General features: G+C 42.7%; 1 pseudogene; it reads left to right on the top strand.

The window, feature by feature from the left end:
* The first annotated feature begins 55,467 nt into the window (after positions 1–55,467).
* Positions 55,468–55,585, top strand: LOC126482605 (5S ribosomal RNA; annotated as a pseudogene).
* Positions 55,586–72,089: the final 16,504 nt, after the last annotated feature.

The raw sequence follows: 72,089 nt of genomic DNA, 5'->3' as shown, positions 1-72,089 counted from the left end.
CGACCCGTTGTGCGGCCTGTGCATGGTGATCATATCCCACATTGATGTCGCGGTACATCCGCAGGAAACAGTGGCGTTTTGTAGCACTCGTGTTTCGGGGCGGTTTTCTCAACTTATAATCGTACCGTTGTGTGGCACCACATTCTGCAATTATCCTTAATTTATGAGCATGAGTGTATTCCCGAGACCGTAACGCTCCCTGGACCCTTCCGACAAGGGGCGTACAGGCCAAAGGCCACCTGTCCGATGGAGCATATAATGTGATTCATCTTAAAAGGCCACCTTTCGCGCTCAGTGGACCTCTGGTTGCGGTACTGGCGTGCAAATTCCAGCCTTCGTCGCCAATGTACAGCAGCCAGTATGGGTGTATGAACCAGGCTCCTTCTGCGGAGGCTGATACATAGTAACGAATGCTGAATGGTCGTTGAGAAGATGCTGTGGTAACACCTTGGTTCAGCTGCACGTCTATTGGCCCGTACACACCTTCGCACCCTCATCCAGCTCTGTCATCTGCGGCAGCTGGGCACTGAGCACCACAGTTGCCTCAGCGCCAGTTTTGGATAGCGCCAGTTTTGGATAGCGCCAGTTATAGATAGCGCCAGTTATAGATAGCGCCAGTTATAGATAGCGCCAGTTATAGATAGCGCCAGTTATAGATAGCACCATTTTGCCATGGACGGTACACTTTAACCACGGCGGCACACGAACAGTTTACAAACTCAGCTGTTTCGAAAATGCTTCCATCCTTGTCCCGAAAGCCAGTGATCACGCCGTTTTTGACGTCAGATGAGTCGCTCCATTTCCGCAGTACGATAACGACTGCAGTGTTGTCCGCATCCCCCGGAAAGCTCTATATGTCCTCCACCTGCCGTCTGTGAATGATTATTCCACATTGACATTGAACATAGGCGATGTTCACATTAATGTGACAGGGTCGTGTAATTGCAACAGTGGTAACTATGAAGAAACTCTGGGTAACAGTGAAATACTTCCATTGTGCTACGCAAGAAGGAAAAGACATCATTCCTCAGTAGTTTAGTGTCCCACTTCTTTCCCCACTGATTTTAGCGGACGATTCCCTTCTGCTTCATCATTTCTAAATTGTCATCTGAGTCAGTATCTTACCCTGGATAAATCTTTCATTCTCATATCTGATTTCAGTAGCTCTGTCTCATCATGATATATTAGACCTAGAGTCTTCCCTTGTTCCCAAAAGGAAGAAATGAAGTAATGTTTCAACGTCCCATCGAAGTCATAGAGACGGAGCACGGATCGGGTTAGGGACGGAAATCGCTCATGGGCTGTCGATGACTACATCCTAGAATATGCTGCAGCGCGGTTGGGGTAATCACGAAAACCTAATTCCGGATGGCGACATCGGGATTTCAGCTGTTGTCTCCCCGAATACGAGTTTAGTGTGCTTACCACTGCGCCACCTCACTCGGCCCGTGTCTCCAGACTTTTTCCAAGTATACCTCCTCCCCTTTTTGTTTTGAAGAGTATATTCGCTGTAACTAGCTGAAATTTATTGCAGAATTCAATTAATCCTTACCCTTCCTCATTTTACTACCGACTCCACGTTGTCCCTCAACTTTTGTCTTCTGTTCTTCCCATATTATATCATTAATGTGCACGAAAAGAGAGGAATGCAGTAATATATTCACTTAGCAATGAAATGAATTTGAATTGCAGAGAAGCCAAGGCAAAATGGACGTGAGAAAGATGCAAAGAAGTATAAGGACGGATCCAGAATGTATGCCATAGCAGCCTTCGGTAATATTAGAAGTACAGGCATCAACGTTAATAGCGAAAGGGAAATGCCGCTATTGAACAGAGTGGAGAGAGAGAAGATGGGAACAGTACACTGAAGGCCTCTGCGAGGACATTCTGTAGATATTTGTTTTTTGGAGGGCTTGTAAGGGCTGTGACAATGATCACAGTTGAACCTATCGCGGACATTACGATAAATTTGAAATTATCATGGAGAGATATATCTGCCGATTGTTTATACACTGAGCTGTATTTACCTATAAATTATGTTAGTTGGAAACCGAGATAATTATTTCCTCAGTTTTTATTACTGAACTGTGATGGAACTAGGTACCGGCCCTGTTAGCTTTGTCGTAGATCCCCTACAACGTCGTGACGTGGAGCTCTTTGTGCTGCTGTTTCTTTGTTCTCTTCTCATGGTGTTCTAATAGCCAACTGACAAGTCAGACGCGGCGTGCAGGCAAATGAATGTAGCAGAGCATCCCTTAATTGTCTGTTTTTCTATTTGTGGATGGGTCTCCTGTGTTGGCGCTCCCTCGTCTTGGACGTCAATTAGCACCCACCGCCTTTCACAGGCTGCGAACGTGGTTTGCTTGTGTAGAACATCCGTGGCTCGACGCGGCTGAACAGAGATGCGACCTGAATGCGGAGACGTTCCGCTCGTGCGGGCGTAGCTTTTGCTGTCGGGTATCTGGACTCCCAAGCGGAAGACTTGCAATATAAAGACAGCTCTTCACAACAGGTAACGATTCGTGAAAAATCGTTGACTCGTCTTTGGTATCAAATACATCGACACTGAGTTGCATCATACAGTAGAACAACAGTTATTAAGCAACTGTTGTGCGATTTCTTTATTTTACAAAAATAGAACAGAAATATCGAGCGAATATTCAGACGCGCAGAACTGATTTTGTGTTGTCAACATACGTTGCCACCGAGCTCACGTGACCTCGGAACGTTGTAGTTTTGTCCGTAATGCGTTCTATAAATTATGAATGTCATTATACCTCTAGTACAGATTCCCTGCTGAGCATACGGTATACGCGTTTTGTAGACACCGCAATAATTTGTATCTTATACCTGAAGTGGGCTGTTAAATTTGAGAATCAAAACGGACGGGCATTACGTCACAGCACCGTCACATGCACGTGCATTTACGTCAGCCGTCACGTCATGTCACGTCAGTTCGCTTAGCCCAGCACAGATAGGGAAAAGTGAGGTTATGACACTGTCCTTGATAGAAAAAGTGACAGTATAGTATCGAAATTGAGGAACTAACGACGACTAAGTTTGTTAACAGGCAAAGCAAACTTCTTAACGGACGCTATTGATTAGTGATCAGAAGTGAAGCATTTCAAAACAACGACATTTATTTGCTAGGGGAAATATGTACGTACAAACCCATGAAACAATAGCGATGGAGCATGTTTATCTAACTTCCGTGTTTTCTTTCTTACACAACGAATAGCGTCATAAAAAAGTGTATTTTTCTCCTTAATCAAAGCTGACTGTTTCACTTAAAATGTTATATAGTAGAAACTACTTCCTCAGCTTATGTTCTTATAAATATAGGTTACATTGTATGCGTCAGCTCTGTTCTGTTATTATAAAACCTAAATAACGTTTCGTTTTCGGGTATCTGACCTTGCTTGTGTATGAACACTCAACGGGAAAGATGTCCAAGTCGTCGTGGAACATTTGCAATTTGCCACTAAAAGAAAGCATAATAATAAAATAAAGATCACGATGACACAAAAGCACGAGACCCACTATTGTAACACGAGAGAGCGTGGAGGAAATACGTTAGCTTACGATGCTACCAAATTACGACCGTCAAAACTTTTTTCCCGTGAATCATTGACGTGCCGTGACGTCCCGTTGACGACCTTTGTGAATGCCGTGATTTGAAATGCATTGTGAAATGTTTTAACGTCACGTGATGTGACAGACAATATGAATTGACCTTAAACAGTGTGTGTCGTTCCGAGATCACGTGAAAATTCCAGCTTAATGTTGACAACATGCGCAGAGCGCAACGCTCACCCCAGAGATATTTCTACTCAATGGGTCTCACAGATGACCAGGTTGCTCCCACTCAAGGTCAGTCTTGGCCGGATGGTAAGGTGAATCATAGTATAAGGCAAATTCATGTGGTGCACGTCGTATTCTTGCATAAACAGTGGAGGAATGTAACACTAACAAAATGTATTTATTTATCTATTTTCACTGTGAGTTGCGTTGAAAGTGGAATTTGTTGCGTAGCCCTAGATCTACGGTATAGTGAGACGTGACAGTTTTTATGCTTTGCCCTGAGGAAAACTGCTGCAATAGGTCCCAAATGTCTGTTTATTTTAGTGTTTAAAATTTGAGATAATTTATAAGGTGATGTAGCAGCACACCCGACAGGAATTAGATTAACACCCGCTGTACTCCCCCAGGAAGGTCTGTTCCTTTAAAACACTGGATTCGGAGAAGTAATTGTGAAATTAACCACACGGTTGCTCACAACGAACACTCACCCATGCACAGTTAAAGCGATAGAATATGACTGCTGGAACTTCTGCATAACAGCTGCCTGCACATTTTGGTATTCAGTGCCTAAAAGGCCTGCTCCATGTGCATGACGTGTTGATGACTCATAATTCGGCAGTACCTTCTTGAAGGCATCCCTCCAGTATTTGGATTCAAACAGTAGGAGGGGCACACCTACTTTCGTCAACTTCTTCGTCTGTGATACTTGCAGATGAACTGGGAGGCGATGGTATGAGCAACAATACATCAGTCAACTTGATACTTGAAATATAGACTACGACATACTCGCTGATGTAGAAGGTGCTGGTGCAACACTTCTATTTGAGATCTCCTCTTTTTCTGTCTTACATAGGTTGTGACCAAACTGTGACTTTAATATAGTGTGTGACAGTCACTGAGATGCTAACACTGTCGCGAAGCTAGTGCATGATGATAGATACCATTTTATATGAGGAATAACCACAGCTATAACTAGACAACTTGGTTAATAACGACTTGGCTGGTTTTGGAAATTATTTAGCAACCGATTTCGTTAGACCCGTTAAAGCGGAAAATTCACTGGATACAATAATGGCCGAATTACAATTATATGAAAGCAGCTGGAGATTACATAATTCAGACTTCACCTTTGCTTAACATGTGCTGGAGGAACGATACGGATACCAAGTACACACAGTAGTAGTACATAAAGCCAACAAAGGAAGAAAATTTTAAAATGTAAAATGTAAACCTTCACGGCAGGAAATGTTGCAATGAATAAAATATTCCGGGCTATTATGCCGTGGTCGAATGGATTTCACCTTAAAAGCCAATAATTGTCCCCATCTGCGGAGGACATTTTCAAGGGGGATCATAGTTTCTTTGAATGTCCGATTCAAATCCTGGCTCGTTATTGACAGTGGCGAACCACGGTGTGAATCGGACATTCTAAGAAACTACGATTCACCTTGAACATATCGAATGAAAGTTGAGTTTGAAGGTAAAATCCATTCGACCACGGCATAACAGCTCGGAACATTTTACTAAAGGAAGAAAAGTAAGCCTGTTACAAACACTTGAGGTAAGCATACATCCATCTCAGAATCACCAGTTGGTTACAAATGATCAATTAAGCTGAGCACAACCCCCACTTTTAAGCTTCACATGATGCCATCAACCAGCCACATACTCACAAGGGAACCTCCCCATCGCACCCCCATCAGATTTAGTTATAAGTTGGAACAGTGGATAGGCCTTGAAGAACTGAACACAGATCAATCGACAAAACAGGAAGAAGTTGTGTGGAACTACGAAAAAATAAGCAAAATATACAAAGTGAGTAATCCATGTGCGACATATGCAACATCAAGGAAAACGTGAGCTCACGAGCTCCGTGGTCCCGTGGTCAGTATGAGCAGCTGCCAAACGAGAGATCCTCGGTTGAAATCTTCCCTGGAGTGAAAAATTTATTTTCTTTATTTTCGCAAAGTTATGATCTGTCCATTCGTTCATTGAAGTCTCTGTTCACTGTAATACGTTTAGTGTCTGTGTGTTGCGACCGCACCGCAAAACGGTGCGATTAGTAGACGAAAGGACGTGCTCTCCAATGTGAACCGAAAACATTTGATCGCAAGGTCATAGGTCAACCGATTCCTCCACAGGAAAACACGTCTGATATATTCTATACGACACTGGTGACAGATAATAATTGTCTGAAAATAAAAAATGAAACTCTTCACGCAAGGGGAGACATGAACCCAGGACCTTTCGTTCCACAGCTGCTCACGCTAACCACGGGACCACGGCGTTCCTGTGCTCGCAGTTTCCTAGATGTTGCGTATCTTGCACATGGACTACTCAGTTTGTATATTTTGCTTATTTTTTTCATAGTTCCACACAACTTCTTCCTGTTTTCTCGATTGATCTGTGTTCAGTTTTTCAAGGGCTTTCCACAGTGCCAACTTATAACTAAATCTGAGGGGGGTGCGATGGGGAGGTTCCCTTGTCAGAAACGGCGTACCCCACAAACTTCAACAATATAAATTGTAATACTGTGTATTTTAACCATGTACTGTGTTTAATATTGACCATTGCATAATTGTAATTTTACAATGTAAAACATGTTTTAGATAAAGTTTTCACAACTGGGTTTCATAGTCATGTAAAATTTTTTTAAAGACAGTCACTGGCGTAAACATGACGTCTTTCAAAAAATGTTTTAGATAGTTTTCAACCAAAGTCACGACGTCATAAACAATGGCATCATAGCTATACAACCTTTAATACTGTAAGATACTGTACTTTAATTGTTTTGTGTAGTGTTGTTAAATGTGTGGAGTTTAATGTACAATGTTAAAAAGCCGTTGGACGACATAAATAAAAAGTGCTCAGTTTAAGAGTTTCTCAATCAATGTCAAGACCTCACAAACTTTAGCATTATAACCATTTAATCACTAATGTTGTGTAGTTTGATTATTCATTGCGTGTAATACAGTCCATTGGCTGAAGTGTACTTTCATAGTTAAGAAACGAGTTTGATCCAAGTTTATTGTATCTATGCTTATAATGTTTGGTTACGTACATACTTCTGTCCCTTCCGGACATTAGTCAGTTGTTTCCTGAAGATGGTCCAATGAGCCGAAAACTAGTTTGAAATAAACAAAAATGAGTAGAACAAAAACAGTGTACTTGTTATTCAACTTTGCATACGGAATTGTTCTACACAGAAGTTACGGGAAAACCCATAAATAAGACAGTTACAACCAATAGTGAGAAATAGAGCGAGTTACATACATGGTGAATCTTTTTTGAAATTACTGTTGCAACATGGACGGAACCGAATATTTCTTGTCGACGAATAAATGACGAATTTAGCTGACAGTCAGGTAAGAGGAGAATATGGGTCCACGGATCCTCAAGGGTGTCTAAAAAATATTTAAAAACTATAAGAATCTTCAAAAATTTATCCTCCCATCCTAATGCGATAAAGGGCAGTAAAGGAGTAGAAAACCCAGTCAAAAATTAAACATTAAAAACACCTACAATGAATCTAGAACAAATGACAGTTGCCCAAATATAAGCGGTTAATTATTAGATATAGAGACACAATCCGTCCACAGTGCAAAATTAATGAAAATGTGGGAAGTATCAACAAGAACCACTTAGTAATAAAAACAGTATAAACACGATAACTGATGGGGAAATTTATATGACAATGACATACAACCACAGCAGATCGCAATGGATAGAGATGCAGGCGGAAAACTGGCCAGCTATGGAATGAACGATAAACTGAGTCGGTGGGGGAAATCGGATCTACGCATGCGCTGTGGGGCAATGTGACCTGTAGATATTCGGGTGACGTGATCACATTCCTAGACAAAAATATTAGCACCCTATCCAGAATAACATATTAGAGCAATCACAGGTGACAAAGAACCATGACCAGAAAATAACACGATTTGTCGTATACTGGCAAGAATCATTATCAGAATATAAACGTATAAATTATTATCAGATTTGTTTCAGTGGCCATCCTCTGCAGCAAGCACAAAAATATTTGTTTTTCGGAAATGAAATGGCAATGCAACCTCCAGACCATATAAGAGGAAACACAGATGCCAACAATCTGTAAGTAATTATTTACATATTAAAAAACGCGACGTGAACTGTTTGATAATCTAAAAATAACACAAATCAAAACAAAACTGTAACGTTCTGGATTCCACTGAAGATGTCTTGGAGTAAAAAAATAAAGGCGAAACGCGTCCAGGAGAAATAAATTACAATTGCAGCAAGAAAAGTCGATTTTATGTACAAAATAAAATATAAATTGTTACTTGAGGCTTGCTTACTTGAGTATATTGAAAGAAATGAGTGCTAGGTAAGCAGAGCATATTATTGAACATTTTAGTGAACAAGGGTAACATACTGCTTAAATAGTATAGACCTTTACGTTACAAAATCTGTGTATACCGAAATCCAAAACATTAGCGATAATGTAAGGTGTGTACTGAAGCAATGCAAATACGGTGTCAGAGGTCCATTACTCAAGAAATCATCAGGTACAGTCATAGACAACTTTAATTGACATATTTATTTAAAAAATCAAAGTTATCCACAATGTTACGATGCCAGACGTCAGTTTACTCTCTGTTCGGGAAACTGCTTAACGTACCTCATAATTTGCACTTCTGCAGGGATGTTAAGTTTCTCCACTGGTTTTCTCGATGAAAATTTGACAAATTTGATATCGGATCTACAGATGCATGAAATTGTTCCAGAAAATGGGCACTTAGTGCCCATCATGAACCCGATCTGACAAGATGTGCTTAAATTTAATATTAACACTCCTGCCCATTTGTCCTATGTAACACGTTGGAGAATCGTTACATGTAATTAATTCTGTACCCGCCTGTTGCGCTGAATTTGAAACTTTTAGACAGTTCTCTGTGCCTATATCTGTCACCTGCTTTATTAGGGATAAAAAACAGTTGGATGCAATATTTATTCCCAGACAGTGTCAAAATAATGAAACGTGTGAAGTAGATGGAATAATGACTTTATTCTTTATTGTAGTTTTAACTGCACTACGGCTAATGTCATATACGAACTTCCTATCATATCTATTTTAAGAGCAGTGTAAATAATAATTCTGTTCTCTTTTTCGAAGGCTTTCTTGCACATGGATACCGAATGGAGTTTATGCAACTTTCTTATGTTGAATATGGCGACATGATGTTCTGTGGTTGACTACATCCGTTAAACTATGATCTGCTGTATTTAGTATGTCATTTTCATACAAAGTTCCCCGTCAGTTACCGTTTTTACACTTTTTATTAGTAAGTGATTACTGTCCATACCTTCCACATTTTCATTAATTTGTAGGCACTCTGGATGTATTGAGCACCTGTATCTAATAGTTAACCGGTTATGTTCGGCCTGCTGTCATCCGTCTCGGATTCATGGTGGGTGTTTCTAATTTTTGATTTTTGGCGGGGTGTTCAAGCCCATTAATAGTCTTTTGTCGCTTTAGCTTGGGGGGATACTTCTTGATTGTCTAAAAATTCTCAGGCACACTGGAGGAACCGTGAACTCATATTTTACGCTTTCCTGATGATCCGCTAACTGCGTCATTTATTCATAGATAGGAATGTTCGGTCCCCTCCATGTTGTAATAGTTATGTCATGAATCACCATGTAAGTAAGTATATAAAGATGGCATCTGTTCTTTCGGCCATGTCCGAAAGAACACATACCATCTTCATATAGATAAGACTTAACGACCAATGATGTTCTTAAGTGCGGATGCACTCACATTGCTCAAACTCTCACGATAAGCAGTAGATTGTCTGCTGCGAGTAATGAGTATAGTGGGCAGGGGCACCACAAATGTAGTGTGGGTCTCACGGGGAGCGTGCCGGAGATGAGTCCCTGCAGACGCACTACCCTCTGTGTAGCCGGCACAGTAGCTCAGCGTGTTTGTTCAGAGTGTTTGCCTGTCAACAGCTGAATGTATAAATATACAATTCTAATTTCGTTCTAGACGGCTGCAGGTCATTAATATTCAGACATATAAGTACACAGGGTGTTAGAAAAAGGTACGGCCAAACTTTCAGGAAACATTCTTCACACACAAAGAAAGAAAATATGTTATGTGGACTTGTGTCCGGAAACGCTTACTTTCCATGTTAGAGCTCATTTTATTACTTCTCCTCAAATCACATTAATCATGGAATGGAAACACACAGCAACAGAACGTACCAGCGTGACTTCAAACACTTTGTTGCAGGAAATGTTCAAAATGTCTTCCGTTAGCGGGGATACATGCATCCACGCTCCGTCGCATGGAATCCCTGATGCACTGATGCAGCCCTGGAGAATGGCGTATTGTATCACAGCCGTCCACAATACGAGCACGAAGAGTCTCTACATTTGGTACCGGGGTTGCTTAGAAAAGAGCTTTCAAATGCCTCCATAAATGAAAGTCAAGAGGGTTGAGGTCAGGTGAGCGAGGAGGCCATGGAATTGGTCCGCCTCTACCAATCCATCGGTCACCGAATGTGTTGCTGGAAAGCGTACGAACACTTCGACTGAAATGTGCAGGAGCTCCATCGTGCATGAACCACATGTTGTGTCGTAAAGGCACATGTTCTAGCAGCACAGGTAGAGTATCCCGTATGAAATCATGATAACGTGCTCCATTGAGCGTAGGTGGAAGAACATGGGGCCCAATCAAGACATCACCAACAATGCCTGCCCAAACGTTCACAGAAAATCTGTGTTGATGACGTGATTGCACAATTGCGTGCGGATTCTCGTCAGCCCACACATGTTGATTGTGAAAATTTACAATCACGTTGGAATGAAGCCTCATCCGTAAAGAGAATATTTGCACTGAAACGAGGATTGACACATTGTTGGACGAACCATTCGCAGAAGTGCACCTGTGGAGACCAATCAGCTGCTGATAGTGCCTGCACACGCTGTACATGGTACGGAAACAACTGGTTCTCCCGTAGCACTCTCCATACAGTGACGTGGTCAACGTTACCTTGTACAGCAGCAACTTCTCTGACGCTGACATTAGGGTTATCGTCAACTGCACGAAGAATTGCCTCGTCCATTGCAGGTGTCCTCGTCGTTCTAGGTCTTCCCCAGTCGCGAGTCATAGCCTGGTATGTTCCGTGCTCCCTAAGACGCCGATCAATTGCTTCGAACGTCTTCCTGTCGGGACGCCTTCGTTCTGGAAATCTGTCTCGATACAAACGTACCGCGCCACGGCTTTTGCCCCGTGCTGATCCATACATCAAATGGGCATCTGCCAACTCCGCATTGGTAAACATTGCACTGACTGCAAAACCACGTTCGTGATGAACACTAACCTGTTGATGCTACGTACTGATGTGCTTGATGTTAGTACTTTAGAGCAATGAGTCGCATGTCAACACAAGCACCGAAATCAACATTACCTTCCTTCAATTGAGCCAACTGGCGGTGAATCGAGGAAGTATAGTACATACTGACGAAACTAAAATGAGCTCTAACACGGAAATTAAGCGTTTCCGGACACACGTCCACATAACATATTTTCTTTATTTGTGTACGAGGAATGTTCCCTGAAAGCTTGGCCGTACCTTTTTGTAACACCCTGTATAGTTCTGGCAATACCGGCCATGACCTTCCTCTTCTGTGCGGATGCTCACATATTACTCGAACTCTTACGGGACTTGGTAATAATGTCTTCCACGAGTAATGAGTGTGTTGGGTAGGGACACTGCGAACGTAGTGTGTGGACATATAAGGTGAGAATGTGGGTCTCGCGGGAGGCGTGCGCGAGATAGTCCCTGCAGTCGCAGTATCCTCTGTGTACTCGGTGGCTGAGCTGAATAGAGCGTCTGCCATGTGAGCAGGAGGTCATGGGCTCAACTCCCCCGTCAGGGCATACATTTTCACCTGTCCCTGTTGATATATATCAGCGCCCGTCAGCAGCTGGAGGTATTAATATAATTCTAATCTAACTTTTAATCCTCTGTTTTCTATTTGAACCAGGAGGCTGATAATGGCTAAGGCCGAAAAGCCTAAAAATTGATTACTAAATGATGGAATAGCGGTTTCATGTTTGCTCTGATTTACAGTTCCTCCATTTGTGTCCAGTTAAACAAACTGCAAACTACGCAAATTATTCACCATGGTCGCCTCCTTCCTGGGTGCCTTTTTGGGACAGTTAAGTTTACTAAATATTTCTAATGACATTTTCCCCTAGTTCATAGCATTATACTACTACAGTCTTGATTTGATACCATATTACTTGCTACAAACGTGTACCATTCTTGAAGATAACCGTCTCCATAACGAGCAAGGACTTATCCATGTTAGTTCCTATTGACATTTATAGCATAGCAGCTGATCGGTGCTAGTTGCTCGGTAGTAGCTGTCAGTACTGAGAGACACAATAAAATTCTCCCCCTCTCACTTGTATTAACACGACGGTGGCCTCGCTACAAACCACCCGGCCTCTGACGTAAGCAGCAAAGTTTAGTTACTTAAGCTCATGACCGAATTCACCAACATCAGTTGAAAACACATCTTCAAATAATACTGTCTAACCATTATTTTGTTACTGTGGAAGAAAAATACACACTTAAGTAGCTCTTAACGTTAGCTGAAGTTTATGGAATCGGCTGTAGGTTGCTTGACACATCATATAAACTATGGCCGAGGACTGCGTGCCGCACTAATATTTGTAGTTTGACAACCACTGTGTTTGACTGTCTCCAGAACTGTGAATACGTTTAACACTACCAAAACTGACAGATGTTTCTTTACTGTGTTCTGTATCATGGACGATAAGATAGAATGTGTCTTCGTTTGCTTTGAGCATAATGTAGGTAGTTCGTAATAGCAAAGAGTTTACAGTGGAATAGAAGTGTTTTACAGTAGCGAAGATGAACAAGTGCTCATATCTCTTGAGTTACGCATTTTAGAGCCCACGTATCTGGCCAATTTTTTCTTCATTTGGAACTACAAAAACCGCTAAAAATATGGAATACTTTTTCTAACGCTGTGTATAAATCGACAAAAGTGTGTGTGCATACTGTGCTTATCAAAACTTCTGTTCCGATGTGGACTCGTGACAGTCTACGGAATAAATGTGAAACACGAACTGTGGATGAAAAAACAGAAGCCAGATGCCAACATTGCGACAAGCTCTATCATTATATATCTTGAATAATAACCGCTCTTGAAGATAATACACTTAACGACCGGTTTCGTAGCCTAGAAACCATTTCATCAGGCAAGATCTGTTAAATCAGAAAAAACTTTCGCCACCATTGTGGTCGAATAACAGTTACAATAAATAGCGAGAATCAGAGCAACTTACTTACATGAAATTACGACCATTATATGCTTACGGGTGTTGATAAATATCAACGGGGACAGTTTAAAATGTGTGACGCGACTGGGACTCGAATCCGGGATCTCCTGCTTACATGGCACACGCTGTATCCCACAGTTTTTTTTTAATTGTATTGGATCGTAACGGACGTCACATGACATCTGTTGAAGCTCGTTTTCATCCTTTCACTCCGTTTTTTTTATTACAGTGACCATATAAGTATATAAAAGTTACAACGTTGATTTGCGATGAGTCAGCTTATGTTCGTTGCAAATCAACCATTTAACAATGTAATCCTTTAGTTTTTATCTGTAACAGGATTCTGACGACGGCTAACGCCGAAACGCGTAAAAATGGTGTATTAAATGAAGGGGTACTGGTTTCTAATTTTCTCGGAATTGCAGTTCCTTCATCTGCGACTAATTCAAGAAATTGCAGACGACGTAAAACACTTAGTGAAAATTTGTGTTCGCCTCTAATAACGCAGAAGCTATTATTAATTAATATAATGTAACAGTTTATGGAGCTTATTACTTCATAGTAATGTCAGTAGAGCAAGGTGTGGTAAAGTGGCCAGGACAAGAAAAGTGGCCATTGCCTGTATTTTGCCGTGAAGAGTGCTGCTGCCTGCCGAGAAGTGGTCAGACTAGTTGTTATATACATTATCATTGTTATCAATAGTTAGACTGACAGAGGAAACATGTTCCCTTATTTTTTAGTAAAAAGTTTTGGTTTTTGAGTCATCTAATATAAGTCGTCAGTTATATTACTCTTGATACCTCACTTGGGTGAAAAGTAATAAGTTTATACCATATCAGAGTTTTAACAATGTCTTTTGAACTACAAATGTAGTTCCCTGTTAATTACTTCAGTTCGACAGTTTCATCCAGGGATCACTAATGGCACGCGATCGGGGAAATGTGGCCAACTTATTCATCGGGGAAATTGTCCAAGGTGTCCAACCCAATAAGAGCTACTTGCTTCCAGAAAACATAATACAACAGATAAAATGATTTCTAAGCACTTTTATATATAAAGCTATCATCCGCCTTGCTGTCTCTCTGTGCGTTTTGGGATTAAGTAATATTCTATAAAATCGTCTCTGTTCTGTTGGCCTAATAGATAAGGCCAACCGAAAATTGTCTGCTGCTGCAGCCGCTTGGTAATCCTTTGAGATAGTAGTGTGTGAAGACGCCTAGAAGATATGTCACGAAAATCAGAAAAACAACCATGGAATCTTGTTGCGATGATACTGGCCACAATACCCGGTTGATACGGGAAGTTGGTCACTACATAAACCTTCAGAAAACTACATGTAATTCCAATATATTATTTTATTTTTCACTTAAACCTATTTACTGTGATACTTTCTAATTCAGATTCAAACTATGTGTGGGGCAAGCTTCTATCAACACCTCGGTTTGGTGAAAACTGAATTTCTCTTTGAGTTGCCAGTTGTCACCCCAACCCCCTTTTCTGTGAGGCACGAGGTGTCGCCCTACAGTGTCAATATTGTCTCAAGCAAAGAAGTTTTACCACTCGCTTGTATAACAGGAGTGTGTACTGGTCCGTGACTGGCAGTACCCAAGATCGATTGACAACGACAAGGGATCGTACTGTACCAACGTCTCTATGCCGTTATTGCAGAGTTTCCTGTTGCGCAAAGTACTTAGGCCACCAGTCGACCACCACACCTTTAATTAGGTACAGTTTCTTATTTTTAAATAGATGTTAAGACTGCAGAACGCTATCTAATTGCAGAAGATTCCAGTTGGAGAGGAGCCTCTGATGACGACAAGAATCTAGCCCGCGCCGCAATCACACTGGCAATGAACTAATCGAACACGAAGCCAGCCTTAGTACAATTAATATTGCAGCCACCTCAACCACTGACCATGCAAACAGCCTTTCTGCCAAATAATGGGAACAACACCCTGCCTAAACACGACGCCGGAATCGTACCAAGCCACGAAAGAACTATGAATAATCACTTAACAATGATTGCTGAAGTTAAGCAGTATTGAATAAATGGGCCTATTTAATGAACTACTCTCGTTGTCTATGATACTGATCTCGTCAGAGCAACAAATTACTTTAATTTCAGTACCTGATTATCTTGCGTGATGATAATTGCGACATCCAACTAGCAATTGTTATCTTTCGCAACGAGATTTTCACATCGCAGTACGTACTCTCTGACCTAAACTCGGAACTATTTTATTACTTGTACTAAAGTACCAATCTGTCTACCGTCATGAAATGATTATACACTTCCATCATTACTGTTAGAAATTAAAACATTTTTAATTCTCCCTTAAATACTTTTCCAACTCGACGCAGCGATAATATGCAAGTGATGAGACTTCACATGCGTCACAGAATAGCGAATCTTTGTTAGTAGCAAAATCTTCAATTAAACTTATTCATCATTTAGGAAGCTCTTTCCCTCAATTGAAATCATTTCTTTAATATTGAGAAGATCTACTTTCAGTAGATTATTTATAATTTCATTCTTTCAAGAACCTTCTACCAAGCACATTTAAAAACACCACATTATACGTGATATCGACTCATCTGTATCTCTGAATTACACTCGTTTATACTTCCGAAAATTCTATAGATATAATCACACTAGATACCAATTAAATAGACTGGAAGGTTTCCCTTAACCCCAATAAAATTGGATTTATTTTCCTTCTAGGTATCTCAATACACGTTGGTTATCACCAGTGAAAGAGTGCCAGCAAATATATTATAATTCCCCACAATACGGAAACAAGTAATAAAAAAATCAAACAAAAATTCTAAATGTCACCGCCACTTTTCAACTAACCTTAAGTTACAATTTAAAAGCAAATCTTGACCTCTTCAGGCGTTGACCACACGCAACCCGCCAAGTTCCCTAACATTTAAATCGGCCACTCGTCACCTTGATGAATCAAGTTGTAGTTTAGCTACGTGTAGCTCGTTAAATGGTTCCTTCAATTTACTGTCGCTTGTCTACTCAGTGATACGTGCACACCATCACCGTATAGTGAAACAGTTCGTCGTTCTGTGAGCCAATTCGCTGTCTGCTGCAAGCTAGTGGTCTTGAAAATACAACTACCAGCACGTGTTCGAGGTTTAACCTTCTCGATACACACACACGCACAATACCCAAACCACCTCAATAAAAACGACAAGCAACCCAATTACCTCTGGGCGCGTCGCGACCACTCAACATACAATGCAGACGGGATATCGGTCTCACCGATTCCACAGAACTCGGCACCTAACAAAACAATCTCTCAATTAATTCAGGCTCACGCCGGACTCACCCCAGCAAATTTTACGAACGAAACTGTTCCCACAACTACGTTGTTGTTGTGGTCTACAGTCCTGAGACTGGTTTGATGCAGCTCTCCATGCTACTCTATCCTGTGCAAGCTTCTTCATCTCCCAGTACCTACTGCAACCTACATCCTTCTGAATCTGCTTAGTGTATTCATCTCTTGGTCTCCCCCTACGATTTTTACCCTCCACGCTGCCCTCCAATACTAAATTGGTGATCCCTTGATGCCTCAGAACATGTCCTACCAACCGATCCCTTCTTCTGGTCAAGTTGTGCCACAAACTCCTCTTCTCCCCAATCTTATTCAGTACCTCCTCATTAGTTATGTGATCTACCCATCTAATCTTCAGCATTCTTCTGTAGCACCACATTTCGAAAGCTTCTATTCTCTTCTTGTCCAAACTAATTACCGTCCATGTTTCACTTCCATACATGGCTACACTCCATACAAATACTTTCAGAAATGACTTCTGACACTTAAATCTATACTCGATGTTAACAAATTTCTCTTCTTCAGAAACGCTTTCCTTGCCATTGCCAGTCTACATTTTATATCCTCTCTACTTCGACCATCATCAGTTATTTTGCTCCCCAAATAGCAAAACTCCTTTACTACTTTAAGTGTCTCGTTTCCTAATCTAATACCCTCAACATCACCCGACTTAATTTTACTACATTCCATTATCTTCGTTTTGATTTTATTGATATTCATCTTATATCCTCCCTTCAAGACACCATCCATTCCGTTCAACTGCTCTTCCAAGTCCTTTGCTGTCTCTGACAGAATTACAATGTCATCGGCGAACCTCAAAGTTTTTATTTCTTCTCCATGGATTTTAATACCTACTCCGAATTTTTCTTTTGTTTCCTTTACTCCTTGCTCAATATACAGATTGAATAACATCGGGGAGAGGCTACAACCCTGTCTTACTCCCTTCCCAACCACTGCTTCCCTTTCATGTCCCTCGACTCTTATAACTGCCATCTGCTTTCTGTACAAATTGTAAATAGCCTTTCGCTCCCTGTATTTTACCCCTGCCACCTTTAGAATTTTAAAGAGCGTATTCCAGTCAACATTGTCAAAAGCTTTCTCTAAGTCTACAAATGCTAGAAACGTAGGTTTGCCTTTCCTTAATCTTTCTTCTAAGATAAGTCGTAAGGTCAGCATTGCCTCACGTGTTCCAGTATTTCTACGGAATTCAAACTGATCTTCCCCGAGGTCGGCATCTACTAGTTTTTCCATTTGTCTGTAAAGAATTCGTGTTAGTATTTTGCAGCTGTGGCTTATTAAACTGATTGTTCGGTAATTCTCACATCTGTCAACAACTATAATCAACAAAATTCCGTGCACTCTCCCAAGACTTAGGTGTCAACTGAGTAACCTCACTACAGCACGCAGTGAAACTCTATAAGATCAGATCTGATATACACCATAACCACCACTTGATCGGTGAGAGATCTATCCAGGAACTAACTAACCCTTTTAGTTGTACAATAGGAACCATTTAAAACGAACAAACACGCAACGTCACGCCAGCTTTTAACAATTAATGTAATAATCATCGATGCTGTCGATTCTTTGCAATAGCGACCGGCTGCTGCGCGTCGCTCAGGCGGCATCTCTGGACGCAGCGAGGGCGATATGGTATATCGCTGCAGTCGCGTATGCTCGCTATCTGCTATTTCATAGACGCTCTCATATCATCTAGAACACAATATGATTTTGGTTTTACCGCATCATACACTTATCTTATCGTGACCACCAGGTGTTATGATTGATTTATCGCGCAGGACGCTCAACACCAGTAAGGGCGAATGTACCCCGTGCTTTTTGACAAAGCACAAGTGTCACTCCGTCTCCATTTTGTTACCCACCGTTATACCAGCGCGGCAAGTGGCCAGTGACATATGCTACTGGATTCGGCTTGATTCTGTGAAAGCGAAGGCGAACCGTAATTGTTTGTATTTGTCTGTAGAACGGTTTTTGCAAACGGGAGCGATAAATTGCAGCAAGAAGAAGAAAAGAAAACACTACATTTGTCTTTTTTTTCACGTTTTGTGATGGTCCTAAAAGGCGTGAACCGCTATTTTACAGAACAATTTATTTACTACATTCTCCTAACGTACAGATAATTACTGAAGAATGTCGTGTTCTTTTAAGAACAAACATTACTGGTGTACTGTAGAAGAAATGATCTTTTAGAAAGTCGTATATCTACTCAACAACTTGAAGATTTCTTCACTATACTTTCAGTCAAATTAGTGACTGATGATCGTTGGAATCTTGTATGGAATACAATACCTACATTAGTCAACGTTCCACATAAGCCACTACAACTCTAGCTGAAGAAAAAACTACACAGACACAATAATAAATCAACAAAAGCAATAAAACTGTTTTCCAACACAGTGGAAACCAGTTACATAATTGTTGCTACATCTGAACCGCGAACGGCAAGAACGTGCAACACATTCGCCTATAAACCAAAAGTAATTACATTTACAAAACTTACAGACACCAAAATAAATATATGCTTCGCTCGCACGAAATATATGTCTTTATTCTCTCGGTTTCAGTTGAATAAGCTGCAATTACAAACAGATTTGAAAGAATTTCTTCACGAATAAGTTGTAGCTTATGTCACTAAATCAGTGAGATTTAGTCGTTTTTACATTTATTACACAATCATTCATTCCTCTTGATAATTTACTAAAACGTGAACCGCAGAAACAAAATAACTATTTCGTTAATTCCGAAGAAGAAGAATTAAAAACAAACTTTAATTTTACTGCTGCTTTCTCGCCGCTTGGGGTGCTAGTGTCATACCAAATGGCAGATGGTAACGATGTTCACTGCAGTGAGTGCCAGAGTATATTTCAGTCTATGGTTCTGGGTAACTGTAAGTGTATATGTGATGTAATGGTACCAGTTTGTCTTTTGACAGGTTTCTCAAATGCTTTTACATTGTAATTCATCTTTGCACTTACCAGCATAATGGAAGCCTATTATTCCACATGGAAAAAGCGCCTGATGTTCGCTTCCATTTGACAGACCATAACAGAAGATCATGTCTACATTCCCTATGCGGAATAATTGGGTTCCTTTGTGCTGGTAAGTGCAACGATAAAAACTACAATGTAAAAGCATTTCACAAGCTTATCAAAACACGAATTGGTTCCATATGAATTAAGGTATGCGCTCACTGACGCAGAGCAGTTAATACGTTGTACACTAACAACACTGGCAGACGTTTACTGCGTGCTGTATCCATGAACAATAAGAGAAATGCGTTCCCTTTGTTTACTGCATTCTGTAGGTCGTTCGTAGTAGCAAAGAGCTGTCAGTAGAAGAGATTGTTTCACAGTAACGAAGACGATCAAGTGCTCATGGTTCTTAGGGTAGAATTTTAGAGCCCATGTTTACATTTTTTCTTGACTTGGTCCATATTAACATCTCTCAATATATGAAATATTTTGTTAACACCTTGTATACATGAGCGACGTGTGAACAGGACAAATGGCTCTTGAGGGTTGCAAGTAAATGAACCTGTCATAAAACGGTTTAATACGCTATTTTTACATTTGTACCAGTACTTGGAGAGTTTTGAAGTGCAGGTTCACCCATGATTTGTTGAAGTCTCCAAAAGTGTTAGCTTTTAGTACGTTTCTGCATGCGTTTGTATGTGGCAGTAAGATTTCGGTCTATTCCGATAGCGTGGGACAGTTTTGATGAGATTAAGGTTGAAGTGAGTTCCTGTAGCAGTCGACTAAGACTAAGGAGTGAAGAGCGTGAGGATACTTCTCAGATGGTGGATGCCCAATGGAGAATTTAAGAATTGGGTATCAATGCATTAACATAGGCGCTTGCTGTTGTGTAAATATCTTTTGAATGGGCGTTACAGATGGAAATGTAAACTGAAATGACGGGGAAGGTGGAACAGGGCGATGGAAGGTCCTGGTGATTTTACTAGACAAATTTCAGTTCATCATTTCTTAATACACACATAAAATATTTTTGGCATCAACTCAGTTCCGAGAGTTCCGGAACCTGTACAGAAAATTGAAGATCAACATAAACATCATTTCCGCCCTTTTTATTGCTCATGAAATCCACACATTGAATGTTGTACCACCATATAGCGGGACCTTCAAAGGTGACGGTCCAGATTACTGTACACACCTGTATCTCTGATACTCAGTAGCACGTCCTCTTTCATTTCTGGATGCCTGTATTCCTCGTGGCATACTATCCACAAGTTCATCGAGCCACTGGTGGTCCAGATTGTCCCACTCCTCAATGGTGGTTCGGCGTAGATCCCTCAGACTGGTTGTCTGTAGAACATGCTGGCCACTCTAGTCCAGCGATGTCGTTATTCTGAAGGAAGTCATTCACAAGATGTGCACGATGGGGACGCGAATTGTCGTCCATGAAGACGAATGCCTCGCCAATATGCTGCCGATATGGTTGCACTATCGGTCGGAGGATGGCATTCACGAGTAGTACAGCCGTTACGGCTCCTTCCATGACCACAGGCGGCGTACGTTGGCCCCACATGATGCCACCCCAAAACAGCAGGGAACCTCCACCTTGCTGCACTCGCTGGACAGTGTCTAATGCGTTCAGCCTGACCGGATTGCCTCCAAACATGTCTCCGACGATTGTCTGGTCGAAGGCATATGCGACACTCATCGATGAAGAGAACGTGATGCCAATCCTGAGCGGTCCATTCGGCATGTTATTGGGTCCATGTGTACCGCGCTGCATGGTGTCATGGTTGCAAAGATGAACCTCGCCAAGAGCGTCGGGAGTGAAGTTGCGCATCATGCAGCCTATTGCGCACTGTTTGAGTCGTAACACGACGTCCTGTGGCTGCACGAAAAGCATTATTCAACATGATGGCGGTGCTGTCAGGGTTCCTCCCAGCCGTAATACGTAGGTAGCTGTCATCCACTGCAGTAGTAGCTCTTGGGCGGCATGAGGGAGGCATGTCATCGACAGTTCCTGTCTCTCTGTATCTCCGACATGTCCGAACAACATCGTTTGGTTCACTCCGAGACGCCTGGACACTTCCCTTGTTGAGAGCACTTCCTCGCACAAAATAATAAAGCGGACGCGATCGAACAGCGGTATTGACCGTCTAGGCATGGTTGAACTATAGACAACATGAGCCGTGTACCTCGTTGCTGGTGGAATTACTGGAACGATCGGCTGTCGGACCCCCTCCATTTAATAGGCGCTGCTCATGCCTGGTTGTTTAAACTGGAACGATCGGCTGTCGGACCCCCTCCATCTAATAGGCGCTGCTCATGCATGGTTGTTTACATCTTTGGGCAGGTTTAGTTCAAATGGTTCTAATGGCTCTGAGCACTATGGGACTTAACTGCTGTGATCATCAGTCCCCTAGAACGTAGAACTACTTAAACCTAACTAACATAAGGACATCACACACATCCATGCCCGAGGCAGGATTCGAACCTGCGACCGTAGCGGTCACGCGGTTCCAGACTGTAGCGCCTATAATCGCACGGCCACTCCGGCCGGCGCAGGTTTAGTGACATCTCTGAACAGTCAAATGGATTGTGTCTGTGATACAATATCCATAGTCAACGTCTATCTTCAGGAGTTCTGGAAACTGGGATGATGCAAAACTTTTTGTGATACGTTTAATAATAAAATACGAACGTTGCACATCATTGTAAAAGCCATTTCAAGCTAGCTGTTCACAACGATTTGATCTCGAAATACGTATGATCACTTTTTAGCTCAAAGCAACAAATCTTTGATCTTACAACTAATAACAAAATACACTGAAGAGCCAAAGAAAGTGGTACACAGGCGTAATATTGTGTAGGGAACGCGCGAACATGCGAAAGTGCCACAACACGACGTGGCATGGACTCGACTAATGTCTGAAGTAGTTCTGGAGGGAACTGACACCAAGAATCCTGCAGGACTGTCTATAAATCGGTAAGAGTACGAGGGGGTGCAGATCTCTTCTGAATACCACGTTGCAAGGTATCCCAGATATGCTCAATAATGTTCATGTCTGGGGAGTTTGGTGGACAGCGGAAGTATTTAAAGTCAGAAGAGTGTTCCTGGAGCCACTCTGCAGCAATTCGAATGTGTGGGTTGTCACATTTTCCTTCTGGAGTTGCCCAAGTCCGTAGGAATGCACAATGGACATGAATGGATGCAGGTGATCAGAGAGGATGCTCTCGTGTCACCTGTCAGAGTCGTATCTAGACGTATCAGGGGTCCCATATCACTCCAACTGGGCCCCAACCATTACAGAGCCTCCACCAGCTTGAACAGCCCCCTACTGACATGCAGAGTCCATGGATTCATGAGGTTGTCAACATACCCGTACTCGTCCATCCACTCGATACAATTTGAAACGAGACTTGTCCGACCAGGCAACATATTTCCAGTCGTCAACAGTCCAATGTCGGAGCTGGCGGGCCCAAACAAGGCGTAAAACTTCGTCGTGTAGTCATCAAGGGTAAACGAGTGCCCTTCGCCTCTGAAAGTCCATATCGATTATGTTTCGTTGAATGTTTCGCACGCTGACACTTATTGATGGACCAGCATTGAAACCTGCGCCAGTTTGCGGAAAGGTAGCATTTCTGTCACGTTGAACGATTCTCTTTAATCGTCGTTGATCCCATTCTTGCATGGTCTTTTTCCGGACGCACCAATGTCGGAGATTTGAGGTTTTACCGGATCACTGATATTCACGGTGTACTCGTGAAATGGTCGTACTGGAAAATCTCCACGTCATCGCTACCTTGGAGATGCTGTGTCCCATTTATTTCATAACCTGCTATTGTACTAGCAGTAACAGATGTAAAAACTTCACCAGACACTTGTTTACTTACGTAGGCGTTCCCGACCGCAGCGCCGTATTCTGTCTGTTTACATGTCTGTGTATTTGAATACGCGTGCCTATACCAGTTTCTTCGGCGCTTCAGTGTATATAACTGTAATCTCTCATTTAAAATTATATATATATATATATATATATATATATATATAAAAAACTGAGTGCCAGTGACCAATAATAAAACCGAAAATATTATAACGAATACTTAAATTTACAGTAACAGCAACTTCACAACCAGTGGTCCCTTTTTCTTGTAAATCATGTAAGACCTTTAGAAGCAATCAGCAAACTCTTTAAACTAAATGTCCACGCAAAAACCCTAAACAAAAACACCATACATAACATGTACATCAATTAAGTTGTCTCACATCCAAATATTCACGAAACGTTGTCCCAAATTGTGTACTGAACTTTACAGAATCCAGTGGTGGCATCCTGAGATTAACAGCAGATACCAAACCATCTGGCAGCCAACTGAACGCCCCCAGCAAATAAATATTTTAAGATACTGGAATATCGAGAAGCTTCACAAATTCAGCTCTCAGCGAAAGATGACAGTCCACTGCACCACCTAAAACGCATGGTTACAGACATAAGTAAAACAACAAAGAGCCAAACGTAACACTAGTTTCAACAAACGAGAATGAAGCTTGGAATGGCACAATAGGCCCCCTCACTTAAACGAGGGAGCAAAGAACTGACGAACATTTTGACTAGTTCACTCACAGCATACACCATTAACGATAAAATGGCAAGGCAACTGCTTACACTCGTTGCTGGTGATTCCACAGCCTCCATTTGGACTCTGTATTCAGTAGAGGGTACCAAGGTAATGAAAGACCAACAGCCTGCACCTGATGCCGTATCATCCACACTTCCACCACACTGTACTCGATGCACACAGTTCACGGCTGGCCTTATAGCTCACCTCTCATGGCCACAACTCCAATACACATACTGGCCACACACCATATGTTTCTCTCCCCACTCGTAGACTAACTCCTGACTGAGCGTGCACACCAGCCAATGGTGCCTCACTCCCACCCCAGGCAGAGATACCAAGCCCCTCAGTACATTCGAGGCAAATCTCTCTCATACCGATTTCCAGAGATGTGTTGGCTCAAAGACAAGGATTTCTGTTTATAGATTGGCGAGTCGAACATGTAAGTTGTCACTTTCATTGCCTCAAGCACTGCAATGCCCTGTTTGGTTTAGAGCATGCTACTGCAGATGTGGAATTACTTGCGTTGTGAGAATCCTTTGGGATGCGAAGTATGGAACACTGATGAGAGTGATTAAATAAATAACAAGAAAGGAAAAACGATTTCAGCTTTTCTGTTAATGGGAAGGTCATCATAGAGTTACACAAGCTCTGATAGGACTGGGGAGGAGAAGGGGAGAAGAATTCCAGCAGTTTCTTTCCCAAAGGAACCATCCTGTCATTCGCCATCATCGCTTTAGGGAAAGCAGGCAAAACTTGAACCTGGTTAGACCAACTGTAATTAATGTATGATCCACACAAATGCGTGTCTCTAGCACATTAAGCTGTTTTATCAAGGTGTTGCTGTTGTGATCTTCATTCCGAAAACTGGTATGACACATCTATTCATGCTAGCCTTTCCTGTGCAGACGTCTTCTTCTCCGCATAAGCACTGCAACATACATCCATTTGAACCTGCTTACTGTAATGTAACCTTGACCTCCCTCAACAGTTTTGGCCCCACCCTCTTACACTTGCGCCGGCCGTTGTGGCCGAGTGGTTCTAGGTGCTTCAGTCTGGAACCGCGCGACCGCTACGATCGCAGGTTCGAATCCTGCCTCGGGCATGGGTGTGTGTCATGTCATTAGGTTTGTTAGGTTTAAGTAGTTCTAAGTTCTAGGGGACTGATGACCTCAGATGTTAAATGCCAAAGTGCTCAGAGCCATTTGAACCATTCTTGAACCTCTCACACTTGCTTCCATGATCAAAGTGACGATTTCTTGGTCCTCAGGGTGTGTCCTATCAACGGATCTTTTAGTCATGTGATACCATAATTTTTCCCCATTTCGATTCAGAATTTTCCTCATTAGCTATTCGATCTACCTGTCTAATCTTTAGTATTCTTCGGCAGCAGCACATTTCAAAACTTTCAAATTTCTTGTTGTCGTCCACCTTTCATACAAGGCTACATTCTATAAAAATACCTTTAGGAAAGGTTTCCCAGCAATTAAATTTATATTTGATATTAACAAACTTACTTATTTCAGTTATTTGCTACTCAAATATCTGAAGTCACCTACTACGCTTAGCGCCTCATATTCTGATTTAATTCCCTCAACTGTACCTGATTTAATTCAACTACAGTCCATAACCCTTGTTTTAGTTTAGTTTCTGTTCATCTTACAACTCCTTTTCAAAACTGAGCGCTTCTGGTCAAGTGATCTTCCATGTCCATTGCTGTCTGTGAAACAATTACTGTCATTGACAAGTCTCAAAGTTTTAATTTCATATTCCTGAATGTTAACTCAATTCCCAAATATCTCCTTTGTTTCCTTTCTTGTCGTTGTGTACACTCATTGAATAGCATTGGAGAGATGTTACAAACGTGTCTCATTCCTTTTTCAGTTACTGCTTCTCTTTCATGTTGAGACGCCCTGCTAAACTCCCAGGACAGGACAAGTAGTAGGAATTGTGGAAGGTGGCCAGAATGAGTGGCTGTCAGCTACACTCCAAACATAATACTTTATTTAGATGTCCAAACATTATAGAGGGACTTCTAAGCTTGACAATCGACAGAAAACGTCTTTAATTCTAAAACGGCTGAAGGCCCATGAATTAAATACAACTGCTCTAAATATTTTTTTTGAGACACAAGGCTGTAAAAAAAAAAAAAAAAAAAAAAAAACGGCTCGGAGCACTATGGGACTTAACATCTTAGGTCATCAGTCCCCTAGAACTTAGAACTGTTTAAACCTAACTAACCTAAGGACATCACACACATCCATGCCCGAGGCAGGATTCGAACCTGCGACCGTAGCAGTCCCGCGGTTCCGGACTGCAGCGCCTTGAACCGCAAGACCACCGCGGCCGGCCACAAGGCTGTAGGCCCTAACCTTAAATAGTATTTATGGCCAAGCGATGTAAGACTTGACTAGTTAGATAGATTAAGGTTTTAAAAGCGGCTGAAGGCCGATAAATTTAAAACAAAGGAACTACAGTAACCTTTCAATAGGCAGAAGGCCCAAGTTTTATGACCAATAAAAAACCTTATTCCAAAACGGGTGAAGGCCTCTGTTTGAAAATAAATGCAACCAATTTTCCAAAGCTTTTAACCTTAAATAGTGTTTAAGCCAAAGCTATTTAAGGCTTGATATGTAAGAATCCAAAATTTTAAAGCGGCTGAAGGCCCATCATTTCCAGAACAATACAACTACGATAAATTTTCAACAGGTAGGATGCCCACAACTTTATCTTGAAAGGATGTAATACTTGATAAGTAAGAACCTTAAAACTTAAAGCAGCTGAGTGCTCATGCTTTTAAAAACGATACACTACAATAAATTTTCAACAGGCAGAATGCCCACAGCTTTATCTTCCAAAAGGTTATACTTGATAAATAGGATCCTTAACACATAAAGCGGCTGAAGGCCGATGCTTTAAAACAATACAATAAATTTTCAACAGGCAGAAGGCCCAAGCTTTATCTTCAGACAATGTATGACTTTCCCAATTTAGAAAAACTTGCTTTTAAAACGGCCGAATGCCTTAGCTTTTAAAAACACAATTACAAGCATACAAATTCCAACCATCGGCTATGAGCCAGTAAAAATACACAATTAAACGCCAATAAGACGGGCAGTATAGGCAACGGCGCTCAGAAGTTTCCCTTGAAATCTTAACGTTCGCTTAGGTGAGACAAGGAGTCGGCCCAACTATACTCGATCCACCGACAAGACGACTTGCAAAACACAGACCAGTATACGAGAATTTCAAAGCCAAAACGTTGCAAAAATACATTAAGCTGTCAAAAACTAAACACTATGTTGGGCAGCGACAACAGGTGAGGAAAGGACACTGATTGAATTTACGTCAGCGACGAAGGCAGGTAACCGGAACACTAACGGCCACAAGGCAGAAAATTCTAATGGTGCACTTGAATTTCAAAGCGACAAATATGGTTAATTCCACCACACGGTGACTAAATCTTCACCAACCCGAACACTCGCTGTTGCGCCAACGGCGAACCACCAACCAAGGGGACAACGTGAACAGACGTGGTTTCGGTAATTAAATCACCACTCAACTTTCATGCCCTGGGTCGGTGAGCCACGAACCTCGTAGCACTCGGAACAGCTCCCATGCGCTCCGACACTGCATAGAGACCGCCAACGGGCCCGGCCGACTGCGCCACTCGGAGACTTGCTTGCTGATCCGCTCCAACCGACCGACTCAGTGCCAGTACGCTGACAACATTTAAAACAAGTTGTCAGTGGAAATGACACCAACTACACACACAGTTCGACCAACACTTGCACGAAGACTTGAACGACACTCAACAGTGGCTCTGGAATCACGAAGACAAATCGGCAGTCGATACAAACACACACACAGCCAACCTATATGAGATCGGCGAGCCAATTCACGTCGTCCAGTAGGACGACCGATCGACGATCCACGAAGACCGCCCCCGGCTCAAGTGATGCGTGGCGGCAACGGTCGGGCGAGCCATGGACATCCAGGCCTCACTACTGCTTCAACTTCACTGAACTAGTGCCGCGTCCCAGCTCCACGACTGGCAGGTCCGAGCTGGCCTCCTGGCACGTTCCAACGGACTCCACGACAGACGACAACCGGGAAGTTATAGCAGCGCAGCAAAGATAACACGTGACGGCTATATCGCTAGGCGCTGCTGCTGCCGCTGACCTGCAGACAAATCGACAACTCAGTGACAACAGAAATTGAAACTAACATAACGAGGTGGCAACACGAAGAAAACAGGATGTAAAATAAGAGATGGCACGAGCGCGAGCCACATGTCATTCGGCTCTTATAATTTCAGTCGAGTTTCTGTACAATCTGTGCGGTACCTTACATAAGATCATAATTTTCTGATCTTTTAATGGAATGTAGGTGGTCCTCGGTACAGAATCCACGAGAACCTCGTGTCAACATGAGGTGTACCGAAAACATGCCAGTTTTTCCAGTCTTTTCCGTTTCGTTCTAGAGCAAAAAGCAATTACAAATCCTTTCTAGAGCATAAACTGTCCTACTATGTGGACATATTAACGTACTTTTACATCATATTCTTATCGAGATAGACAGCTCCAGAGGAACGATACATTTCTCAGATTACCATAAAACAAAATTCAGAAAGTGTTTTTAGCATTCTAACTTTAATTTTACAATATTTTTAAACTCAAACTGTTTCGTGCCTGGATTCTAGATTTCACTTCACCTACGTTCAACATATTAAAACTTCAAAATATTCAGACCATTTGTAAGTCCCATTGTACTGTCTACTGAACAAATAGGAAGAATGTATGATGTTTTAATTGAAAGTAGTTGTATGAATATCATATTGAGAGAGACTTCGCTGAAATAAGGGTTTGGGTTTTAGGAGATGCGGATTTTGGGTAATTTTCGTCCGTTTAGAAGTTACAGAGAGCTTGTAGAAAAAAAATGAGCCAGATGGAACTTGACTAGCATTTGGAGGCGACTGAAAAGTTAAGAATTAAGAGTATGGAATAAATACTTGGATGCTTAGATACAATGGATAACTAGCAGCGAGTGTATATGTATGTAGAGTATTTAGCAGTTTGACATTGTCATAGCTCTGCACATAAAGGCTGTGGGTTTTAACATCAGTAGAGTAGAGATGAGTAGTTCGCGAACGAACAGGTGCAAAGGAACGGTTCACCAAGATGAACTAAAGGACCGAGGAACGAATTCCAAGGAACGATCGGTTCATAGTTCACTTCGGTCGCGGCGGTCTACTTATAGTTCCCAGGAACGAGGAACGATCGGTTCACTGGTTCACTTCGGTCGCGGCGGTCATTCGGCAGTTCTCGTTCCAGCCTCGGCCGCACCCGTCGTTCTTCGCACGACCACCTGTCCCAGTTCCACTGCCGACTGCTCCTAGTTAGTTCAGTATCCAGTTGTTCGTTTAGTTCACTGCGATCACCCATTTCACATGTGTTCCAAACTGTTCTAGCACTTGGTTCTGGCTATTCAGCGCCCACGACCGGTAATCCAAAAGTATTTTATATAGTCGCGTAAATTACATAAAAATTACGTTGTATCTAATAGGTACATCTTTTCAGGTAACAAAAGAGCATATCAGGTCACTTCATTATATCGATGAACAGCAGAAGACATACGTATAACAAGGCAAGTTTTTTTTTTTTTTGTTATTCATATTTTTTTTTGGTTTCATCGACTTGATATAGCAGCTAGCTTTCAATAATTTGCTTAATTTTTAGTGTATGAAAATTCATATAAAACGATTTTAGTGTATCTTTCATTTACAAAACATTGCATTTAGAAAGGCTCTAATTATTTTCAAGTTCGGTTGTTTCCAATTTGCATTACCTGGTAGTTTGGTTACTTTCCAAAAAAAAAAAAAAAAAAATTGAAAAGACATAGATTGCCATAAAATCGTATTTACTTATTGTCTCAAAAACATTTGTTCAGATGGAGCTTTCAAACCAAAAACTTTATTACTGCAAACTTAATTATTATAATTATTCCTGCATTAACTTTAATAATGCCACATAAAAACCTAACTTTTACTAAGCGTGTGACGCAAGTATTATGAGAAAGCCACATTTTATTTTATGCTTCCATAAAGTCTCTACTTCGCCTACGAACTCAGAGACTACGTGAAGTGTATATAGGATGTAAAAGATTACTGTTTACAACGTAGCATATCTATGTAGTGGAAGTCGAAACGAAGAATTTTATGCAAGAGACTTGTGGTCTATTAAGTTGGTAAACAGTCACCAACAGGTTTACAAGACTACATGAGCTATAGCCCATGCACGTCGCGTGAGATTTTCATGTTCTCTTCTCCAGCTCTCTACACATCGTCATCGATTGTTTCGCAATTGTTGCTTGCATTAGCTTATTATTTCTTCACTGCCTAATTATTACATGTTTGTCTGTTTGTTGTATCTCCTCGTAACGGGCAACACATCGTCCGTAATTGGCGAGCAGTCTGTACTCGGGGCCGGTTATCCGTGCACCACCCTATATAATTCCACAGCCACATAAGGCTACAGTTGGCTAAACGAGAGGTTCTGCAGAATCACAGAAATTACTTCTAAAAGTATGTAAGAATTCTACAATGAATAAAAACTCTATCCTCCAGGGGGGAGGCAAGTGCCCCCTCTTGGTGCCCTCCATCCTTCAGTCACCTACACTACTAGTTTTCAGTTTTTCATAATAGACACATACCAAGCACAAATGAACAGTGAACGAGTAAAACTGAACGGTTTCCAAAAAAGAACGAACAGCAGTGAACTAGTTCCTAAGGGGATGAACGAGATTGCCCATCTCTTCAGTAGGGGATTGGGGGGGGGGGGGGGAGTGATGTCGTGATGTTGGGATGTATGCTGTATGATAACAGGTGGCTTCTTCTGGTAATGTCGTCCATTACTGCGTAAGTGTTCTGATGTGGATTGCTGGATTCTGTAGCCATTCTTGATATGGAGGGTTTTACGTATTTCTGAGCTTACTTGTGACTTCATTTGTCCCACAGTGAGATTAGAGATAATCTCCTTCACATCGGTGAATGTGAGAGAGAAATGGAAGGATTAGGGTTGTTTGGCTCAGGGAGCGGGATACGAAGCTGATGAGGGGAAAGATAACAACGGGACTGAAAAGAGGGGAAAGCTAACAACGGGACTGAAAATTATGCAGCATACTTCTAGTGTTACGGATTTCGGATCAAAATTTTTAAGGGATGACAACGTAGGGTGTGGGTGTGCAGGAGAGAGAAACGCATCCATGACCAGAATGTTATCACATTTCGTCTGTCTCGTTTGGGTATGAGTGCAAAACCAGTGAGTGTGTACAGGGAGGGTTTATGGGATGTATTATGGAAGAAATTTAGAGACTGTGGTTTGTTACTGGTGTGATCTGAATATCTTCCTTTGTGTTATGGGCTGAATAAGGCAGAATGATGGTTTGATGTGACTCCAAGGTTCTGTTATTCTTTTTCAGATAAAGACCTGCTGCGCTGGTGGATTTGGCGCTGCTAGTTAGATGTATTGCACTTGTGATGAGTTTACTGATTATGTGGCCTGAGTGTTATGGAGCTCGGGGGTGCCGCATTACGAAAGCTTCAAAGGTCAAGTGTTGTTGTAAACAATTGAATGACTTGCTAGTAACGATGACACGACAAACGAATAGAGCAGATAAATTTTATATGGTAAAAACGACGTAAAGAAAGCAGTGGCGAAAGACACACAGTGAACTGTAGAGGGAAATTTATCATGTAATTCATTTTTATGCGCAAATTATCATTCTAGGGGTTCTATGCACGAGGTTAAACAAATGATGAAAGTTTCAGGTATTGTAATTAAACACCCACAGAGTGTTTCAAAAATGATCGGTATATTTGAAACGGCAATAAAAACTAAACGAGCAGCGATAGAAATACACCGTTTGTTGCAATATGCTTGGGACAACAGTACATTTTCAGGCAGACAAACTTTCGAAATTACAGTAGTTACAATTTTAAACAACAGATGGCGCTGCGGCCTAGGAAACTCTATAGTACGATATTTTCCACATATCCACCATGCGTAGCAATAATATGGCGTAGTCTCTGAATGAAATTACCCGAAACCTTTGACAACGTATCTGGCGGTATGGCTTCACATGTAGATGAGATGTACTGCTTCAGCTGTTCAATTGTTTCTGGCGGTACACCTGGTCTTTCAAGTGTCCCCACAGAAAGAAGTCACAGGGGTTCATGTCTGGCGAATAGGGAGGCCAATCCACGCCGCCTCCTGTATGTTTCGGATAGCCCAAAGCAATCACACGATCATCGAAATATTCATTCAGGAAATTAAAGACGTCGGCCGTGCGATGTGGCCGGGCACCATCTTGCATAAACCACGAGGTGTTCGCATTGTCGTCTAAGGCAGTTTGTACCGCCACAAATTCACGAAGAATGTCCAGATAGCGTGATGCAGTAATCGTTTCGGATCTGAGAAATGGGCCAATGATTCCTTTGGAAGAAATGGCGGCCCAGACCAGTATTTTTTGAGGATGCAGGGACGGTGGGACTGCAACATGGGGCTTTTCGGTTCCCCATATGCGCCAGTTCTGTTTATTGACGAAGCCGTCCAGGTAAAAATAAGCTTCGTGAGTAAACCAAATGCTGCCCACATGCATATCGCCGTCATCAATCCTGTGCACTATATCGTTAGCGAATGTCTCTCGTGCAGCAATGGTAGCGGCGCTGAGGGGTTGCCGCGTTTGAATTTTGTATGGATAGAGGTGTAAACTCTGGCGCATGAGACGATACGTGGACGTTCGCGTCATTTGGACCGCAGCTGCAACACGGCGAACGGAAACCCGAGGCCGCTGTTGGATCACCTGCTGCACTAGCTGCGTGTTGCCCTCTGTGGTTGCCGTACGCGGTCGCTCTACCTTTCCAGCATGTTCATCCGTCACGTTCCCAGTCCGTTGAAATTTTTCAAACAGATCCTTTATTGTATCGCTTTTCGGTCCTTTGGTTACATTAAACCTCCGTTGAAAACTTCGTCTTGTTGCAACAACACTGTGTTCTAGGCGGTGGAATTCCAACACCAGAAAAATCCTCTGTTCTAAGGAATAAACCATGTTGTCTACAGCACACTTGCGCGTTGTGAACAGCACACGCTTACAGCAGAAAGACGACGTACAGAATGGCGCACCCACAGACTGCGTTGTCTTCTATATCTTTCACATCACTTGCAGCGCCATCTGTTGTTGAAAATTGTAACTACTGTAATTTCGAAAGTTTGTCCGCCTGAATATGTACTGTTGTCCCAAGCATATTGCAACAAACGGTGTATTTCTATCGCTGCTCGTTTAGTTTTTATTGCCGTTTCAAATATACCGGTTATTTTTGAAACACCATGTAGTTTTTAATTTTAGAAATATCAGTAGATTTGGCAGCAAATGCGGAATTAAATATTACCCTATGAGGAGTTACAAACGTCGTATCACTGATTCCGTGAACAGATGGGAGCAGCGAAAGGAGACTGGAAATTGCGTTCGACACAGAACTGCCCGTGTAGGTTTCTAGTGGGGTGACCTCGAAGTACAAAATTACTTGTCTGGAACAGCAGCGGTGTCTTATCGACCTTTCAGTAAGAGATACCACTGAGATCCCCTTTTATCTCCGGCATTCATTTTTTCTCCTGCTAATTTCTACGTTGCAGCCCTGCCATGCGGGGCTGTTTTATTGTAAAATGCCGCGCTTGTGCTACCGCCAATTTAAACTGATTCAATATCTGTTACTTGCCTTCTTAAGCGACGCAGTGACTGGCGAATTAATTTTATGCAAGCGAAGGCGGTAACCTCGTCTGTTGTCGATGGGACATTAGCCCCTGCTTTTCCTTCCTTCCTTCATCTTTTGCTCCACTGCAAGAGATAAGACCACAGAGTGTCTTTAAGAGAACCTCAGCTTGCATTCTGGCGATAGCAGATAAGCGACCGGCTACTACGTTTTTACAAAAACTATGAAAGGAAAACGTTTTTAGCACGAATATTTTAACGTTTTTCAAAATATTCGCTCTTAAAATTCATGCATTTTTACACGCGTTCGAACCAATTCTTGACTCCATTATGATGTTGATACCTCAAAAATATGGCTTAAGAAAGATTCTTCAGCTTTATGATGTGATTAAATCACTGAACAAACAACTTTTGGGCGACACCAGGGAATAAAATGAAATCGTTAGGTGATACGTCAGTTGCTTACGGGAAATGAGATACCTACCGGAGACTTCTATCCGTCAAACAATCATTAGATGTGTGTCAGATGGCACTGCACAACAAAGAAAAATGCAACGTCGTTGGTTGTTTTTCTGGTTTCATCGATGATAGAGAAATTATTGTATAACTTTCAGAATTGTATTTTTCTGACATTGTTAGTCGGGAGGGGGGGGGGGGGGGGTCAATCTGGAGTGTATGATAACTGAAGAAAGCTTCACGAGCCACGATCGCTAGAAAAGCATTTTATTGGGTGATCGGTTTGGACAGCTATGCTATCATCATTGGATCTTCCAGAGGATGAACAGAAGGTGATAGAAAAATATTTTACAATTATGATATTACAACTTGATAATCTGTCTCGTTAAGTAACTTACGGAATTCTAACGTACCATGCTTTAAAATTTTTACGACATACACTCATGTTCAGAAAAAACAGAACACTTGAACGATTAGACAAGACGTTCATACAAAGGACACGTACTTTAGTATGTTCTGCAGAAATGATTAGCATTTCAGTCACCTCGCTTCATCATGTGCCCTTTTGCCTAGTAAACACAGGGTCCGCCATGGACCCTTACTACTTGTTCATTGTGTTATGGCAAAGGCACGAATTGCGTCGTGAGGTATAGCCATCCATGCTGCGTTCACCTGGTTCCAAAGCACATCTGTGGTGGTTCGCATTCGGTCACTGTGCTGCACTTGTCGTTTCACCATAACCCACACATTTTCGATTAGCGACAAGTCTGGTGATCTGGCGGAACAGGGGAAAGGGCAGATATCCTGTGACACCAAGAAGACACGTGTCCGTCCAGCAACACGTGATCGTGAATTGTCTTGCTGGGAAGCGGCGCCTGGAGTATTGTGCAGAAAGGATATGGCTCGGATCGCATGATGTCGTGACGTAGGTCCCACTAGTGGCAGTGTCCTGGACACACACTAGCCGTGATTTACTGTTGTACTCAGTAGCACCCCACACTATAAGGCCTAAAGTTGGCGCTGTGTGTCTTGTGAGAATGCAGTCACTGTGATGCCGCTCCCCCTGTGTGCGGAGAAACCAAATGTGGCCACCATATTCAAACAAACAGATCCTGGATTCGTCCGCAAACACTATCTGATGCTACTTCCTTCCCCAGTGATGTCATTCCATACACCATTACTGTGTAGCATGTTTCTGCACATTCGTCAAAGATAGGCGGCGAAGTGGGCGACGCGCCTGTAACCCGTGCCGTAATAAAAGACGAAGGACTCTCACCCTCGGTAGTATATGATGTGTTACACTGTTCCACTGTTGCGCCAGAGCCGCGGAGGACAGAGACCTGTCACGCAATGCCATTAGGATGAGGTGTCGATCTTCTTGGGGGTTGTCAGCGTCGTTCGACCTGACCCACCCCATCGTGATCTTCTGGCCTTGGTGAACCATTCTGCACACACCCGTTGCACTGCAGAAACACTTCGACCCACACGAGCAGCAATTACCCGGCTGGATGCATCGCATTCTGATGCCAATAACGCTCTCTCTTACAGACTCACTGATCTGACGGTACTGTTGACGCATACGTCTACGGAGACATCCTACACGTCTGTTCAAGTCACGCTGATCCATTAGCTTCGGTTTATGTCGACAGCGAGAGCCGCAGACACATTTTGCCGGTAGGTGGCATTTCGCCGCGATATCGATGTTGACCTTGAACCCGCGGGCAGACATGGTTCAAATGCTAATCATTTTTGCAGAACGTACTGATGTGCACGTCCTGTAAATATGAATGTTTTATCTCTAGTCGTTCAAGGTGCTCTTTTTTTCCGAACATGAGTGAATTATTCATCACTTACCACTACCGTGTCGATCACTACACATCAGCATATATAAAAGTATTACGTACAAACACAAACATTTAACATATTTGTAAATAACAGATTTCAGCTGTCAGTCGTCCTTTGAATTTTTATTGGCAGATCTAGATTTCAGCTAGAAACTAGCCGTTCTCAATGCTCTATCCTTCTTTTGGTCAATGCATGTAATGCCTGTTGGTCTGGCTTTGTACACAGTTTATTGAATTTGCATTGACCAAAAAAGGATAGTGCATTGAGAATGGGTAGTTTCTATCTGAAATCTAGATCTGCCAATAAAAGTTCCAAAGGACGACTGATAGCTGAAATCTATTATTTATAAATCAAAATAACGGTCGCTGCGTGCAACAGCCTCTGAATGGAGGGTAACCTGATTTAACATATTGCAAGACAAGCTCTTGTTCCCTAACGTACGTCCTCCACCCTACAAAATTATCAAAAAAACTTACATTAATAATGTAGGTAAAATTTCTGTATTTTTTTGAGTTGGGTTGTACGATAATGTAAATAAAAATGATCCTTAATGGTACCAATTATATGGATTTATGCATCTATGTTTTATGCTACATACAAGACGATAATCGAGTGAACCACTACAGTTCCACCTGGTGGACGTATGTGTTGGTCGTTGTGTTTACGCCATTTCTCTGTCAGTTGCCAGCTGGTAGTGAACAAGAACACCGGTAATCGGGGCAATATAGTTGTGTTTATTGTACGTAATATTTTACGTTTCACACATGCCGATGTTTTTAGATGAGCAGGTGGGGTAGCTCGTAACAGTATTATATCAAACACCTGCAGCACCTCGGCTGTTGTTGTTGTGGTCTTCAGTCCTGAGACTGGTTTGATGCAGCTCTCCATGCTACTCTATCCTGTGCAAGCTTCTTCATCTCCCAGTACCCACTGCAACCTACAACCTTCTGAATCTGCTTAGTGTATTCATCTCTTGGTCTCCCTCTACGATTTTACCCTCCACGCTGCCCTCGAATACTAAAGTGGTCATCCCTTGATGCCTCAGAACATGTCCTACCAACCGATCCCTTCTTCTAGTCAAGTTGTGCCACAAAATTCTCTTCTCCCCAATCCTATTCAATACCTCCTCATTAGTTACGTGATCTACCCACCTTATCTTCAGCATTCATCTGTAGCACCACATATCGAAAGCTTCTATTCTCTTCTTGTCCAAACTATTTATCGTCCATGTTTCACTTCCATACATGGCTACACTCCATACAAATACTTTCAGAAACGACTTCCTGACACTTAAATCTATATTCGATGTTAACAAATTTCTCTTCTTCAGAAACGCTTTCCTTGCCATTGCCAGTCTACATTTTATGTCCTCTCTACTTCGAGCATCATCAGTTATTTTGCACCTCGGCTATCCTTACGGAAAATAAGGCCGAAAATCAGGTGCACCAGATACGTAACGCTGATGCATAATTACTATTTTCAGTGATGCATTTTGGGACAGGTTCTGTAATTTTCGCGCCAAGAATCTGATTCGTAATAAAGAAACGATTCTGTTTCCAAAGCACATGCCAGAGAGTTTGGGAATCGAAGGTTCCCCATTAATGATCTGCGATATCCTGCCATAAAGCCAACATCTCATTTTTCTTTGAACTTAATGTAGTAAATGATGGTGATATTACTACTCTTCGTATATTTGTGGGGGAAACTTAGTGTGATATCACGGGCGCCCTACCTGCTGAATGTTATGAGTATTCAGAGTTAAATGACCCAGATGCAATTCTCTGAGTTTCAAGGAGGAGAGTCTGGGAAAGTGTTCATTAGCGTCCTCTGGAACGACACTCCACTGAATGTTTACGATCGTTCAAGAGTTCTTAGTACATCCCTATTCCAGGAGACAGAGGTAGTAAAGCGGCTATGATTAATGTTTATAATTCTGACAATGCTTACTTTGCTTGAACCGTTCTGAATGGAAGATACATCGAGAAAATACGAGATAATCCCACATTCGTAATATTCATGAATATTACAATCATGTTGTTATTAAATTTCCGTAAAGTTCTAGAACATTGCAAACTCTGAGAGGCAGAATAACTTCTTTTGGATTCATGTACACAGCCCAGAGAAAGACAAGACTGTGAAGTTGATTAAGCATAAAAGTTTTGGACCCTTCCACTTTTCCCCACTCGCAGTTGTGATAAAAATATTGAATTGTTACTCATATTTACCAGTTCCAAATAACATATCTGCTGGATCAGGAATGTCCCTACTAATTTCCTCCCAATTGGCCTCACATAGATATGTGCAACATATTTGTTCAAGGTTTCTGAATGCATTTCATTCTCGCAATTAGAGCAACCACCAGAAGAATCGCTTTGTCCAGAATCTGCTATATGTAGAAATGCCTACCAGGTCTAAGAAGTTCATATTTCAAAAATTTTCTACACAAGCAAAGAATACTCTTCGCAGTTTATGCCGTTTTTGAATGTTTTGCGGTCCCTGAGGCCTCTTATGTAACTCTTACAGAACAGCACATACAATTTGCTGCAGCTTAACACGTTGTCTGTGCGTATGATTCGAGCGGTAATTTTTTTACATTTTGTGATGGGGAATATCCTCTGAAATGTCTGCTCACTGAGTTTAAAAAACTTGCAGAGGAAGTCAAGGTGAGGTAGCTCAACGAAGTTCCTCTAGCTATACAGCAGGAAATTCAGTTAGAGTATGAAAGAATTAACTGATGAAATTGTCAATACTGTCTTTCAGAAAATTACTAAGTGGTTCCTTGTAAACGGACTCTCACTGAATTTTGATAGGACACAGTACATACAGTTCTGTACAGTGAATGGTATGACGCCATTAATAAATATAGACCTTAATCAGAAGCATATAGCTAAGGTAGAATATTCCAAATTTTTAGGTATGTCCATTGATGAGAGATTAAATTGGAAGAAACACATTGATGATCTGCTGAAACGTCTGAGTTCAGCTACTTATGCAATAAGGGTCATTGCAAATTTTGGTGATAAACATCTTAGTAAATTAGCTTACTACGCCTATTTTCACTCATTGCTTTCATATGGCATCATATTTTGGGGCAATTCATCACTGAGGAATAAAGTATTTATTGCACAAAAGCGTGTAATCAGAATAATAGGTGGAGTCCACCGAAGATCATCCTGCAGACATTTATTTAAGGATCTAGGGATATTCACAGTAGCTTCTCAGTATATATACTCTCTTATGAAATTTGTTATTAACAACCAAACCCAATTCAAAAGTAATAGCAGTGTGCATAACTACAATACTAGGAGAAAGGACGATCTTCACTATTCAAGATTAAATCTAACTTTGGCACAGAAAGGGGTGAATTATACTGGCACTAAAGTCTTTGGTCACTTACCAAATAGTATCAAAAGTCTGACAGATAACCAACAAGTATTTAAGAAGAAATTAAAAGAATTTCTGAATGACAACTCCTCCTACTCCATAGAGGAATTTTTAGATATAAATTAAGAAAAAAAAAGAAAAAAAACAAAACAAAAATATTAAAAAATAAAAATAAAAATAAAAAATAAAGAAAAACAAAAAACAAAAAATAAAGTTGTTATATTAACTTAAGTATGTTGTTAAATTAACCTAATTATGTCATGTATTGGAAAATTCGACTCGTTCCACATCATTACGAAATATCGTATTCATGATCCATGGAACTAGTATTAATCTAATCTAATCTAATCTAATCTAACCAGTTCATAGTGAAAGAACTGGAAGCGAGGTGTTGCAAAGCTAATGCAGTGAGCGCTCAGCTACGATCTACTCTCTTCTGCAAGAAGGAAGTCAGTACCAAGACTAAGTTATCTGTGCACCGTTCAATCTTTCGACCAACTTTGTTGTATGGGAGCGAAAGCTGGGTGGATTCAGGTTACCTTATCAACAACGTTGAGGTTACGGATACGAAAGTAGCTAGGATGATTGCAGGTACTAGTAGATGGGAACAATGGCAGGAAGGTGTCCACAATGAGGAAATCAAAGAAAAACTGGGAATGAACTCTATAGATGTAGCAGTCAGGGCGAACAGGCTTACATGGTGGGGTCATGTTACACGCATGGGAGAAGCAAGGTTGCCCAAGAGACTCATGGGTTCAGCAGTAGAGGGTAGGAGGAGTCGGGGCAGACATAGGAGAAGGTACCTGGATTCGGTTAAGAATGATTTTGAAGTAATAGGTTTAACATCAGGAGAGGCACCAATGTCAGCAGTGAATAGGGGATCGTGGAGGAATCTTATAAGGGGGCTATGCTCCAGACTGAACGCTGAAAGGCATAATCAGTCTTAAATGATGATGATGATGATGATGATGATGAAAGTGCTATTACGTATTACATTTCTGAGCTATCATTATGATATTCCAATTGAATACCGGCTATGGACTATTGTGGGGCAACACATAAATCGTGCAAGCTGGATAAATCAGCTTTGTCATTACATGCCAGTTGTCGTCCATAATTTGAGTGGGTATGGTGAGCATTTCATCTTTGGGCGTTAGGTAGATCAAGGTTAATACAATGACCAAGTTAGTACACTAACTGAAACCACAGAGAAGTACATTTCATTTTCTAAGAGGTTTAGCGACACTGTTACTCTGCAATTTCTGGAATTATTGAGATTCATGCAGGCAACGCTTCAGAAACTTGTTGAAACTCTGCGTCAGGAAGATATGCGTCTCTCACTAGTTGAATATACCGATGACGTGAAGTTCCAGCTAGTTGCGAAGAAGAGTGTCTGGATTCGACGAAGAATATAGTATGTCGAATACAGTAATATAGCTGTATGTTCAGATGGAAGTTGACTTTATATGCATACAGACGCACCCCTCCTAGTCGGCATTTTAAAAAAATTTGGGAGCGAGTGCATGGTAACTTACAATTTGGATCCTGCCTTTTACTACACCGCATTTCGGTTATTGGTGCACGCTATGCTGAAGTACACAGGTGCCGAATTCGAACTCTCAACCAATGTCAACAAGCTGCTGTTTCTTGAACGCAGAATTCGTGGGGGACTTGTGGGGGACTTCGCCAGTCTATACAAAGACACTCTTACTCGAATAATTCATTAGGTGTACGAAAAAAAAACATTTGTTGATTCTGGTAACACCCTTTACTTAGATGTTAACTGGTTATTCAGGTTCACAATGCAACAGTCGCTCCCTATTGGAGGGTTTCGATTGGAAGCTCGTGCTGAATTGACCGTTAGCTCATCTCTCAACTGTGACAGATGATTATTAAGTAGGATATGTCGTGGAGGTAGACTTGACCAATTCTCACACTTTGCATGATGCGCACAGCGATTTGTCGCAGTGTCCAGAGCGCCACGTGCCATGAAACGAGTCACCACAAGGTACTAACAACACTGGAGAATAAATCCTAATACATTATACAGCACAAAAACCTTAAGCAATGTCAAAGTTTGGCTTTGGAACCAAGCAGGGTCACCCGTGTTATTGCATTCAACCAGTATCCGTGTTGAAGATGCGTACAGATAAAAATACCAAATAGACGGCTCCTGCATCATGTGCTTTTGATAAAGATTCTTATAAATTCGCGAATATTTATATTTCTGGGAAACAAATGGAAAATACTAGAAGACACTGTGATATTAAGTTAGTTGATCATGGTACGGAGCGTTTTGACACGAGGCATTTGTTTGCCAAGCCGAATTTTAAAAGGACTATTAGATTTCGAGATGAATTTGCGACTCTGGAGATGACAAAGTTTGTGATTCAGTTTACGAAACCTGTCTATCTTGGTATGTGTGATTCAGTCCTGTTAAAACTCCACAGGTGCTGTTTTCATTATGAGTTTTTAAAAAGGCATTCTGAAGCTCAGTCGTTCCTTTATACGGATAACAACAGTTTCGTTTACTTGGTGAAGGGTTTCGATCCATATAAAGTGACGATGTGCCACCCCCACACTTACAGTACATCTAAATTTGAAGGAAGGAATCCTTATGACATGAGCTATTAAAGAAATGGTTATTGGCTCAGTGAGAGACTGGGCTGAGATCCCCTACTACACCCGCAGGGCAAGACAGACAGTTTAATTTGTGGAAAGGGGCTAATTTTGGGGCTGTCAGTTGCACTGGAACATACTCCTTTATTCATTTGACAAACATTACAAGAGTAATGAAAACATTAAAAACACAGCAAGCCAAACATTAATTTTAGAACTTAACTCCTAGCTAAATGCGCCTTTCTATCTCACGCCTCAAGGACACAACAACTTCTTAAGAGTAAAAAAAAAAAAAAAAAAAAAAAAAAAGAAAAAAAAAAAGAAAAAAAAAACACCTTGAATTTTAAAAGACAGAAGGTCTCATCTTAAAACATTTCTCTAAACCAAGCTGAAGGCCCAAACAATCTCATGCCTTAAGGGCAAAACAGCTTTAATTTAATATCGGCTAGAACCCGTACATAAACAAACAACAAGGACAAATAAGAAAAGGCAGCACATCAAACGGCGCTCAGAAGTTTCCGAGGGCCGACCTGAAATTCAAACACTAACGCTCGCTTAGGTGAGACAGGCAGTCGGCCCAACAATTCTCAATCCGAAGGCAACCCAAACGAAAGACAGTCTACGGACCAAGCGACAGGATAACTTCCGCTCCACCCGACCAGCACACAACAGAGAGTTCAATATAACAACGCAGAACGTATCGGCGGCTACAACGAATTACACATTCAGCTGTCAAACTACATGCCATGTTAGACAGCCACAACACGACGAGGAAAATACATTGCCTGAATTTACGTCAACGGCCAGGGCAGGTAACCGGAAGGTTAACGACCACAAGGCAGAAGATTCCCCTGGTGCACTTCAATTCAAAAATAATCGAGTTAAGTTAAACTCCACAGGAGGGCGGCTACAATTTCGCCAACTTGAAAACGCACGTAGTTGCTCACCGGAATGTCCCAACAGCCCACAACGACATTCAAACGACACTATGTGAACACTTGGGGCTTGCTGGTAGATTAAGTAAACAATCAACCTTCGTGTCCGGGATCGGTGAGCCACAGACCTCGTAGCAATGAGAACAGCCCCTCACACTCCGACCGCTCCTGGACGCCGCAGCGGCCCCGGCCAGACATACGCCACGGAGGCTTCCTTGCTGCTCCACGCCAACCGACCAAATGCCCGCACACGGCACAGCCGGAAACTGTAACCGCGAGGCCAAAGAGAGTACAAGGGTGCGAATATCGACACACGATGCTGCTGCGATTCGCGGAGAGAGGGGATAACAGCATAATCGCGATAACCGCGGGAGACTAATCACAGAATAGCAACCAAGGTTTAATGCAAAGCATAACATGAACCAGCCGCAGCTCAATGACAACTCAGTTTCTCTACTCTTCCTAGGTATAGAATCCAAGTGCCGATCTTAATCTAGTTAGAGTGTTTCTCTATTCAACAATGTTTGTATATGACACAGACTCGCGTGACGGTCCAAGACAGACCAAGCTGTACGTCATTTGACCGCACAGACTATAATTGAAGAGCAGCTTGTCTGCCATTATAGCAACGGAGGTGATTCTCTTCGTACTGTAAGGAAGTTAATTTTCAATATAAGAAACATGTTGTCCATACTACTGAACAATTGAAATCTGACTTTTCTCATCATGACGTTAAGTGGGCCATTTTTGACGGCTGGATTGAAATCCTGCCGTACCAGCACTAGTCATCAGAATATATACACTACTGGCCATTAAAATTGCTACACCAAGATGAAATGCAGATGATAAACGGGTATTCATTGGACAAATGTATTATACTAGAACTGACATGTGATTACATTTCCACGCAATTTGGGGGCATACATCCTGAGAAATCAGTACCCAGAACAACCACCTCTGGCCGTAATAACGGCCTTGATACGCCTGGACATTGAGTCAAACAGAGCTTGGATGGCGTTTACAGGTATAGCTGCCCATGCAGCTTCAACACGATACCACAGTTCATCAAGAGTAGTGACTGGCGTATTGTGACAAGCCAGTTGCTCGGCCACCATTGACCAGACGTTTTCAGTTGGTGAGAGATCTGGAGAATGTACTGCCCAGGGCAGCAGTCGAACATATTCTGTATCCAGAAAGGCCCGTACAGGACCTGCAACATGCGGTCGTGCATTATCGTGCTGAAATGTAGGGTTTCGCAGGGATCGATGAAGGGTAGGGCCAAGGGTCGTAACACATCTGAAATGTAACGTCCACTGTTCAAAGTACCATCAATGCGAATAAGAAGTGGCCGAGACGTGTAACCAGTGCCACCCCATACCATCACGCCGGGTGATACGCCAATATGGAGGTGACGAATACACGCTTCCAATGTGCGTTCACCGCGACGTCGCTAAACACGGATGTGACCATCATGATGCTGTAAACACAACCTGGATTCATACGAAAAATGACGTTTTGCCATTTGTGCACCCAGGTTCGTCGTTGAGTACACCATCACAGGCGCTCCTGTCTGTGATGCAGCGTCAAGGGTAACCGCAGCCATGGTCTCCGTGCTGATAGTCCATGCTCCTGCAAACGACGTCGAACTGTTCGTGCAGATGGTTGTTGTCTTGCAAACGTCCCAATCTGTTGACTCAGGGATCGAGACGCGGCTGCACGATCCGTTACAGCCATGCGGATAAGATGCCTGTCATCTCGACTGCTAGTGATAAGACGCCGTTGGGATCCAGCACGGCGTTGCGTATTACCCTCCTGAACCCACCGATTCCATATTCTGCTAACATTCAGCTCGTGGTCGTGCGGTTGCGTTCTCGCTTCACGCGCCCGGGTTCCCGGGTTTGATTCCCGGCGGCGTCAGGGATTTTTTCTGCCTCGTGATGACTGGGTGTTGTGTGATGTCCTTAGGTTAGTTAGGTTTAAGTAGTTCTAAGTTCTAGGGGACTGATGACCATAGATGTAAAGTCCCATAGTGCTCAGAGCCATTTGAACCATTTTTTTGGATCTCGACCAACGCGAGCAGCAATGTCGCGATACGACAAACCGCAATCGCGATAAGCTACAATCCGACCTTTATCAAAGTCGGAAACGTGATGGTACGCATTTCTCCTCCTTATACGAGGCATCACAACAACGTTTCACCAGGCAACGTCGGTCAACTGCTGTTTGTGTATGAGAAACCGGTTGGAAACTTACCTCATGTCAGCACGTTGTAGGTGTCGCCACCAGCGCCAACCTTGTGTGAAGTATCTGAAAAGCTAATCATTTGCATATTGCATATCACAGCATCTTCTTCCTGTTGGTTAAATTTCGCGTCTGTAGCACGTCATCTTCGTGGTGTAGCAATTTTAATGGCCAGTATTATATATATATATATATATATATATATATATATATATATATATATATATATATATATATATATATTAAATTAAGCGCTGTCGGGCTGAGCTACAACTTGGCTGGTTGACCATCCGGATCCGGTCTGCCGAGCGCTGTTGGCAAGCGGGATGCACTCAGCCCTTGTGAGGCAAATTGAGAAGCTACTTGATTGAGAAGTAGCGGCTCCGGTCTCGGAAATTGACATACAGCCGGGAGAACAGTATGCTGATCAGATGCCCCTGTATATCCGCATCCAGTGACGCCTGTGGGCTGAGGATGACACGGCGGCCAGTCGGTACCTTTGGGCCTTCATGGCCTGTGCTTATGCAGATTGTTCCAGGATATTTTCTGAGTGATTTGGAACAACGGACCCTTGGTCTTCAGTGGCTCATTATAAAGGAATCGCATCGTTTGATCTTACTCCATCTATCTCTTAATTTGCAATGCACAGAAAATATCTACAGAACAGTGCAATCGACTATGGTATGCACTGCGTGCCTAGTTTGGGAAATAGCTCTTCCGTTCACTCATGGTACTGTCTGTTGACAACTGTAGTGTCCAGCTTACTCTTCGCCCTAAAGCTTGCTTTCAGTGCTGCTCTGGTCTGTCACTGGTTTGTTGCTCTGGCAGTGTTAGCTGTACGTAGCAGTATGGGTAAGTCTGCTGGTGAAGAGTCGACCAAATGAATCTCGTGCACAAATTCACTGAATGTAATTGAAGAGGGGCAAATGCGCAGTATGCTGAGCTGTTCCTGCACAATGGTTCTTCCCGTACAATGGCCACCACATCACAGTATCTGCGGGTTGTTGCAGAACTCTTTGTTGTGCGTTTTGGTAACTGCATATAGCAGACTTTTTAAATGTTCTGAAGGTATTTTCACAGAAACAAATATAATTTTGGAAACCAAAACGAGAAATCCAATTCATTATTACTATGCAATTAGCCATAGGTGACCACAAATCTCTTGCATCAAAATACTCAGAAAGTATAGCTGAACAAGCACCAAAATTTTGTGTACATCTGCATATATACTCCGTTAGCCACCAAGCGGTGTGTGGCGGAGGGCATTATTCGCGCCAAAGTCATATCCCCCCCCACCCCCACCCCCACCTCTCTGTTCCATCCGAGGCTCGAGCGAGGGAAAAACGACTGTCTGAACGCCTCAGTACGAACTATAATTTCTCTTATCTTTGAACGGTGATCATTACTCGTTCTGAAAGTTGGTGGTAATAATGTATCTTCTACATCTTCGGCAAAGATCGGATTTTTGAATTTAGTGAGCAGCCCCTTCCGTTTAGAGTGTCGTCTATCTCCAAGTGTCTCCCACATCAAACTTTCTATGAGATTTGTAACGCGTTGGCTAAATGTACCAATCACGAATCTTTCGCTCTTCTTTGGACCTTCTCAATCTCTTGAATCAGACCCACCTGCTAAGGGTTCCATAAAGACGAACAATACTCTAATACTGGACGAACTAACGTATTTTAAGCATTTTCTATTGTTGAAGGACTGCATCGCTTCAGGATTCTACCGATAAACCGCAATCTAGAATTCGCCTTACCCGTTACTTGTGTAATCTGATCGTTCCATTTTTCGAATAGTCACACCCAAATACTTGACGGATGTTACCGCTTCCAAAGTCTGGGCAATTATTTTGATCTCATAAATAAATGGGGATTTTCGCTTTGTTATACTCAGTAGGTTACACTTGCTAAAAACAAATGTCGTGTGACTAGGGCCTCCCGTCGGGTAGACCATTCGCCGGGTGCAAATCTTTCGATTTGACGCCACTTCGGCGACTTGTGTGTCGATGGGGATGAAATGATGATGATTAAGACAACACAACACCCAGTCCCTGAGCGGGGAAAATCTCTGACTCAGCCGGGAACCGAACCCGGGCCCTTACGATTGACATTCTGTCGCGCTGACCACCCAGCTACCGGAGGCGGACACACTTACTAATATTGAGAGGTAACTGCCAGTCAGTACATCACGCATTTATTTTCTGCAAGCCCTCACTGATTCGTTCACAACTTTCATGTGATACTACTTTACTGTATACTACAGCATCATCGGCAAACAGTCTAATGCCGCTGTCAATACCATCAACTAGATCGTTTATGTAGAGCGTAAAAAGTAATGGACTTGTTACGCTGCCATGGGGCACACCTGATGTTTCGCTTGTTTCTGTTGAAGTCTCCCCATTCAGGACGACATACTGCTCTCTGTCTATTAGTAAACTTTCTATCCAACAGCGTATGTCATCGGATAGACCGTAGGCGCCCACGTTTTGGAGCAAGCGACAGTGCGGAACTGAGTCGAACGCCTTTCGAATGTCGAGGAATATGGTATCAACCTGGGAGCCGGTATCTAGAGCCTGTTGTATATCATGCACAAAAAGGGCCCGCTGTGTCTCGCATGACCACAGTTTGCTAAAACCGTGCTTGTTCCTGCAGATGAGCTTCTCAGAGCCTATAAAAGTCATTATGTCTGAACACAAAATATGTTCCAAGACTCTACAACAAATCGATGTCAGTGAAATTGGCCGGTAATTATGTGCATCCAATTTTCTACCCTTTTTTATAGATTGATATGACCTGGGCCTTCTTCCAGTCCCATGGGACTTTTCGCTGTTCCAATGATCTCTGATAGATGATGGATAAGAATGGTGCTATATTTGTAGCACAGTCAACATAAAATCTCACGGGGATACCGTCTGGGCCAGAGGCCTTCCTGGCGTCTAAGGATCTTAACTGTTTTACAATCCCAGATATACTAAACACTATGTCAGCCATCCTTGTGTTTGTTGGATAATTGAAAGGAGGAATGGTGAAGTTTTGTTTCACACTGTATTTACACGGTAAAATACCGACAAATATAAGATACATTTAGGCATAGTAAGATATTTAAAAAATATTACATGTATTTAGGCTTATTAAGGTATTGAAATTAATTTCGCTCTGATATTGAAAAGTGGAGTCTAGTTCTCAAGGTAAATATATGATGATAATTTCAATAATAAACACATTATACGAAACTTCAAGTCTCATTTTCAATGGAAATATGAGATGCTACATTCAATAGCAAACACAGTACACGAAACGTTGAGTCTCATTCTCAATGGAACTTGCATGATGCTATTTTCAATATCATATGCATTGCACAATGAAAAGGTCATTTTTAAGAACGCATCACACCCCGTGGTAGTGTTATTATGCTTGTAGGATTGCTTGGAAAACAAATGGTATTTGTTTAAACGACAGTTATGGTCGAACCATTTAAATTACGTCACGAGGACAGTGTGGAGCTGCCATGGGTTTAAGGGTGCGACGTGGGAGTAGTGGAATTTAGGTACGGATCATTCCACGGCTGCCTAAAGCTTCTTCCTACTTGAATTTTGAATTTCCCACATTGGTCCACCATCTTCGATTTTTCATCTGACATCATTTCAAACTTAGCACAAGCATATTTCATGCTTATGTTCTCCATATTTGATTTTCAAATATGGTGGTTCTCGTAGCCATATTAAATAAGGACTGTTTAGAATTTCCCTCCATTTTTAACTTATGGGTACTGAGATACGTCTGCCATCAACGATTTTTAAATATACCTTCACACGACGCCATCTTTTGACGTCAGAAGGAAAGTAGGTCAGGGCGTCAAAAGCGTCTGGTAGTTGCTATTTACAGTGCTACAGTCCAGACAAACACCTTCAGAAATATACAGGGTTTTAAGATAATAAGTGGCAAATAATCTTACAGAAGACAGTACAGAAAAAAAAGTATAAACACATGTGCGGTAGTCGCTGCTATGCATCATTGCATCCTACGATGACCGTCTGTCTATTGATATTACAAGACGTGCTCGATGTGGCTACCACTCATTCTGACACCTTGTCTAGTCGTCCTTCTCAATGATAAACTCTTGCAAATGGACCTGGTTGCATTCTAATTGTGTCACAAGTATGAGATGCACGCTCGCGTAACGTGTGCATATCGTCGATATAGATAAATGCCTTCGGATGTCCCTGTGGCCCTTCATTGAACTTTTGTGTAAGGTATTGTCCTACGAGTCGTATGAAATAGAAACGTGTCCAGTCGTGAATAAACCAAATCCGTTGCTTATGTGCAACTGCAACGTCCTCCAAGAGCACGTTTAAGATGTCTCGCAAAAATTGACGATAAACATTTAACAGATAATCTGTCCGGTGAAGAGTGTGACTCTAAAAGTCGTGTCATCCCCGATTCCTGCTCGCATATCGAAACTAAAGTGAGCCTGATGCGTTTCTTCCATATGTACATCACACCTTTCCTCTTCCTCTTCTGCTTCTCTCTCTCCGTCTCTGTCTCTCTTATTTCTTTCTTTTAAATTAATTTCTTTTCAAAGCTGTGCGTCAGCTGGTTTTGATGCAGCCTATCACGAAATCCTTTCCTGTGGCTGCCTCTTCATCACCTTACGCCCTCAATTACTTGTCGGATATGTTTCAGTTTCTGTCTTCCGCTACAGTTTTCACCCTCTACAGCTCTCCTTCTCTCTTTTTTCTAAATAATACTCTTTATTACTACTTTTATCATTTCATAGAGTGAATTTTTATCTTATTTCTGTACATTAATAATGAAATTTTTTTCCTTAAGAGTCGTCAGGTGAATTTTCTCTGGTGTTACGGCAAGTATTTGTGGCTACGTTTTCGTAATATGTTGTTGGAATTAGCCCAAACAAATATTGCTTATCACCTCTTTCATGAGGCAGTGGCGTCGGAAACCATCCGTTTGTTTAGCATTACAAACAAAATTATTTTTTAAAGTGTAATTTTACGTGCCCATAACACATGTCCACATACCGCTGTTGTGACCAAACATGCTCTATAGAGTGTCGACATGTTGTTTGGTCTGCTCGATCACCAGATCTAACTCCAGCTACATACACTAATAGCATTTACCGTTCCTGTATTAACTGACCAAGTGAAACAGGCATGTAACTCCATCCCACAAAAAGACATCCAGCACCTGTGCACGCATGTGTGCAGGCTTGTATTTACAATCCTGGTGGTTATAGCGGCTGTTAATGTACCAGAATTTCACTTTCGCTGTGGCTTATCTCGCGCTTACTTTAACATGTGCTCTTGCAGTATTAATCACTTAAATATGTTACCTAGGCCTCGGGCGTGGATGTGCGTGATGTCCTTAGGATAGTTAGGTTTAAGTATTTCTAAGTTCTAGGGGACTGATGACCTCAGAAGTTAAGTCCCATAGTGCTCAGAGCGATTTGAACCAGTTTGTTACCTAGGCAAAAGTATTTCCGAAATTTGTTTACTCTACATTAATTGCTTTTGGTGTTGCGGTTCTTATGCGTCAGTATATATTTAGCGTCTCCCGTTATGTATTTGCGCATAAGTTGCGATTTATACTCTATAGCCCAGCCATGATCGCTTTTCTTGCTCACTGGTTAAATAATTGAGGTGCGGGGGTCGTTTGTGCCGTTTAGCATACTAATACGTGCTAAAGTCCGATCTCTGGTGATATACAGAGAAGAAAAGACCCAATATAATCATGCAAGTTAATTAAAAGAAATAATAATGTTACGAATGGAACGTCTAAACCAATGAAAATTAATAGGGGTGAACTGTAACGTTAGCACTGGTGGATGGGCGTGATAAAAACGAAGTTATGTGGATAATACACGACTATGACCAGTGACTGTAAGCACTAAGTTACAGGAACAACAGGGATAAATGGAATCCAACACTTGTGAGACCGCCAAAGTGCATGTTGGGAACAAACTAGCCAGCTCCTAAGTATTAAAATGGCATAACTAGCACCTGAAGCAGTGAACTAATATTGCGTTCCGATGTAATTGCTGGACGCAGCAATGGCATAGCTCACATTACCCTAACATAATGTGGAGGGTAGTGTCAGTAACGGCTGGATACTCTGAGTTGAGCTCCCTTAATGTACTCAGTAACTGTGTGGAAACATGATTTGCTGTGACCGCAAGGCTCGCTTCACCAGTCATGCAGCAGACTCTGTCACTACTCTTCTGCAATCTAGCGTAATGTCGTCGCTATTCAAGGTCCCAGTTAAAGGTGGTTACTTGGCAAAAGCCTGACGCGAGGAGTTATCTTTCTGGACGTAGTGTAATATGGCTGCTTTTCACCAGAGCAGGAATTCGCTGGTCGATGGTGACAAACATTGTGAGTTCCGTACACTAAAATGCAAGTAAAGATTTAAGCAATCTCCCAATCTTTCTGATTTTTGGTACTTCCAAGCAATAGTGCCGTGAGATGAGGAGGAAAGCAGAACTTTTCTCCCACTACATTGCACAGTTTTAAAACTGATCTACGTGATGGCTGGCATGCAAGCACGGCCGAGAAACTGAGTACTCTGTGGAAAAGAATAGGATGAATAAAGCAGAACGCTGGATTGTGAAAATTTAATCTGATCATTATTTCGTGGCATCGCTCCTTAAGATTAGGAAGCTTCACACGCCAGCCTCTCGAAAGCAACACCTAGCTGTAGATCCCTTATCTTGCTAAAATGCTGCTGCGAATAATGCCGTGTTCCTTCAATAGAAAAAAACGTGTTCACGGGATGCAGGAACTGAATGCCAATCTGTCTAACCGAGGATGCGACTTCTCTTCGACCTCTAAACTTTTTTATGGTATCCACTTCTTCTTAACAGGACTTCTATCTTTTTGTTAATCAGTTCATAAAGCAACGAAATGAACAGTCACTGCAGGAACTACGTCTTGATTGTAATTATTGTGCAGCGTCAGTGATAGGCTACTTGGACATGGGAAATGAGCGTAGGAATGTTCTGAAATATGTTGCTTGAGAGTTTAAGAGAAAACTGGGTACCTAACCCAAGCCCACCCGGTTAGCACGGCTTTCCGGATTGGGAAGGAGCGCCTGGTCCCCGGCACGAGTACACCCGGTGGACTTCTGTCGAGGTCCGACGAGCCGGAGAGTCTGTGGATGGTTTTAGGCGGTTTTCCATCTGCCTCGGCGAATGCGGGCTGGTTCCCCTTATTCCGCCTAAGTTACACTACGTCGGCGATTGCTGTGCAAACAAGTTTTCAACGTACGCGTACACCACCATTGCTCTACCACGCAAACATAGGGCTTACACTCGTCTGGTGTCAGATGTTACCCTGGAGGGGTCCACCGGGGACTGAACCGCGCAATAACACTGAAAGAGTGGTTCGGTGTGGGGCGGCGGAGGGGTGAAGTGGACTGCGGTAGTCGTCGTGGGGTTGTGGACCACTGCGGCTGCGGCGGGGACGGAGCTTCTCCGTCGCTTCTAGGCCCCCGGTTAACATACAATACCTAACACAAAGTACGTACTATTAACCATGTTCAAGTATTTTTCTTGATTTGCGGATACTAACGTTTGTTTGGCTGTAGCACCAATGTATGTAGGATGTTCTTCAAATTAAAATCAGTTTCTTTCTACATCATTCTCTCTCTTATGATGTTATTCTCTCCACAGACGTATCTGTGCGGCAGGATGATGATAAGATTTCACTTTGTACATTTATTAGCTTCCGACAAATGTATACAGTGAAATCTTTCTTTCGTTGGTATTACCTCATTAACTATTTTGTACCAAGCTGATCTTACGTCAGTTCCCAACACTAACTCTAAACGTATTTCATCGTTTGTCACTACTTCAGTACCCTACTTGCTCGCACATTGATTCATCCTGGTGGTTCTCTTGATCTTTAGTCTACGCTGCACCATTAGTACATTAAGATTCATGTCTCTAGCTGCCCGTAGATAAGCCTTATAATCCAATATCTGAATTTGGAATCTGTGTCTCACCATCAGGTAATCCAGCTGGTGTCTTTCGGATATACCTCCTTCTCTTGCGAGTTTCGAACAGTGTATTCGCTGTTACTAACTGAAATTCATTCGAGGAATGAATATTTTTTTTTCTCTTTTATTCCTCATCAGAAATGAACTGCACGTTGTGCTGTTGTCCAGCATTCCGTCTATGGTGTGGATGATCCCGTATCTGCAAGCGACTGGAAGAACATGTCGAATATTTTCCAGATGGATATCATTCAGCTTACGTGATATGTCTCTGCAGATTGACGCCATTGCCTAAACAATAGTAGCCTACCACTCCTGCCATTTCTCACGTTGAATAGGAGCAATCCACTTTGCCGTTTGCGTCAGTCCGCACACCACGACATCACTCACATCTCAGGAGCGTAAAAAGCGCCACACCCCTACCGACCAATTACAAACTGGGTGGGTATGTTGCACACTGGCAACTATGCCAATGATTACTTACGCACGGCCACACACTCGGGGAGCATGGGTGAGGTCGTGCCGTTCGGTCGATATAAGAGGATCGCGCATTGCCGAACGTGGACATAGTGGACCTGTGGGACTCTGAGGCGTCAATCATCGTACTGCGCACGACACCAGTCGAATGGACACGATTACCTGTTGCTGGCAGGAATGGATACTGGGAGACATATATGTACGACATCCAGGATCAGGACGTCCGACGTGCACCACAAGGGAGGAGCACTGACGGATTGTTCGCCACGCACGAACAGGTGGCGGTACGGATAGGGGCCGTTCAGCGGGCTATACTGCCTTCGGTTAGCATCTCATACTATTGGCAGCCGATTGCATGAAGTAGGGTTCACTGTAGGCCGACCGCTAAGATGCCAGCCATTCACTGTCACACAGTATCGCACACAATTTGCCTGATATTCGCATCTGAGTCGTGTCGACTCGTTCTATGTTTTTACATCTTTGACTGGCACGATCCGTCTCTGTTCAGTAACTGGGTGGCGCTTCGGTCACCTTTTGATTGAGTCTTTGGCTGTAGTTCCTTGCAGCAGCTCGTTGATCACATGGGCAGCCAGTCGGCAGCCAGCGAGAGACAGACAAGAGGCACATGTGACGTACGGTGAGCTGTTCGCGAGCTTACGGGCGCATGATAGTCAATGCGGCCGGTGGCCAATAGAGTGGTATTGGTCGGTAATGCTTTGACCTAATGGCGACGCAGCCGGTTTGCACTGTAGTAACCAGGCATAGTTGCTGATGTGGATGTTGGAGTGCTGTTTAGTTTCTGGTGCCGTCTGTTCTACCCTTTGGGAGTAAGGTACTTGTTACTTGATCGACACACGCGCTCTCATGTTGAAGTTGTCCCCGCGACGCTGGATTGCCTATGGTTCTCCATCACTATGTTTCAAGTGTTAAATTCTGTTTGCTTATTTTGTCAGTCGCGCTTGGAATTAATTGTCATATATTCTAGGCCGCCACGTGTGTCAGTGACCATTGAGGTAGAAACTGAGTCTTATTTATGTTGAAAGTTGTTGCTTCCCTGACTGATGTAGCGACTATAAAATTGCTTACGGCTATGGTAAGCAAACGCTAGCGGTCCTGTGAATCTTGGTCCATCAGGGTAATTACGTTTGCAAGTAGCCTGTTTATGTGTTTGTATGTTTGCAGTGCTACGTAGCGCTCTGTATTAATAACTCTGACAGCGCTGTGTGCACTGTGTAAGAGACTCTGTGGCTGGTCGGACTAGCTGTTGGAGGTGAACAGCCAGCAGTAACGGAAGTTGGGAGTGAGTAGTCAGCAGTGATGGATGTTAGAGGTTAATAATTAGCAGTGTTGGAGGTTTGTAGTATTAACGCTAGCGGACGGTTTGAATGTATATCCGACATTGAGATATATTACTGATGATCACATAATTTTTGAACTGGTACACATTCTAAAGGTAAATACATTGTTTGCTCTGCAACAAAATCTTTCCTTCGCCTACAACTTCCCTATTAGCAGTTAGAGCCTTCAGTAGTTAGAATCTTTTATTTTAACTGGCTGTATTGGCGCTTGCTGTATGGCAGTAGTTCGTGTAATGAAGATCTTTGTGAGATAAGTGACTTGTGAGCCAACGGTCTTGCAGCAGTGGAAACACCGGTTCCCGTCAGATCACCGAAGTTAAGCGCTGTTGGGCTGGGCTAGCACTTGGATGGGTGACCATCCGGTCTGCCGAGCGCTGTTGGCAAGCGGGGAGCACTCAGCCCTTGTGAGGCAAACTGAGGAGCTACTTGATTGAGAAGTAGCGGCTCCGGTCTCGGAAACTGTCTTACGGCCGGTAGAGCGGCGTGCTGACCTCATGCCCCTCCATATCCGCATCTAGTGACGCCTGTGGGCTGAGGATGATACGGCGGCCAGTCGGTACCTTTGGGACTTCATGGCTTGTGAGGGAGGCGTTGTAGTTTTAGTGATTAATGAAATGTATAGCTTAATGTTAGGATTTCTTCTTACTCAGGGCCACTCTTTTGTATTAAATATTCGAAGCCAGGCTATCAATTTTAAAGCTGTCAGATCCCGTTATCCTTGAATATTGTCGGTAATAATGAATAGGAGAACTTTGAGTTTTGTTTGTCAGGGCAAATTCTGTAGGTCAGAGTTGAAATGATAAAGACAAGCAAAGAGACACTTGCATTCAATTTCACTCAGCAGCTTAAGAACATTGAGTAAGTATTCAACAGTTTAAATTAAATTAAATAAAGAAGATTCAAGTTCCATAACTCTGGTAATATTTTAACTCTATCAAGAAAATTGATATTTATTGTTTTCAATGTAATTACTATTGTAGTTGTTGAGTCTAACCCTCAAGATTTGCTCGTTACCTTTTAACACAGTTTCTTTTTTTTTTTTTTTTTTTTTTGTCATCAGTCTACTGACTGGTTTGATGCGGCTCGCCACGAATTCCTTTCCTGTGCTAACCTCTTCATCTCAGAGTAGCACTTGCAACCTACGTCCTCAATTATTCGCTTGACGTATTCCAATCTCTGTCTTCCTCTACAGTTTTTGCCCTCTAACGCTCCCTCTAGTACAATGGAAGTCATTCCCTCATGTCTTAGCAGATGTCCTATCATCCTGTCCCTTCTCCTTATCAGTGTTTTCCACATATTCCTTTCCTCTCCGATTCTGCATACAACCTGCTCATTCCTTACCTTATCAGTCCACCTAATTTTCAACATTCGTCTATAGCACCACATCTCAAATGCTTCGATTCTCTTCTGTTCCGGTTTTCCCATAGTCCATGTTTCACTACCATACAATGCAGTACTCCAGACGTACATCCTCAGAAATTTCTTCCTCAAATTAAGGCCGGTATTTGATATTAGTAGACTTCTCTTGGCCAGAAAGGCCTTTTTTGCCATAGCGAGTCTGCTTTTGATGTCCTCCTTGCTCCGTCCGTCATTGGTTATTTTACTGCCTAGGTAGCAGAATTCCTTAACTTCATTGACTTCGTGACCATCAATACTGATGTTAAGTTTCTCGCTGTTCTCATTTCTACTACTTCTCATGACCTTCGTCTTTCTCCGATTGACTCTCAAACCATACTGTGTACTCATTAGACTGTTCATTCCGTTCAGCAGATCATTTAATTCTTCTTCACTTACACTCAGGATAGCAATGTCATCAGCGAATCGTATCATTGATATCCTTTCACCTTGTATTTTAATTCCACTCCTGAACCTTTCTTTTATTTCTATCATTGCTTCCTCGATGTACAGATTGAAGAGTAGGGGCGAAAGGCTACAGCCTTGTCTTACACCCTTCTTAATACGAGTACTTCGTTCTTGATCGACCACTCTTATTATTCCCTCTTGGTTGTTGTACATATTGTATATGACCCGTCTCTCCCTATAGCGTACCCCTACTTTTTTCAGAATCTCGAACAGCTTGCACCATTTTATACTGTCGAACGCTTTTTCCAGGTCGACAAATCCTATGAAAGTGTCTTGATTTTTCTTTAGCCTTGCTTCCATTATTAGCCGTAACGTCAGAATTGCCTCTCTCGTCCCTTTACTTTTCCTAAAGCCAAACTGATCGTCACCTAGCGCATTCTCAATTTTCTTTTCCATTCTTCTGTCTATTATTCTTGTAAGCAGCTTCGATGCATGAGCTGTTAAGCTGATTGTGCGATAATTCTCGCACTTGTCAGCTCTTGCCGTCTTCGGAATTGTGTGGATGATGCTTTTCCGAAAGTCAGATGGTATGTCGCCAGACTCATATATTCTACACACCAACGTGAATACTCGTTTTGTTGCCACTTCCCCCAATGATTTTGGAAATTCTGATGGAATGTTATCTATCCCTTCTGCCTTATTTGACCGTAAGTCATCCAAAGCTCTTTTAAATTCCGATTCTAATTCTGGATCACCTATATCTTCTAAATCGACTCCTGTTTCTTCTTCTATCACATCAGACAAATCTCCACTCTCATAGAGGCTTTCAATGTATTCTTTCCACCTATCTGCTCTCTCCTCTGCATTTAACAGTGGAATTCCCGTTGCACTCTTAATGTTACCACCGTTGCTTTTAATGTCACCAAAGGTTGATTTGACTTTCCTGTATGCTGAGTCTGTCCTTCCGACAATCATATCTTTTTCGATGTCTTTACATTTTTCCTGCAGCCATTTCGTCTTAGCTTCCCTGCACTTCCTATTTCTTTCATTCCTCAGCGACTTGTATTTCTGTATTCCTGATTTTCCCAGAACATGTTTGTACTTCCTCCTTTCATCAATCAACTGAAGTATTTCTTCTGTTACCCATGGTTTCTTCGTAGCTACCTTCCTTGTACCTATGTTTTCCTTCCCAACTTCTGTGATGGCCATTTTTAGAGATGTCCATTCCTCTTCAACTGTACTGCCTACTGCGCTATTCCTTATTGTTGTATCTATAGCGTTAGAGAACTTCAAACGTATCTCGTCATTCCTTAGTACTTCCGTATCCCACTTGTTTGCGTATTGATTCTTCCTGACTAATGTCTTGAACTTCAGCCTACTCTTGATCACCACTATATTGTGATCTGAGTCTATATCTGCTCCTGGGTACGCCTTACAATCCAGTATCTGATTTCGGAATCTCTGTCTGACCATGATGTAATCTAATTGAAATCTTCCCGTATCTCCCGGCCTTTTCCAATTATACCTCCTCCTCTTGTGATTCTTGAACAGGGTATTCGCTATTACTAGCTGAAACTTGTTACAGAACTCAATTAGTCTTTCTCCTCTTTCATTCCTCGTCCCAAGCCCATATTCTCCTGTAACCTTTTCTTCTACTCCTTCCCCTACAACTGCATCCCAGTCGCCCATGACTATTAGATTTTCGTCCCCCTTTACATACTGTATTACCCTTTCAATATCCTCATACACTTTCTCTATCTGTTCATCTTCAACTTGCGACGTCGGCATGTATACCTGAACTATCGTTGTCGGTGTTGGTCTGCTGTCGATTCTGATTAGAACAACCCGGTCACTGAACTGTTCACAGTAACACACCCTCTGCCCTACCTTCCTATTCATAACAAATCCTACACCTGTTATACCATTTTCTGCTGCTGTTGATATTACCCGATACTCATCTGACCAGAAGTCCTTGTCTTCCTTCCACTTCACTTCACTGACCCCTACTATATCTAGATTGAGCCTTTGCATTTCCCTTTTCAGATTTTCTAGTTTCCCTACCACGTTGAAGCTTCTGACATTCCACGCCCCGACTCGTAGAACGTTATCCTTTCGTTGATTATTCAATCTTTTTCTCATGGTAACCTCCCCCTTGGCAGTCCCCTCCCGGAGATCCGAATGGTGGCTATTCCGGAATCTTTTGCCAATGGAGAGATCGTCATGACACTTCTTCAATTACAGGTCACATGTCCTGTGGATACACGTTACGTGTCTTTAATGCAGTGGTTTCCATTGCCTTCTGCATCCTCATGTCGTTGATCCTTGCTGATTCTTCCGCCTTTAGGGGCAATTTCCCACCCCTAGGACAAGAGAGTGCCCTGAACCTCTATCCGCTCCTCCGCCCTCTTTGACAAGGCCGTTGGCAGAATGAGGCTGACTTCTTATGCCGGAAGTCTTCGGCCGCCAATGCTGATTATTTATCAAAATTTAGGCAGTGGCGGGGATCGAACCCAGGACCGAAAACGTTTTGATTATGAATCAAAGACACTACCCCTTTTTTTCTTTTTTTCTTTTTTTTTCTTTTTTTTTTTTTTTTTTTTTGTCGGGCCTCCTTCCTCCCCTACAGCCCGTCCTTCCGCTCGCCATTTGTGCCTTCTTCGGCTAGCTTCTGTGCTATGTTTGTTCCATAAGAGATAGTTGACCAACGAAGTAAATGTGTACAAGTGAACAAAATCCCTTCTGTTGGAGTTGTGGAAAGAAAATAGGTCCGCTACATTCTTCCATCATTGTGCGGGAGCGATTTTTATAGGAGAGCCAGGCGGACTTCCACCCGCTGGCGTCTCAGGTGTGCGTCAGCAACCTATTAGTGCTGCTACACGAGGGCAAAGGGTGAACGAAATAGCCACCTTGTTGGCGCAAAAGGAATGAGAAACTTAATAGAGAATTTCATTAAAAAAAAAAATTAATCCTGAGACTGTACAAAATATCGTTTAATCGTTCTTCAGCTCTGTCGGTAGGACAAAGTTCGGTTCAAGAAATTTGCGTAATTTTCTTTGTATTTCTTTTGTCGTTCGAGCTTTTGAAGTTCTGTCATCAGGTACATCCAATAGTCTGCTGCACTCTTCGTCATAGCCGTTGAGATGTAATGGACTGTCAGTCCTTTGAGCCAGTTGGCTGACCTTCTTTTAGTGTTAGAATATGGCACGTCATCTGGCAGAAGGACGTGTGTCGGTGTAATGGTGTTAGGTGACGTGCGGAGCACATGTGCTAATTTTTGCCTGAAGAGATTCCACACGTCTTTCACATCGTCACAGACGAAACGATGTTCTTCGGTGTCGACGACGTTGCAGCTGGGACAGTTTGGTGTGTGTGCCAGACGTATCGCGTGCAGTTTAGAGTTGGTGGGGATTTTTCTATTGACTGCGAGGTACCACGTCGATCGCACATTGGATGGTAGATGGGGGTCAGATATGTTTTCCCATATGTGTTTCCAGTTATAATGTCGAAACTTGTTTTCTATTCGATTGCGCAATTTTCCTCCCAGCAAGGTGTTGTAAACCTCCTTAACCTGATATATGTCCTTCTCTGGTATTCTATGGCGTACATAGCTGTATTCCACAAGAAAGTGTTTATAGTGGTACAGCTCGTGGGAGATGTGATTCACATCGATTGGTGGATCCCTGCTGACTGGGGTGATTTCACGTAAGAGATGAGCCTCTAAGGTCCGCGGTGATCGTTGCCACTGTTTATAAGTTTTGCTAACGTATAGCGCTTGCGCTTTAAGGTAGATGTCTGTTAGATGTAGCCGTCCATTGCGTGTCGATAGCGTCAAGGTATCATAGGAAACCTTAAATATCTGACCTCTGCTGACAAAATAACCAAGCGCTGCTTGCATTTGGTGTGCTACGGTTCGTGGCAGAGGAAGCACTTGAGCAACATAGTTTACTTTGGAGGTTATATAGGTATTGGCTAGTTGCACTTTTTGTATTGCATTTAGATTACGCAAGCTGTGTTGTTTTATGCTTGCTCGTAATGTGGCAAGTAATTTTCTGTAATTGAGAGCGGCTGTGCGGCGGATTTTATTCGTATATTCTATTCGAAGGCATTTTAGTTTTTCCACAATGCTGATACGTCCAGCGGCTCTGATCTCTATGCCCCTACCAAGATTCATAATACCAGATTTATTGCGGTTGAGTTTAGCTCCTGACGCCAGTTCGTAGGTCGCCACAACTTCAAGTACTGTTGCCACCTCGCTTTCGTCAGTCACAAGTACCCCTACATCGTCCGCGTAGGCTTGACATATGATCTTCTGTCCGTGTATATGTAGTCCACGGAGTTGCCGAGTCAGGGATACTAAGAGAGGTTCAAGCGCAATCGCGAAAAGCGTCATGGACATGGGGCAACTTTGTCTTACGGAACTGTGAATATTGATCGGGTGACTGAGTTGTCCGTTGACACTGATTCTTGACGTGCTATTCGTCAGTATGTTTTTCACGGAGGCTATAACTTTCTGTGGGAAGTGCATGGATGTCATACACCGGAACAGGTACGAATGATTAACTTTATCAAAAGCTTTTTCAAAGTCAAGCGACATCAGGGCACAGCGAATGTTGCAGGCTGCCGATATCGCTATAATGTCTCTGTAGTCGCATAAGATCTGAAATATCGTTCTATCCTTTCCCACACTTGTCTGGTAAGCTCCTGTCACTGTACGAATAACTGAATTAAACCTTTGCATCATGATACGGGCGAAGATTTTATAATCACTATTGAGAAGTGTTATGGGTCGAAGATTCTCCACAGTTTTGCCTCTTGGTGTTTTGGGGACTAAGACCACTGTACCTTCACAGAATTCCTTCGGAAGGTCAGTGTCGGCATTTAGTATTTCATTGCAGACGAGTGTCAATTTAGCAATTATCTTTTCGCGAAAAGTTTGATGAAATTCAGCGGGTAGCCCATCTGGTCCAGGTGATTTATTCTTTGGACTCCTCGAGATGGCATCTTCGACGTCTTCATCCGTTATTCTTGCTGCGAGCACATCAGCTTCTTCTGGAGTGAGTCGCTCTGCCGTCCTAGCAGTGAGAGCTTGCTGCGCTGTTTCATCTGTCTGTGTATTGGCCAGCAACTCACTAAAGTGTCGATGGATCTCGTCTCGTATTGCAGCTTGATCTGTCAAGAGTCTCCCGTCTGAAGTTTTGAGTTCCGTCAGAATTTTCCGTTTTTGTCTTTTGTTCTCTTGGAGGATGTGGTACATCGATGTTGTTTCTTCTCGTGTACCGTTCTGCAAACGCGTTCGTGTTTTACAGCCTTCGAGATGGTGTCTCTGCAGGGTGAGCAATTTTGCTTTTATTCTGTTGATTTGCCCATAGTTTGTTATGATTGTAGCATCCCGAACGCACAAGTCTCTCAGACAGCTGAAGTAAAAGTCTGATGTCCGCTTTCGCCAGGCGACTTTTTCACGGGAGTAAGTTTTCATTGTCTTTATTATTGCGGGCTTCGCGCAGTTTAGCCACCAATTCAGCGCCGTACCATACAAGTGGAACTTCCTTTCACATTCTGCCCAAGTGGTGTGGAAGGCGGCGTGACATCCAGGATCCGAAAGATGAGCAACGTTTAGCTTCCACTGACCTCTCGCCCTGTACGTTCCTTGTTTCTCTAAATTTATCGTGCATATGTACGCGATATGATCAGAGAAAATAGTGGGCCATAGCTCGGACTGTAAAACGTGTCGCCTTAAATTGGACGTTGCGTAAATCCTGTCGATACGACTGGCAGAATGGCTGGTGATATAGGTGAAACCGAGCTGATCACCATGTTTTAGTTCCCAAGTATCTAACAGATGGAATGCTCTGACGATGTCCTCCAGCTCCAGAGAGTTGTTAAAATTTGGCGTCTGATCTTTGGGACTCAGCACGCAATTAAAGTCACCCGCAAATATTATTTGTTCAAATCGCACCGCGAAAAGGGGGGCGATGTCCTCCTTGAAAAATTCGGCTCTGCGGCGCTTGTTTCCGGTTCCTGACGGGGCATAGATGTTGATAAGCCTGGTGTTGTTTATCGTGACAGCGAGACCTCTACTGTTCGGCAGTTTCGCCACGTCTGTAAGTAGGATCCCCTCTTTAGTCATAATCGCTGTGCCGAGGCTATTGTCATTGCCAGGATTGACGATGACGTTGTAGCCAGTGATGTCGTCCAAACGTATAGCCGTTACTTCTTCCAGCATTAAGATGTCAACATCAGCGGCGTACAGAAAATCTTGGAGATTTCTCAGATTGAGGGTGCTGCTAATTTTATTTATATTCAAGGTCGCAATTCTGTACGCCTGCAAGGACGTCATGTCGACTATACCGCGTCAGGTGGGATACTATCTGCCAGGTGAAGTGGATGTGTGCTCTACTTAGAAGAAATCGGCATCATCATCTTCTGCGCGAGCGTCTTTGATGGTGGTTTGTTGCCGGGTGGACACATCTTGTCGACGGACGGGTGCCGTCCGTCCTGAACGTTGTGGTATGTCAGCCATCTCTGCATCATGGTTTTGCTCCTCCATGGCATCCGCCCAATCTCGCGTGCACGTAACTTCCCTAGTGTCCGTTTTTGGTACAGGTGGAGGGTCCTTCCGACTAGCTGTACCGCCTGGAATATGAATTCCACGGTCGGGTTCAGTGTCCTCGTTTCGGGTCTTCGTTTTTGTTGTTCGATCTTCCGGAGGAGCTGCTTGTGTCGTCTCCGCCAATTCTTGGCCTATCTGTATCGCCTTTTCACGCAAGATTGGCGCGATTTCTGCTGCTCCCTGACGGGCTATTCGACGTTTCTTCCGTTTCTTTGGTGAAACAGTTGTAGGCTGCTGGTCATTATCCTCCGATGTTGCAACTGTGTCCTCTTTGTGGTGCCCGACTTCTTCGAGTGGTTTGCACATGTCTTCTGCTGCCATCTTAGCCTGGTCTTGTTCTGCACACCTGTCAGTTTCCTCGTCTTGCGAGTGTGCTGGACCTGTAGCTTCTGTGCTGCTAGTATCCATGGTTACGGTACCATCGGCAACGTCGGCAGAAGCAACGACCGCCCTGTCGAAACACATATCTGGGGCGACGTCACTGCGAATTGCGGCGGCGTACGTCACGGGTAGCGTGGCCATCTGACTAGGCGGGTCTCGCTCCCCAGTCAGCAGTTGCGTCACACGCCGTTGAACACACTGCGCGCGGACGTGTTGAGTCGAACCACAACCCGAGCAGGTTCTCGGCTGGCCATCGTAAATGATGATCGCTCGATATCCACCAATCCAGAGATACGATGGGATATGTTTCAGCATGTCAATCTTAACTTGCCTGACTCCATTTAATACTGGATACTTGTGCAAGCTAGATCATTTTTCGGCGACATTGCTGATAATGGTGCCATATTCTCTCAGTTTGTTGTTTATCTCCTCGGGCGTTATTTCAAAGGGGAGCTCATAGATTCGAACCGTTCTTATTCCCATTCCGGCACGTGAAACCGTGACCTGCCCTATGTGTCCGTCTGAATGTTGGAATTTTGCCACCCCACCACATGTTTCTACAATTTGGTCGCACTTGTCAGAACTGGATAACTTAAGGAACACAGTCGGATTGACAATCGACAGGTGAATTCCAATCAATTCATCCACATTGATCTGAAAAGTTTCTTCGATAAATGCCTCAACTTCGTAAGATTTCGGTCGGGCGTAGTTCGGATCGAAAATCAACTTCAAAGTATCGCGTCGCGTTGTCTGTTCCATTATGTCATTCTAGAATGTGATCCTGGACTACGACAAACGCAGAAAGCGCGCACTCACCACACGGCGCCGGCCGCTCGCAGCGACTATGTAAACACCGCAACAGCCGCTCCGCACGTCCGCACAACGCGGCCGCCGCCTAGACCACCCAGTTAAGCTAATATATCTGACAAGGGAACCTCCCCATCGCACCCCCCTCAGATTTAGTTATAAGTTGGCACAGTGGATAGGACTTGAAGAACTGAACACAGATCAATCGAGAAAACAGGAAGAAGTTGTGTGGAAGCATGAAAAAAATAAGCAAAATATACAAACTGAATAGTCTATGCCTATGATATACAACATCAAGGACAACCTAATCTCAAGAGCGCCGTGGTCCCGTGGTTAGCGTGAGCAGCTGCAGTACGAGAGGTCCTTGGTTCAAATCTACCCTCAAGTGAAAATTTTAATTTTTTATTTTTAGACAATTATTATCTGTCTGTCCGATGCGATCACTTTTTTTGGGAGTGATTATCACATCCACGAGAAAACCTAAATCGGGCAAGGTAGAAGAATCTTTTTACCCATTCGCCAAGTGTACAAGTTAGGTGAGTCGACAACATATTCCTGTCATGTGACGCACATGCTGTTACCAGTGTCGTATAGAATATATCAGACGTGTTTTCCTGTGGAGGAATCGGTTGACGTGTGACCTTGCGATCAAACTTTTTCGGTTCCCATTGGATTGGCACGTCCTTTCGTCTACTAATCACACGGTTTAGCGGTACGGTCGCAAAACACAGACACTAAACTTGTTACAGTGAACAGAGAGGTCAATGAACGAAAGGACAGATAATAATTGTCTGAAAATAAAAAATTAAAATTTTCACTCGGGGGAAGACTTGATCCAATGACCTCTCCTACTGCAGTTGCTCACGCTAACCACGGGACCACGGCTCTCACGAGCGCATATTCTCCGAGATGTTGCGTATCTTTGCACGGACTACTCAGTTTGTATATTTTGCTTATTTTTTTTCATACTTCCACATAACTTCTTCCTGTTTTCTCGACTGATCTGTGTTCAGTTTTTCAAGGCCTATCCACTGTGCCAACTTATAACTAAATCTGAGGGGGGTGCGATGGGGAGGTTCCCTTGTGAGTACCATGTGATTTCCTGGTTATTACATTAATTTGTTATATTTTAGTGTAAGATCCTTGCAGTAATTCGTACTGTAAAATTCTTGTCGTTATATGTAAAGTTTGCTTGGGGGTTGAGACCTCGTTCACACTGAGCTTTCTGTCTTGGTCCGAGCATTTTTATATGTTCTATGATCATTATACATGATCTATGATTATTATGCATGAATTATACGTTTGCTTGTTTGCTCTCGGCCTTCCGAGGCACTGGCCTGGGGTGTTACCTGTTACCCGGCGGTTCATCGGACGTAGCCTGTCCGCGTCGGCTGTGTACGTACGCGCGGGCTGCACACCGCTTCCCGTGTCACTGTACCCCTTGCGGCGTTACGGCCTCGTAGCTTGCTGCGGCGTACCTCGTAATCGGGTGTTAATTTAACCAGTAGTGCCCGTTATTCTAAACCGTGTTATTGCGACCTTGCCTGACGTGGCTGCCCTTTCAGTGTTTTTCCTGTTTTAAGTTCGGTTTTTAAGGTAATAGTTTTAATATTGGTGTAATGCCCAATTTGGTAAATGGTATTTTATTCTTTTTCAATAACAGTATCTATAAAATGCCCAAGGGGCTTCTCTGGTTGATCAGATATTGGATATTTGTGTTGATACCAGACCTATGTAAATCTATCCTACTACACTTCTTTTAAGTTATATTCGTTAATGTCAAGCACCAGTTTGGCCAGCCACATGTTGGAATTGTAATCTTTAACATCACTGCTGTCACTTTTGCCCAGCGCTAAGTCCACGTTCGAGATATATTTCACTGTACTAGTTGCTTGTTAGTACTTCCTAAATCGGTGCATTTTAGTCGTTTCAATTAACTAATCAATCATCAATTGGTTGAAATGAAGGAATTTTGGACTAACTGCCTGAATCATTTGTATTTTATTAGTGGTTTTGGTACCTTTGCAATAAGAGATTGTTGTTTTGTGAAGTAACAAATGACATGTGAGACATGGCCTTCACCTTTCCCAAGCCCGTTTAGTTATTTCCTTACTATGGGGTGTCCACTGACATTTCAGCAATGGTGAACATGCGACCCTGCAGACTGGCGGCAGGTCGTCTTGATGACGATTCCCGCTTCTATCCTGGAGACGACAGCCACCGGGTGCATGTCTGTTAGTGCAGTGGAGACCACCACATAGAGGGATTTGTGGTCTGCCATCACACGTCCCACCAGTCAGATGTGGTGATGGGGGAAGCGATATGCTATGGTGCCCGGGCTCATGGATGATGTCTTGCAAGTGGTAGCTCTGCTGTTAGTGAGAGCTCACGCCCATGCCCTATTTCAGCAAGGCGACTCTCGTCGCCATGCTGCTGCCACCTTCCGAGCGTGCCTTGCAGTTGTGGATACTCTGCCCGATCTCTCCGCTATCAAGATCTACACCGCCGACCACCAATTAATTTGTGGGCTCTGTGGGCTCAGGTGCAGGTGGCATGGGATGCAGAATCACAGAACTACATCCAAGACCTATACGACTCCATGCCGCGACGTCTGGACCCTTGTATTCACAACAATGGGCGACTGACGCCATGCTAGCATGTATGATTTGTGGCCGTGTAGCGCAATAAGTGTTGCTCCTTCAAAATTTAAAGCATAAGAAATCCGTATATGTGGTAACATCTAACTACCTGCCAACAATGGTCGCAGTCCCCTTATCCTTCTGGATTCAGCTCATTTTATGACGATAAGGGGACTTCTGATGCCAGAAGAATCCCAAGACGATTCAACGATGTACCCAGCAGTGCACCCCTCCCCCCACTTTCAAACACACACACACACACACACACACACACACACACACATCAAGGAAACAATCTTTGCAAACGTAAGTCGCGTCTGGCCCCACCATACAGGCATACGTATGAATTTAGCGTCAGTTCTAATAAAGTCAGAAGATATGATGGATATTTACTAACACCAAATATATTCAAAGCCATCTGTCGTATCTCTGTGCAGTTTCATTCTTATAGAGGGTTCCCTTCTTGGGAATATGTGCACGGCAACTAAATGGGCCTTTAACCGTCTGACGTTACTTCCACGTACTTGTATCAGGATTCTTCTGTTTTCTATTTTCTGTCAACGTGCCCCCGTCAACTATTGATTTTTCCAACTCGAAGATATTAGGTTTTGCGTCCTAAGGGTGTCTTTGATTTTCCTTTGCTATTTCCAATGGTCAAAGGTTTTCGAATGATCCCAGATTCTTTTCAGCCTGCCGATACATGTTCAGAATCAAAACTACAGGGTGTTTCAAAAATGACCGGTATATTTGAAACGGCAATAAAAACTAAACGAGCAGCGATAGAAATACACCGTTTGTTGCAATATGCTTGGGACAACAGCACATTTTCAGGCAGATAAACTTTCGAAATTACACTAGTTACAATTTTTAACAACGTGCAAGTGTGCTGTAGACAACATGGTTTATTCCTTAGAACAGAGGATTTTTCTGGTGTTGGAATTCCACCGCCTAGAACACAGTGTGTTGCAACAAGACGAAGTTTTCAACGGAGGTTTAATGTAACCAAAGGACCGAAAAGCGATACAATAAAGGATCTGTTTGAAAAATTTCAACGGACTGGGAACGTGACGGATGAACGTGCTGGAAAGGTAGGGCGACCGCGTACGGCAACCACAGAGGGCAACGTGCAGCTAGTGCAGCAGGTGATCCAACAGCGGCCTCGGGTTTCCGTTCGCCGTGTTGCAGCTGCGGTCCAAATAACGCCAACGTCCACGTATCGTCTCATGCGCCAGAGTTTACACCTCTATCCATACAAAATTCAAACGCGGCAACCCCTCAGCGCCGCTACCATTGCTGCACGAGAGACATTCGCTAACGATATAGTGCACAGGATTGATGACGGCGATATGCATGTGGGCAGCATTTGGTTTACTCACGAAGCTTATTTTTACCTGGACGGCTTCGTCAATAAACAGAACTGGCGCATATGGGGAACCGAAAAGCCCCATGTTGCAGTCCCATCGTCCCTGCATCTTCAAAAAGTACTGGTCTGGGCCGCCATTTCTTCCAAAGGAATCATTGGCCCATTTTTCAGATCCGAAACGATTACTGCATCACGCTATCTGGACATTCCTCGTGAATTTGTGGCGGTACAAACTACCTTAGACGACACTGCGAACACCTCGTGGTTTATGCAAGATGGTGCCCGGCCACATCGCACGGCTGACGTCTTTAATTTCCTGAATGAATATTTCGATGATCGTGTGATTGCTTTGGGCTATCCGAAACATACAGGAGGCGGCGTGGACTGGCCTCCCTATTCGCCAGACATGAACCCCTGTGACTTCTTTCTGTGGGGACACTTGAAAGACCAGGTGTACCGCCAGAATCCAGAAACAATTGAACAGCTGAAGCAGTACATCTCATCTGCATGTGAAGCCATTCCGCCAGACACGTTGTCAAAGGTTTCGGATAATTTCATTCAGAGACTACGCCATATTATTGCTACGCACGGTGGATATGTGGAAAATATCGAACCATAGAGTTTCCCAGACAGCAGCGCCATCTGTTGTTGAAAATTGTAACTACTGTAATTTCGAAAGTTTGTCTGCCTGAAAATGTACTGTTGTCCCAAGCATATTGCAACAAACAGTGTATTTCTATCGCTGCTCGTTTAGTTTTTATTGCCGTTTCAAATATACCGGTCATTTTTGAAACACCCTGTATGAGAAACATAAACAAATTTGATGAATAAAACAGACTTGAAGAATTCAAGGTAGCTCTGCAAACAAACGCTACTCCCTCGTCCAAGAAGACAAGAGTCGCATGACGTCTGCTCAATGCATGGCGCCCTTTAATTACCAGAACGTATTAGCTAAGAGAGATAATCTAGAAAGAAAATCCTGATCCTCCTAGAAAGGACATTGAACAGATGACTATTAATCAACTTTAAAACACACACTATTCCTAGTACCCCAAGGAGCCTCGGAAACAGGATGGTCTCTAAGGTCAATGACAATGCCACGAGGAAGGATAAACAAAAGTGAATCAACGGATATATCTAATTTTCAACATGGAATGTCAAAGAGCTAGGACTTTGAAAATGGTAAAGAGCACCAATAAGTCTCGATTACGTTCTAGTGTTATTCGAGCAGATCCAGATTTCGACTAGTAACTAGCCATACTCAGTGCAATATTTAGGAGTTGTTATGCACGCCCTGGTACGTCTACAGCTGTTGTTCAGGTTCTTGTCACAATTCATTAAAACTGCGACAAGAGCCTGAACGACCGGTGTAGACGTTCTGGGGCATGTACAACAACGCCGAAATACTGTACGGTATGAAATACTGTACGATACTAACAGAAATCTGGGTCTGCTCTAATAAAGCTAGAACGGAAACGACGACTGATTGCTGTTCTGTACCACTTTGAAAGTTGTATCACAGTCGTGGCGCGCACTCCACTTTTGTAATGGAAGGTAATTTGATGAGAGATAGAACTAGCAAATACTAAAAAAATAGAATGTCGATGTTGCAGCAATCGCAGAAACCAAAACTGAAAATGAGAGGTACCCGATTGGATTACGGTCTATAGTGGAGTAGAACAATCATAGTGCAAGCAAAGGTGCGGCATTACTCCAGGATAAGAGATGGGAAAAAGCGGTCAAAGGTGGTACATACATAAGCGAAAGAGTATTTACAGTCAGAATGGAACTGAGAAGAGACAAGACCACAATTGTAAGAGAATATGCACGAGAAGAAGGGAAAAAGGATGAACCTAGGACCTCTGTAAAGAAATACGGAAAACTCTGAATAAATATGTGCCACTGATTAGATTACCATGACGGATGATTTCAATGCCAGAATAGAAAATATTCTAGGGGCTGTTGGAGAACCAATATGTAATGAAAATGGATAAACAGTAAGAGATTTTGCCACGTAACAATAATCTAGAAGGACAAACCCACTTTTTAAGAAAAAGTGATATGCGTTAGTATTCTTGGGCCAATAGAGAACTTAGGATTTACATACTGGTAAATAAGGAGCCAATGGCCTTGCGGCAGTGGTAATGCAGGCTCCCCTCAGATCATCGAAGTTAAGCCCTGTCGGGTTGGTTAGCACTTGGAGGGGTGACCGTCGCAGTCTGCCGAGAGCTGATGGTAAGCGAGGTACACACAGCGTTTGTGAGTCCAGTTGAGGAGATATTTGACCGAGAAGTAGCGACTCCGGTCAGGAAAACTGATAATGGCTGGGAGAGCGATGGACTGACCACACGCCCTTCCATATGCGCATCCAGTGACGCCAGTCCGCAGAGGATGACACGGTGGTCGGTCGGTACCGTTGGGCTCTCCGAGGCATGTTCGGAAAGAGAGAGTGAGTGAGTGAGAGAGAGAGAGAGAGAGAGAGAGAGAGGAAAAAAGCGATAAACCACCAGGGCAAGTAAGGAATACAAGAGCTTATTGAGGACAAGATATACGATCATTTTTCTGCTACTGCCTAGACTAAATCTTTTTACGGAATAGAAGAATGTGGAAAAACAAGTAAGTAATCATCAAGATCAAAACGTTTATAAGGAATAATTACTTGAGGAGGATAGCATCAAACAACTTTACCAAAGTACATGAAATAGAGAGCTAGCAAACTGGCAAACTAAACATACTATAGAAAACGAATCGCAGAATCTAAGGAATATGGTATATCGAGCAACAGGAGAAACTCTTAGTAAAAACATCCTAAAAATTTGGAATAAGGATATAATGAAACCTGTTAAATAGAAGCAGAATATACAGCAAACCTATAGCTGAAAAGAAGCGATCCTATAAGGAGAGAAGGAATATTGCTAAAAGTGTAGTAAGAAAAGCACATCAAGAACATTGGTATAGATTTATTTCTAATATCGAAACATCTAACAAATGCGATAAAAAGTTTGTGCCAGAACACGAGTACCACTCTAGATCTCAACGGAGGAATGACTGATGAGATACCAACTAATAAACTTTGTTTAGATTTACATACATAAAATAACGCATACATGGAAAACAATTTTTTTTAGAAAAGGTACATACTTTTTCCCAAGAGGAATGCTCAGTATTCCGGGGTGTGACAGGAACGATCATTGCTCTACAATGCATATCTTAAGAGTTACGAGCAATTGTTCATCTTCGCTAGTATGAAAGACATCTCTTCTACTGAACAAGTGTTCATAGAT

Source organism: Schistocerca serialis, chromosome 5 (assembly GCF_023864345.2).
Source record: "Schistocerca serialis cubense isolate TAMUIC-IGC-003099 chromosome 5, iqSchSeri2.2, whole genome shotgun sequence".
Lineage (NCBI taxonomy): Eukaryota > Metazoa > Arthropoda > Insecta > Orthoptera > Acrididae > Schistocerca > Schistocerca serialis.
Note: the sequence above shows the minus strand (reverse complement) of the source record. Positions and strands in the feature narration are given on the sequence as shown.